At 39.3% G+C, this 72,089-nt stretch overlaps 2 protein-coding genes and 1 pseudogene across 3 annotated transcripts; 1 reads left to right on the top strand and 2 right to left on the bottom strand.

Annotated features, from left to right (window-relative positions):
* Positions 1-4,363: 4,363 nt before the first annotated feature.
* On the bottom strand, positions 4,364-7,942 carry LOC306888534 (extracellular calcium-sensing receptor-like; the record flags this gene model as incomplete). Its single annotated transcript, XM_079446890.1, has 6 exons — positions 7,845-7,942; positions 7,393-7,681; positions 6,213-7,019; positions 5,806-6,033; positions 5,509-5,632; positions 4,364-5,268 (listed from the first exon to the last, which is right to left on the bottom strand). Exons 2-6 carry the CDS (start codon positions 7,645-7,647, stop codon positions 4,364-4,366), a joined length of 2,319 nt encoding a protein of 772 aa, XP_079303016.1. The 5' UTR covers positions 7,648-7,681; positions 7,845-7,942.
* An 18,692-nt stretch (positions 7,943-26,634) lies between these two features.
* On the bottom strand, positions 26,635-41,098 carry LOC306888637 (extracellular calcium-sensing receptor-like; annotated as a pseudogene). The gene is made up of 6 exons: positions 41,082-41,098; positions 29,183-29,438; positions 28,165-28,972; positions 27,856-28,050; positions 27,613-27,734; positions 26,635-27,481 (listed from the first exon to the last, which is right to left on the bottom strand). The product of its transcript is annotated as an extracellular calcium-sensing receptor-like (transcript).
* A 10-nt stretch (positions 41,099-41,108) lies between these two features.
* On the top strand, positions 41,109-62,632 carry LOC306888636 (extracellular calcium-sensing receptor-like; the record flags this gene model as incomplete). Its single annotated transcript, XM_079447076.1, has 6 exons — positions 41,109-41,329; positions 58,758-59,052; positions 59,286-60,074; positions 60,154-60,381; positions 60,600-60,723; positions 61,719-62,632. 6 exons carry the CDS (start codon positions 41,109-41,111, stop codon positions 62,630-62,632), a joined length of 2,571 nt encoding a protein of 856 aa, XP_079303202.1.
* Positions 62,633-72,089: the final 9,457 nt, after the last annotated feature.

Raw genomic sequence — 72,089 nt, 5'->3', positions numbered from 1 at the left:
CCACAGTTGCAAAAGTCCTGTGGGAGAAATACTTCATTCACTACGGACTGCCTAGACGGATGCACTCGGACCAGGGTCGGGATTTCGAGAGCAGGCTCATCCATGAGTTGTTTGACCTGTTAGGAGTGGAGAAATCCCGGACAACGCCTTACCATCCCCAAGGTGATCCGCAGCCCGAACGGTTCAACCGGACGCTCTTGGACATGTTAGGGACCCTGGATCCAAGGCAGAAACAGCAGTGGAGCCGTCACATTGGACATCTTGTGCATGTGTACAATTGCAGTCTAAATGAAGCAACAGGGTATTCACCTTACTTCCTTATGTTTGGAAGGGAGGCAAGACTACCCATCGACCTGAGTTTTGGTGTGTCAAGTGATGGTACGTCCACAAAGTCTTATCAGCGCTTCGTAAAGACTATGCAGCAAGAACTGAAGTCTGCTTATGAGCTGGCAGAAGAGAAGGCTGGGAAGAAAAATGCAGGAAATAAGAGGAGATATGATCAGAGACTGCATTACTCTCACCTGGTTCCTGGAGATAGAGTTCTGATAAGAAATCTTGGACTGCAAGGAAAGCATAAGTTGGCAGACAGATGGAGTACTGAGCCTTATGTTGTCCAGAGCCAGATGCCAAACTTGCCTGTGTTCCGACTTGAGCCAGTGAGTGGAACTGGACCGGTCAAGATTCTGCATAGGAATCATATTCTTCCTATTGGACAAGAGTTGAGACAAGACTTTCCTTACAGTGTCCCGAAGCCTAGAAAGAGGGTTCTGAGACGAAGGAAGAATGTTGAAAAGGGTCAGAGTCCCGAACAGGAAGTTAAGGACACACCTGAAATGCAGGATGTAGAATCCAGAGCTGATTTGAATACTGGGAGTTCTGACAGTGAGGATGAATCATATGGAGTATGGTTTCCAGAACCTGTAGATTGTCAGTTCACTCCTAGGAGAACAGAGATTTCTGAGAATGATGTCACTGAGAATGTGGAACATTCAGGCACAAGTGTTGAGACTCCTCAAGAAATTGAGACAGTTGAATCGGAGTCTGGTTCAAGACTTCTATTTGAGAATGACTCTGACAATTTACAAGATGTGAGTCGAGTTTCGGATATCTGTGATACTGTTACAAGTTCTGTGCGAGATCTAGGGAATGTTGATCAAAGTGATGCAGATCAAAATGTCTCTGATGTACCTGAAACTGGTAGAATGTCTCAGAGAACAAGAACTGTGCCTAAGAGGTTTACATATGATACCCTTGGGATGCCGAAAGTTGAGCCTGTCCTTTCTCAAGCAAAAGTTGTAAACCCTGTTAGATACTGTGCTACTGTGTATTTGTGGTTGAATATGCCTTCAAGAAAGTTGAGTACCTGTGCAGTAACTTTAAGCCCAAGACAGTAGTTTGATTGAGTCCATACTGTTCGTAGGGTGACTCGTATGTTTTTTATTTTGTTCCCATACCTAGAGAGATATGTAGTGTGCATATGTAACTTAAAAAAAAAAAAAAGAGGGGGGGTTGCTGTGTACCCATTTCATCATATTGACAATTGGTATGTTTTCTTTTATTTCTCCCTCGTTATGAGGGCATAACGATTCTTGGTAGGGGGAGAATGTAGAGCCCTATTAAAATAGGGTCTTTTAATTTAATTTTTTTTGTTTGTTTGTTATTGTTCGATCTAAAATTCATATTTGGTGTTCTAAAATTAAAATGGTTTAAAATTGATGTGGACTTTCAAATCACAGAGTTTTATTTTAATGAAAAAAATAAAACAAAGGAATGTTACTGATCATCCAATGAGGTGTTTAGAGAATAACCCCGAGAGTTGAAGGGGCGGGTCAAGGAAGAGGAAAGGGGGTGATGCAATTGAGAAAAAAAGACGATACTCGTCTCTTTAATTTCTTTTATCCAAGAATTTAAGATACCCTGTGTGTTTTTGTTCCAACTAAGGACTTATAGTCATGTGTATTTTAGCATCTAAGGACTGACGGACATTTTGTAGTGTTAGCAGTCCAGTGAGAGCGACGTGCGACGGAACGCACGAAGATGGGGCGATTGACTGGGAGAGACTGAGGTTGTTCCGCGGCTGCAGATCGGGCCTGGTTGCATCACAGACGGAGGATTCGCGAGAACATTCGCGAGTGCTCATTCACGAGAGGACGTCAGTGACGATCGGATTTGCTAATCATTTGATTGTGGTTCCTGAACTGGTATTGTGTGAACTTCTCTATTTCCCTGGATTTCGTGAGTACTCATAAGTGTTTCACATTCACGTGAGCTCCAACACTGCGCGCCAACGAGACTTAAATCCCAGCTGGGTAAAACTTTATTTTGGGAATTTTGACTATACTATTCTTTTGTGAATTTTTGTTTACTCTGATTATCCGTTTGAACTAAGTTTGGTTGTGTTTCCAATGTGTGAATTGTGTCATAAAGTGCCCTAAAGTAATTCAACTACAGAAAAAAGGGTAACAAAACAAAAGAGTCCACGTTTAATAAATGTAAAGGTTTGTTGACAATCTTTTTGTCTTGTGATCTTCCTGTGAAGAAAGATTTAATGATTGGTTGTTTGGTGTACAGTTGAGAAATTTAAGTGAGATTGGAAATTTACATTATGCAATAGAAACACAGCATACAGGCACTTCCACACTCTGTTTAATTGTAAGCACTTCATACTGATATCTGAGACCCTGGGTTGTATTTTAAGGTCTGTCATTACTAAAATGTAAACAACTAGTGACAATTAATAGATGTAACTCTCACCCAAAATTTTATTTCTGGTTTTATGAAAACTTCCCCTAGACATCCTTAGCATTTGAGCCATTCAGCAGGAGAGGGCTACATATATATACATACATAAATAAATAAATAAATAAATAAATAAATAAATAAATAAATAAATAAATAAATACATACATACATACATACACACACACACACACACACACACACACACACATATATATATATTAGGCCTATTGATTCCATTAATTTAATTAATTGTTATGGGGAAAAAAATAACATGTTAAAATTATTAATGATTTTTAACGCGCCTGCCCCACCCCAGACCTACTTAGGTCACCTTATATTAGTTGATTAGGTACTGTGAGATGTAGCCTTTAGAATGCAGTTGTATGCCTCCAAAATTCAAGATATTGGGGCAAAGGTGAACCATCAGGTAAACCAATGACTCAATGGCCTTTTTATAAAGAAAGCCATTTACTTCATTCATGAATGAATCAGCAATTTGAACAAATCAATGAATGAGTGACTTACTCATTAATCAAGACATTAAAGCGACACACTGGCAGTATAATAATAATAATATCCATATTAATAAAAACATTAAAGAGAGAGTTCACCCAATGATCATTAATTATAAAATTTAATCTAAATGAGTGAGAGTGAAATTAATCTAAATGAGTCAGAGTGAAAATATTTTTAACATTCTGTTGACTGAATATTTGCTTTAATAAAAAAGATAAAGAGCAGTGGGGCAGGAGGAAGTTGATAGGACAATAGATGTTATCTTGACAGGGCTACTCACCCAAAAGTATAATTTGTATAATTAGAAATATCCCTGGTGTCTCTTGCCATTTTAATTATAAATTGGTCATAAATGTATAGTTCTCTCTCTCTCTCTGCGTTGGCCAGAGGATGTGCATGCTTTTTGTTTGTTGTTCCCTTGCCAAAGTCCATATGGCAAGGTAGCCACCAGTCCTGAATTTGTTGTTATGGCTGTTGTTATACCTTTTATAATTAGTCTAAACACCAAAATATGATAGTTTGGCAACTGATTTTTTTTTTTAATTGCCTTTTGTGTTATTTAGGTCTTCCATGGGAATGGAGGCAAGCAGGAGGATTATACATGGTATACATTTTATTTGTAAAGTTCAGTGTAGTAAGAGTTAAGAGCATTTCTGAGTTACAGTACAATAATTGAGAAGCTGACATGACATTCTTTTGTCCGTTAAACATTTGCAGTGGCAATGTCGTTATCACTGACCGCAAGCTGTCATATCATAAAAAAAAATAAAATAAAAAATAAAAAACTCACATATTATCATATTCACCCATAAAGGTCTGATAATGACTTAAAAGACTTACAGTGTGAGAAACAGAAGTGAGAGAATTGTAAAATGCATGTCTTACATTAGTAGTCCTATAAACTTTTTTTTTTTTTTTTTTCTCCAGTTGAGGGAGATAATATCTGTTGAATTACGTGGATGACTGAAATTTGTTCAGGTCTTCACTGAGCCCTTCGATGTTTAATTTGAACTTAGTATTTATTTTTATTTTTTTGTATATTCAGCTATATCAAAGTTAAAATTGTTATGTTTATGCTGCATCCTTTTTATAACATACGGACGGGTTAATGTGGCATTTTTCCTAGTAAATGTTTTTTTGTGTTTGCACCTGGTCTTAGCAGGATAACATAACATTTTGGAATGAAAATACAAATCAGTAGACTATAACTGGAAGCTAAGATGGCAAATATCTCCACTGCTACTGTAAACTTCCCAGGTGTGCTTAGGTAAGCTGGGATAAAGGCAATCCAGACAGCACAGAATATGAGCATGCTGAATGTGATGAATTTGGCTTCATTAAAGTTATCAGGCAGCTTCCGAGCTAGAAAAGCCAGAATAAAGCACAATACAGCCAATAATCCAATATAGCCCAGCACAGCCCAGAAACTGACAGCTGAGCCTAATCTGCATTCTATGATGATCTTTTCTCTGTAATAGCTCATGTTCATATATGGTGAAGGTGGGGATATTGTTAACCAAAGGAAACAGATGAGGACCTGTACAAGAGTAAAGCCAACAACACTGATTCTCTGTTGAAGAGGCCCAAACCATTTCATGACATTTCTTCCTGGAAGTGTAGCTTTAAAAGCCATTAACACCACTATTGTTTTCCCCAAAACACAAGAGATACAGAGGACAAAAGTGATCCCAAATGCTGTGTGACGCAACATACAGGACCACTCAGTGGGCCGACCAATGAAAGTGAGTGAACAAAGGAAACACAGAGTCAATGAGAAGAGCAGCAGGAAGCTCAGCTCTGAGTTGTTGGCTTTTACTATTGGTGTGTCTTTGTAGTGAAAAAATACTACAAATATGAACATAGTTAGAAATGCCCCAACTAACCCAAACATCATCAAAACGATACCCATGAATTCGGTGAATGACAGGAATTCCACTGTCTTTTTGACACACTCATCACCTCTGCTATTGGACCAGTATCCATAAGGGCACTTCACACAGTCAGATGAATCTGGTGTGGGTGAAAAATGGAATTGCAATAGTAATAAGCCTGTTATTTCAATTGAGCCTCTTCTAGCCGATCATATACAACTAACATTTACCTCTCATTTAACAATAGATGTAAGTGTTTTAAATTATGTTTTGAGGACAGTTTATACTATCATTTAGATTAAAATTATTGTAAAACTTTTCCATTTGATCCTCTTTTGATGAACTGCAAGTGTTACTAGAGCAATTAAACAAGTATTACCTGTTGTGTTACTAATCTCTCCTGGAGGGCATGGGATACAGTCAAAACAGCAGATGGGCCTTCCTTTCTGCACCACTCTCCTAGTGCCTAGGAGACAGCTCTCACTGCACACAGACACAGGCACCTGCCACACACCAGGGGAAATCTACTTGAACAACAATAGAAAAATAATATGCTGTGTGACATGTTTGCACATGTTTACACGTTTGTCTCTGCCGTTATGATGCATCACTGCATCACATGTGCACTTGGGGATTTTGTTTTGATTGGTGAGTTCATTTGAAAAGAGACTCTTACTGTCCTTAGGCCTCCTCGCCAGATGATGTTGACATTTTTCATAGTAAACTGTTGCCCACGAGGCTGAGTTGCATCATAGTAGCCAATTGTGACTACTTCCATTGTGCCTTTTGTGACCTTTTGTAAGTTTACCAGTTCATATCTCGCAGGGGAGTCACCTTTGCTATCGAAAAACAGTGTTTCTCCCCCATTCATGGTGAAATTCACAGTCTGTAGATAATGTAAAATCTGAAATGGCAAAATAAGGATTTTTTTGTGTGTGTGTGTGTGTGTAAATTGATAATACCATATGGTAACTACAATGATTAAAAAATATTTAATAATAAATGAATTACTTTTGTTTGAATCATGCCGGAAACTTGGATGTTTACATATATTTAAAGTTAGATATTTAGAAGATATTTTACCTGCCAGGGTTGTACTGTAGTTGGTTGGGCACAGGTGGCGTTAGCAAATGGGCCTTTTTGTTGCTTACATGACAATAGATTATCCAGTGCATGAGAAATTGCATATACAGCCTTGTAGACATTATTGGCATATCTCAGATCAGACATATCAGTAAAAGGATGTTTGACATATTTTAAGTGCTCTGAGCCATTGCATGACCTTTGTGTTGTATTTGGGCTCAGTGAACACTGAAAAACGTTTTCCCAGAATTCTTTGAGAAACATACTTTTAGGAAACTGAGAGGGGTTGACATCTTGTAGAAAAGGGCCTAGTCCAGGTATTTGAGCATTGCGGACAGTGAATCCTATAGATCCAATTAGCAAAGTGTGGCCTTGGCTATCTACTAAAGAGTCATCTGTAATCCAGGCATCACTTCCGATCCACTGCAATCCTGTAATATTTTGCCTGTATAGCTCATCCACCAGTATCTTAATCTCTCTGTGCGACATGAAAGCCATTATTACTTTAGATGTGGAGGTTCTGATAATGTCTACAATATTTGTTAATGATGTTTTTGATCCTGTGCTTTCAAAAGCTTCTGAGTATTCAATACAGACTCCCTCCTCTTGTGCAGCCTTAATGAATGTGGCAATGCCATTTTTCCCATAATCATTGTCATTGCTTAAGGCTCCTACCCATGTCCAGCCAAAATGTTTCACCAGCTGCACCAGTGCTCTGCTTTGGTAGTAATCACTTGGAATAGTTCTGAAGAAAGAAGGAAACTCTTTTCTGTTGCTTAGGCAAGCACAGGTAGCAAAATGACTGATCTGTGTGAACACAAATACAAATGTGACAGCATGAATGAGATTGAGAGAATTTTTTTTTTTAGTACAGGTTTTTCTCTTCATGTGAAAAGACCATTAGGTAAGCAAACGAGACAACTTTTTTTAACATCTTTATCTGTATAATATATGTTTAGCTTTTGCCATGTTTTATTTATATATATATATATATATATATATATATATATATATATATATATATATATATATATATATAACAATTTGACACTTTAGGAACATTTAAACGTATAAACATTATACATATACCATTTATATATATAAACAAACTTAATTTATACCAGCATAGTAATGGTAAACTTGATGTACAGGCAGTTAATATAATCGGATGACATCTTACCACTGGTATGTGGAATAGGCCAGTTATTCTAGCAAACCCAATGGTTGGAGTGGATCCTGAATGACCTATTATAGCCTGTACAGTATTGGCCTTGGTGCAGTTTAATTCATCAAAGATGGGATCTTGTCCATTGGACAGTGAAAGTGCAGACCGAAGAATATTAGAGAATCCACAAGCATTGAAGATTTCATACCCCAGTGTGTGGTTTGGGAGTATATTTGGGTTTTTATTTATTTCCTCTATTGCGAAGATCATAGTGCATGCAAATTTAAATTCCCTATAATTGATACTAAAGAGACATTTTTTTTTTCGTTAAAGGAAGAGTGGGGGAAAAAAAAGCACATAAAAGCAAGTACTGCTTCTTTTTAAGCAAAACACAAACATCAATGCATTATTCAATCCTACACATTGCAATACACTATGATAACAATTTGCATTGAAGACATACATACTCCTTGCATTTTGGTTGTGGAGGTAATCGGGTAAACTGCGGAATCACCCCTGTATAGCCTGTGTAAAATGTGAAGATGCCTCCAATCTTTAGAGCTCCATCTTTGATGAACTCAGACAGCTGTGCTTTTCCCTGCCGCCTACAGTCTGGCTGTTCTGCTTTGATCAGCACTGATGAGAGCAGTAGTAGCTCCAGAATCAGCATTGTGGATTGGATCCCTTCAAACACTCAGTGGCCAATACATTCACTCTTTTTATAGGCCAAAGCTTTTGTTTACACCCATAACAGAGGATGTATTGCCATACATCATTATGTATATATTTTATATGTGTGACCCTGGATCACAAAACCAGTCATAAGTAGCAGGTGTATATTTGTAGCAAAAGCCAACAATACATTGTATGGTTAAAAATTATTAATTTGTCTTTTATGCCAAAAATCATTAGGACATTAAGTAAAGATCATGTTCCATGAAGATATTTTGTAAATCTCCTACCGTAAATATATCAAAACCTAATTTTTGACTAGTAATATGCATTGCTAACGACTTCATTTAAGGACAACTTCAAATGCAATTTTCTCAATATTTAGATTTTTTTGCACCCTCAGATTCCAGATTTTCAAATACTTGTATCTCGGCCAAATAATGTCGCACACACACACACACACACACACACACATTTTTAGATTCAGATTTTAGATTCATTACATTTAAAGTAAAACATTTAAAAAAAATGTTTTTGGTTTTAATTTTGATGATTAGAGCTTACAGCTAATGAAAGTAAAAAATCTGACATTTGAGTTTCAATAATTGACCATCCCTACAGTATAAATTACGGGTATCTCTTGTTCTTTGAAACCACAATATTGGAGAAGACTGTTGACTTGGCAATGATCCAGAATACGAACATTGACACCCTCCATAAAGAGGGTAAGTCACAGAGGGTCATTACTGAAAGGTGTGGCTGTTCACAGAGTGCTGTATCAAATTAAATGCAAAGTTGACTGGAAGGAAGAAATTGGGTAGGAAAAGGTGCACAACCAACAGGGATGACCGGAAGCTTGAGAATACTGTCAAGCAAAGCTGATTCAAACACTTGGGAGAGCTTCACAAGGAGTGGACTGAAGCTGGAGTCAGTGCATCAAGAGTTACAACACAGAGACTTCTTCAGGAAAAGGGCTACCAAGCCACTTCTGAAACAGAAACAACGTCAGAAACATCTTACCTGGGCTAAAGAGAAAAATATCTGGATTGTTGCACAGTGGTCCAAAGTACTCTTTTCAGATAAAAAATAATTTTGCATTTAATTTGGAAATCAAGGTCTGGAGGAAGACTGGAGAGTCACAGAATCCAAGCTGCTTGAAGTCCAGTGTGAAATTTCTGAAGTCTGACGTCTGTTGGTGTTGGTCCATTGTGTTTTATCAAGTCCAAAGTCAATGCAGCTGTCTACCAGGAGAATTTGGAGCACTTAATGCTTCCATCTGCTGACAAGCTTTATGGAGATGCTGATTTTCTTTTCCAGCATAACTTTAGAAGCTGCTCACAGTGCCAAAACCACTTCCAAGTAGTTTGCTGACGATGAAATTACTGTGCTTGACTGGCCAGCCAACATGCCTGACCTGAACCCCGTATGGAATCTATGGGATATTTTCAAGAGAAAGATGATAAACAGTCAATCAAATAATACAGATTGAGCCGAAGGCTCAATAGTGCCTCAGCAGTGCCACAGGCTGATTGCTTCAAAGCCACACCTCACTGATGCTGAAATTTGTGCTAAATGAGCCCTGACCAAGTATTGAGTGCATAAATGAACAAACTTTAACTTTTCTGTTTTGCAAATCCTTTTCTTTGATTGACCTTAGGAAATATTCTAATATTTTGAGATACTGGATTTTTTACTTTCATGAGCTGTAAACTGTAATCATCCAAATTAAAACAAAACTAGGTAACACTTTAGATTACAGCCCACAATGTACCGCGTAATTAAACAGAATTTACAGCGTACCTATTTGTAACTATAGAGTACCTCCACAGTACCTACTCGTAGGTATAAGGGAACAATATGCAACGTTTGGGCAATAAGGGGGTAATAACCTGTGGAATTATAAAGCATTTATACAGTAAGTATTTTATAACTAAAGGGTACCTATTCTGAAATTACATGTATGTAGAGTCCGCGATTTTACGCATCAGCATAACTTAAAGCTGAACGCACATGTAGGTAAACGGAAACAATTGGGGAATAAGGGGGTAATGACTTGGAAAATTTAAGTATTTACACTGATAGTAATTCATTAGCAAGGTGTAACTATTCTAGGATTACGTGGTATTTATATCCTACTGTTTGGCAACAATATTATGATTTAGAACAACTTGCCTTATTGTAATAACAAAAAATATATGATGCAACATATTTTTACACTACGTACTGGGTAGCCTACTTATTGTATTATTACAACATATATATCTTACATGACATTGATACAAATAGTAAACTGTAGTATACTATAGTATAATTTAGTAATAGTGAAGTTAAAAACCACCATAGTCTTTATAAATTTGACCACAGTTTACTAAAGAATATAAGCTATATTATTTACTAGTGTTATTTATGTGGGGTCATTGATATTACTGAACAACTCAGCTGAAAGTATGGGCTAATTAAGTGATGAGCTTCTGATATGATTTGGTTTAGAAATTCCCATATGAAAATTTACCTAATGAAAGAGTATTGCTTATGGTCATCTCAGCAGCCAGTCAGGTCATTGAACTGTCGAGGTGCAATACAGTGGAGAAGTAAATTACCTGTTTCCAGCTCCTCCCTGGATAAATAACAGCGTAATACACCACACGTATAATTACTGTATAATTTATGTTTTTTGATAGCTGTAGTGCTGTTGGTGCACCTTGGGCTTACCCTCTTGTTACGTGTAGTTACTGTGTAAGTGTAACTGTCAGTCCTGTGTCTTGTTTCCCCCTCCTCTCATGCCCATATTTGGACTTCCTGTTCCTTTCCTCGTTTAGAGTTTTTAGTAGTTCATTTGTCCCCAGCCCTGTGTTAAATTACTCCTCACCTGTTTCTGTTCTTCCTCGTTTGATTTCCCAGTGTTCTTAAGCCCTGTGTCTCCCTATCTCCTATGTCCAGGATTGATTGTCTCACCCCTGTACTCCATGCATGCGCCAGTGTGAGCAGGCTGCATTTTCAGTAGCTCCGTCTTTGTGTCGTGTTCTTAGTTGTTTTTAATAGTTTTTTCCTTTTCATTTTGTCATTACATGCCTGTGTAGTACTTATTATTATACTCTTATTATATCCTATGGATATGGATTCGCTACAACAGAAGAACGGCCACAAACTCGTGTATACGAAGGATCGGCTGCTCACCCTTAGGACTATGGCCAGTGTTGGCAGTGTCCCACACCTACCACAAGAGGTGAAGCAGCCGTACCGTGGATGCCGTGCCGGTGCTAAGGTGAAGGCTAGGCGCCATGAGAAGAGGTGGAGAATGGGGAATGTCAATTCATTGGCCAACAAAACTGACGAACTGGCTGCACTCGTGAAAAATGTGAGGATCTACAGGGAGTGTAGTCTGTTGTGCTTTACCGAGATGTGGCTAACCGCTAGCATCCTGGATGCTAATGTGGATCTACTCGGCTTCACTACAGTCAGGGCCGACAGAGACACAAAGGCGTGTGGGAAGCGCAAAGGTGGGGGACTTGTACTGTTTATTAATAATAGATGGTGTAATTCAGGGCATGTCACTGTTAAGATGATAACATGCAGTAGGGACATTGAACTTTTGGCTGTAAGTCTACGTCCATATTACATGCCCAGAGAGTTTTCTCACGCCATTGTTGTTTGTGTTTACATTCCCCCACGAGCGCAAGCGGAGGTCGCGTGTGATGTCATCCACTCAGTTGTCGCGGGACTACAGACACAGCACCCTGAAGCCTTTGTTTATTTCCGGGGACTTCAATCACGTGACACTGGACTCCTCATTGTCTGATTTCTTCCAATATGTGGACTGTTCCACCAGAGGAAACAGGACTATTGATCTGTTGTATGCAAATATAAGGGATGCATACACTGCCATTCCTCTGCCACCCCTGGGGAAATAAGACCACAACCTGGTCCTGCTCCAGCCTTACTACAAGCCCAAGGTACGGAGAGAATTCATCACCACACGCTCATTTAGGAAGTGGTCTCCTGAAGCAGAGGAGGTGTTGAGGGACTGCTTCCAGTCTACTGATTGGAGAATGCTGCAGGAGTCGTATGGTGAGGACATTGAGGGTATCACCAGCTGCATAACTGACTACATGAACTGCTGTATGGATGTTGTGGTCGCTACTAGAACTGTACACTGCTTTTCCAACAACAAACCCTGGATTACCAGCAATATCAAGGACCTCCTTAATCAAAAGAGGAGAGCCTTCAGGGATGGTGACAAGAACGAGCTAAGACACGTACAAAGGGAGCTCAAAGTCCAGCTGAAAGAAGCCAAAAATACCTACAGAAGGAAAGTGGAGCAGAAACTGCAGCAGAACAGTACAAGGGAGGTGTGGAATGGTATGAAGACCATCACGGGATGCTGCTCTAAGCGGGAGAGCACAGTTGAGGGGGATCGGGAGAAGGCCAATCAGTTTAACAACTTTTTCAACAGGTTTGACTGCCCTGTCCCCACTGCTACAATCTGTCCCGCTGCCACCCCTGCACCTCCTCCGACCAACACTGCTGGATGTGAAGAAATCATCCCCCTACTACCCTCCCCATTATCCACTGACACTTTCCCCCTTCTGACACCTTCTGGGGAGAGCAACATCCTCCCTTCTCCACCTACCTTTACAGTAGCTCAGGTGAGTGGAGAGTTGAGGAGGCTGCGCACCAGCAAAGCAGCCGGGCCAGATGGTGTGTGTTCCAGGCTACTCAAGGCCTGTGCTCTGGAGCTGGGTGACCCCCTGCCGCACATCTATAACTTGAGTATGCGAGTTGGGAGGGTTCCAGTGCAGTGGAAATTGTCTTGCATCATTCCTGTTCCGAAGAGACCACAGCCTAAGGAGCTGAATGACTTCAGGCCTGTCGCTCTAACATCTCATGTCATGAAGACCATGGAGCGGTTGCTGTTACACCACCTTAGATCACAGGTTCAACATGCACTTGATCCACTGCAATTTGCCTATCAGGAGAAAGTGGGTGTGGATGATGCCATTCTCTATCTGCTTCACCGGTCTTTCTCGTACTTGGATAGGGGCAGTAATGCTGTGAGAATTATGTTCTTTGATTTCTCCAGCGCTTTCAACACCATCCAGCCTCCGCTACTGAGTGACAAACTGAAAATGATGGGTGTGGACTCATATCTGGTGAGGTGGATCACAGATTACCTCACTGGAAGGCCTCAGCATGTCCGGCTGAGGGACTGCACCATCTCAGACTGTGGTTAGCAGCACAGGAGCCCCACAAGGAACAGTGCTCTCTCCGGTTCTGTTCACCTTGTACACCTCTGATTTTAAATACAACTCGGACTGGTGTCACATGCAGAAGTTCTCTGATGACACGGCCATTGTTGGGTGTATCAGGAATGGACAGGAAGAAGAATACAGGAGCCTGATCGGGGACTTTGTGGCATGGTGCAGGTCTAACAGTCTGCAGCTCAACACCACCAAGACCAAGGAAATGGTGGTCGACTTCCGTAGGCCTAGACTCCATCTGCAGCCTGTGTCCATTGAGGGTGTATGTGTAGAGATGGTCTGGACATACAGATATTTGGGTCTGGAGTTAGACGACAGACTGGACTGGTCCCCAAACACGGACGCCCTCTATAGGAAGGGACAGAGCTGACTCTACTTTTTGAGGAGGCTGGGGTCCTTTAATATCTGCCAGAAGCTGCTGCAGATGTTCTATCAAACTGTCATCGCCAGCATTCTCTTCTATGCTGTGGTGTGTTGGGGAGGCAGCATTAAGAGGAGAGACGCTACGCGGTTGGTCAAACTGGTGAGGAAGGCTGGATCAGTAGTTGGTGCTGAACTGGACACCCTGACATCTGTAGATGAGAAAAAGATCCTCGGAAAGATACTGTCCATTCTGGACAATACCCATCACCCTCTGCACCAAACCATCTCCAGGCAGAGGAGCTCCTTCAGTGACAGGCTGTTGTCCCTGGCCTGCTCTACAGATAGACTTATAGACTAGTTTGTCCCTCAGGCTATACGGCTTTTCCTGTGAGTAGGACTTGAACTGGACTGTTGCTAATGGTTTTTCTAGACTGATGGACACAGAATTGGAGAGCACCGCCGTCTTTTATGTCCCATGCCATCTATATATTTTTTTTTTTTTTTGCACTGGACTCACATCATCTTTACAGTATCTTTATTACCTCTGTAATCTTTTTTAATGTTATGTTGTTTGTTTTAATGTTGCTACTGGATACCTGAATTAAACCTTGGGGATCAATAAAGTATCCATCAATCAATCAATGTTACCATCATTAAAAGTAATGTTGAACGTTCTCCTTGTCTCCTCGCTCCTTGATCCCCGAGCAGCGTGGCAGTAACATCCGTGGGCTGTAATCTAAAGTGAAGCCTTGTTACCCTCTTGTTAAGTGTAGTTACTATGTAAGTGTAACTTCCACGGGCTGTAATCTAAAGTGATGCCTTGTTACCCTCTTGTTAAGTGTAGTTACTGTGTAAGTGTAACATCTGCGGGCTGTAACAAATAAATATTTTTATTATTTAACAGTTTTAACAGATCTTTTCCAAGAACATAATGCAGAAAAAAACTAATTTGCAACCACTTATACAAAATACAAAGAACTGTAAAACACACACACACACAAAATCATGTTCTACATTTATTTTTAATAGGCATATTGGCAATTTTTCCTTTCAGCTGTGGGCAGGAGTCGACACATTTCTGGAGATATTTTGCATATGCTTGCAAAGTTGTCCCTGCAGTATATGAGGGAGCAGAAAAGTCATCCCCCTCTGATGCAGTTTTCACCTGTGATCACAATTAGAGAAAAATACATTGCAAAAAAAAAAATAAAACTGTTAATACATGTCAAGTTTGCATAATGTAAAGAAGTGTTGCACAAAGCTTATATTTAACCAAATATATAAAATAAGGACTTCTTTGAGGACTCTGTGTCACAGCAATGTTTCAAGGAAAATCAGTAAGAGTTGCCAACACTGTGATATGGTAAAGCAATACATAATAAATGAACAAAGGACTACAAAAAAAAACATGGCGCCGCTGATGGCAGCTATTGTGCATTGCTCTTCAGTGTTTGTACTGTTTTTGTTTGTTTTTCCTGTTTTTTTGTTTTTAAAAAACGATCAGTTTTATCAGGGATGACCTGCTGAACATTCGGCAGAACACACAGACTTAATGACTACAGACCTGTGGCTCTAACGTCTGTAGCCATGAAATCATTTGAAAGACTGGTTTTGGCTCATCTGAAGGACATCACTGGTCCCTTACTGGACCCCCTGCAGTTTGCTTACAGAGCAAACAGGTCTGTGGATGATGCAGTCAATATGGGACTGCAATTCATCCTGAAGCATCTGGACAGACCAGGGACTTATGTGAGGATCCTGTTTGTGGACTTCAGCTCCGCTTTTAACACCATCATTATGGAAACCCTTCAGAATAAACTAACCCAGCTCTCCGTCCCCACCTCCGTCTGTCAGTGGATCAACAGCTTGCTGACAGACAGACAGTAGTTAGTAAAGCTTGGTAAATTCAAATCCAGCACTCGTATCATCAGCACTGGAGCTCCTAAGGGCTGCATACTCTCCCCACTGCTCTTCTCCCTCTACACCAACGATTGCACATCTAAAGACCCCTCTGTCAAGCTCCTGAAGTTTGCAGACGACACCACACTGATCGGCCTCATCCAGGACAGTGACAATTCTGCTTACAGACAGGAGATTAAGGAGCTGGCTGTCTGGTGCAGTCTTAACAACCTGGAGCTTAACACGCTCAAAACTGTGGAGATGATTGTGGACTTCAGGAGAAGAAGTCCCCCTGCTCTCCCCCCACTCACCATCATGAACAGCACTGTGACTGCAGTGGAGTCATTCAGATTCCTGGGCACCACCATCTCTTAGGACCTGAAGTGGGATATACACATAGACTCCATTGTCAGAAAGGCCCAGCAGAGTACTTTCTTCACCAGCTGAAGAAGTTCAACCTGCCACAGGACTTACTGAAACAGTTCTACTCTGCCATCATTGAATCCACCCTCTGCACTTCAATAACTGTCTGGTTCAGCTCAGCTACCAAATCTGACCTCAGAAGACTACGGAGGGTAGTCCGGACTGCTGAGCGAATCATTGGTACAACCCTCCCCACTCTCCAAGAGCTATATTTATCCAGAGTGAGCAAAAGGGCTGGTAAAATCACTCTGGACCCCTCACATCCAGCACACTCCCTCTTTGAACTGTTACCATCTGGTCGACATTACAGAGCTCTGAGCACCAGAACGACCAGACACCGAAACAGTTTCTTCCCTCAGGCAATCCATCTCATGAACACTCAACAATACATGTGGAACACACAACTATAATATATTATCCGTTCACCACACTCACTTATTTTATTTTTATTCTTTTTTATATCTAATTTGCACATACTTGACCTGTACATACATAGTTGTCTATATTAAATATTGTGTTTTTGCTGCTTTGTACATTGCCTATTTGGATATACACTCACCTAAAGGATTATTAGAAACACCTGTTCAATTTCTCATTAATGCAATTATCTAATCAACCAATCACATGGCAGTTGCTTCAATGCATTTAGGGGTGTGGTCCTGGTCAAGACAATCTCCTGAACTCCAAACTGAATGTCAGAATGGGAAAGAAAGGTGATTTAAGCAATTTTGAGCGTGGCATGGTTGTTGGTGCCAGACGGGCCGGTCTGAGTATTTCACAATCTGCTCAGTTACTGGGATTTTCACGCACAACCATGTCTAGGGTTTACAAAGAATGGTGTGAAAAGGGAAAAACATCCAGTATGCGGCAGTCCTGTGGGCGAAAATTACAACTGAGGTATGCAGCAAAGCATTTGTGAAGCCACAACACGCACAACCTTGAGGCGGATGGGCTACAACAGCAGAAGACCCCACCGGGTACCACTCATCTCCACTACAAATAGGAAAAAGAGGCTACAATTTGCACGAGCTCACCAAAATTGGACGGTTGAAGACTGGAAAAATGTTGCCTGGTCTGATGAGTCTCGATTTCTGTTGAGACATTCAGATGGTAGAGTCAGAATTTGGCGTAAACAGAATGAGAACATGGATCCATCATGCCTTGCTACCACTGTGCAGGCTGCTGGTGGTGGTGTAATGGTGTGGGGGATGTTTTCTTGGCACACTTTAGGCCCCTTAGTGCCAATTGGGCATCGTTTAAATGCCACGGCCTACCTGAGCATTGTTTCTGACCATGTCCATCCCTTTATGACCACCATGTACCCATCCTCTGATGGCTACTTCCAGCAGGATAATGCACCATGTCACAAAGCTCGAATCATTTCAAATTGGTTTCTTGAACATGACAATGAGTTCACTGTACTAAAATGGCCCCCACAGTCACCAGATCTCAACCCAATAGAGCATCTTTGGGATGTGGTGGAACGGGAGCTTCGTGCCCTGGATGTGCATCCCACAAATCTCCATCAACTGCAAGATGCTATCCTATCAATATGGGCCAACATTTCTAAAGAATGCTTTCAGCACCTTGTTGAATCAATGCCACGTAGAATTAAGGCAGTTCTGAAGGCGAAAGGGGGTCAAACACAGTATTAGTATGGTGTTCCTAATAATCCTTTAGGTGAGTGTATGTATATTATTCTTTTACTATCTGTGTCCTGCCCTGTTGCTGTCTTTCTGTTGCACTGTGGAGCTTCTGTCACTACAACAAATTCCTTGTATGTGTAAACAATAAATTTGCTCCAATAAAGCTCATTCTGATTCTGAAAAGTACACAGGTAACTGGAAAATAAAAACAAGAACTGTAACTGTACCGCCTTTTTAGACTATTTACAGTATTGACAGTACTGCACTGTATAGATGCAGGCCCTTGTAATTGCTTGTTCAATTCTGCCAACTCGTTACTGATGATTGAGTGCACATTGTGGAATGAGTATATAAAGAGTTGATTGGGATCCAATTGCAAGAGCACAGTGATACGTAACATGGAGTCAGCAGGTGATCCAGGTCACAATGGAGGTCAAGCAGTGGTGGGAGGAAGACGAGGAAGACGTGTTGGCAGGCCCGTCGCGACAAGGCAGGCAAACCAAGCAATTGCTTGGGGCCCCGAGCTGGCCTGGGGCCCCAAGACAACGACTGGTTAAGAATAAAATGCAGCGACAAACTGTGTGAGCGCCCCATTGATAGTGAATGCAGTAAAGTGCAATGACACTGTTATCGGGATCCCCCTCAAGGGGGCCCCCCTCGCTGACAGCAGCCAGCCAACCACGCGATCTCTGCTGCCGGCAAAATACAAAACTTCCTCGGCAGTCATGAAGCGGAATTATGCTTCAGGAAGCCAATAAAGAAAGAAGAGAAAGGAAGAGGAGGATAAGAAAAAACAAGACAGTGGTAAGTGATAAATTACATACATAAAATAGCTCTACTTGTCTTGTACAAATGGTGCAATTTTGCAGCAGGTAGGCTAGCAGAAATATGTTTATGTATGTTAGCTAAGCTACCTGCCTGACAGCAAATGCTGCTTGTAACGAACAGTTAGAGCAACTTTTTTTTTGAACGGACGGAATATGGTTACATACTGTAATATGTTTTTTAACGGGATAAGGAAGACGCAGATCTGTTCCAGAATCGCTGTTTATCATATTTAATGACATGACATTGCTATAGCTTTGTAATAGGTTTTGATGAAAGTGGCATAGCATGCTATACTAACTATTCCACTGTGATAATTTACTATTTAGGAAAACCACACAATAAATTCTGTGCATCAAACATTAGCTTGGGATGTTTTTAAGCATTGGTAGTCGACTCACAGCACTACTAATAATTAGTAAACATTTAATTATAATTTCATTGTTTGTTAACAGTAAAAAGTTTATTTATATAGCACATTTCATACACAATGGCAATTCAAAGTGCTTTACATAGAAGAAATTAAAATAATAAAAAGAAATAAGAATAATTAAAACAGTTTAGAAAAATAAAATAAAATACAGTACAGTCGGACGAACAGCTGCACAGTGCTCATTCAGTAAATGCATAGCTAAAGACTAAAGATTAATTAACTGTCAATTTACCTTCTATTAATGATTGTTATTATTATAAAGTGTTACCATCTTTTCTTTCTCCCTCTAGGTGCTTTGCTTAAATTTCTCAGCCCTCAGGCTCTTCCTAAGGATACCTCCACTGATGAAGGTAGAGTGAATTTCTCTCACTGACCTGAGCTGAGCTGTTAAAAGTGACCTCTTTCAATATGCTAACAGTGAAATGGTAATTTCAGATTTTTTTTAATTATTATTTTCCCAGCTACACCATCAACTTCATCCTCAACATCAACAGATGCATCACTTCTCAGTGCTGATGTTTCCTCTTCAGCACAAGGTACCACAAGCTCTATAATTATAGCTGATATCCTGCACAGCCCAGAGTTTAAACTGATAAGTGTGTGCTGTCATATTGTTAGAAAAAAACAGTGCTAAAAAAAAACATTCACTACTGAATTCCCATCAAACTGTGTAAATACTAGTCACTTTTGCCCATGGACATTTCAGAATTTTTTATATACAGTAGTGCCTGTCAAATTTCTAGGTGTCAGACACTCAGTGATGCATTCTGTACCTGAACAGATGGATTATATTAATAAAAAAAACATTATTTTTCCCCAGCTACACCATCAATAGCATCTCTCACAGTGGAAGATACTGCATCCAGAACAGAAATTGAGTCTGCACCACTTCCCAACACTGAGGTTACCTCTACAGCTCAAGGTACCACAAGCACTGTAATTATAGCTGATGACCCTGCACAGTGGCCAGCAGTCCTGACTGATAGTGTGCGCTGTCAAATTGTTAAAAAAGGACCAGTGCAAGTCACAAACATTGTATTCCCCCAAAATTCTGAGAATCCACCTCGAAGATTTACAAATGACAATTACATGAGAAGCATGAAAAATGGGGAGAAAATTATTCGATCATGGATGTTATATTCCATGAGCACAGACTCAGTGTTCTGTTTTGCCTGCACTGTTTTTGGGAAGCGTGACAATGCCTTAAGCAACTGTGGCTTCCGTACATGGAGGAACCTAGCTCATCATTTAAAAGAACACGAATATTCAAAGGGGCATTGTGACAATATGACAAACTGGCATGAGCTGCAGAGGAGACTGCAAACCAATACAACCATAGATCAAAGACAACAAGACTTGATGCGGATCGAGATTGAGCATTGGAAAGGTGTCATAAGGAGAGTGATTGCCATAATTTGTCACTTAGCAGAACGCAACCAGGCTTTAAGAGGGACCACGAGTGAGTTGTATGACCCACACAATGGGAATTTTCTGGCACAAGTTGAACTGATGGCACAGTTCGATTCAGTTATGACTGAACACATAAGAAGGATAGAAAACCAAGAGACAAGAGTGCATTACTTGAGTGGAACTATTCAAAATGAAATAATTGCACTAATTGGAAACAAGGTACTCGAAGAGATTCAGGCCTTTGTGAGAAGAGTACACAGAGCAAAGTATTACTCTATTATTATGGATTGCACTCCTGATGTCAGTCATAAGGAATAGCTTTCCATTGTTCTGAGAATTGTCAATTGCGAACCATCTGTGTCCATTGCAGAACATTTCTTTGGATTTTTAGATGTTGAAGACACAACTGGTAAGGGCCTGACTGAAGTCCTGCTTGACCACCTGCAGAAACAAAGCCTGAGTCTTTCTGACTGCCGTGGTCAGTCTTATGACAATGGCAGCAATATTATGGGCCATAAACAGGGTGTTCAGGCAAGAATTTTGCAATTGAACAGCAAAGCATTTTACATTCCATGCAGCAGTCATACACTTAACCTGGTTGTGGCAGATGCTGCCAAGTCCTCAGTGCTGTCCATCTCCTTCTTTGGTGTGTTGCAAAGACTCTATACCTTATTCAGTTCCTCTGTGCAACGCTGGACAGTTCTAAAGGAACATGTAAAGCAGCTCACTTTAAAACCTTTGTCAACAACAAGATGGGAAGCTCGGATTGACAGCGTGAAGGTGGTGCGATACCAGTTACCAGAGATCCTGGATGCATTGTCTGCACTCCAGACGTTTGCTATAGAGAAGGGGGACTCAGAGACCATGTCCACTGCTAAAAGCTTACATGGTGAGTTGAAGACCTGGTCTTTTCTGCTTTGCACAATGACCTGGTACAATGTTTTGTACCAAATCAATCATGTCAGCAAGCTGCTACAAAGTCCAAATGTTTCCATGGAAACACTTAGATCAGAAACAGAAGGAGTAAAAGACTACCTTGAAGACTTCAGGGAAAATGGGATTGCTTCCTGTCAAACTGATGCAAAAGACATTGCAGAAAATCTGGATATGGAAATGACCCTTCCTGAGAAAAGGCAGCGTAAAAAGAAAAGACAGTCTCTATATGAAGGTACAGACGAGACTCAGTCTACTCCAGACGAGACTTTTAGAAGAGATTTCTTTCTGCCCATGGTTGACACAGCCCTCAGAAGCCTAAGTGACAGGTTTTCAAGACTGAAGGGTGTTTATGACCTTTATGACTTTCTGTTCTCAAAGGAAAACATGAAGCAGACAATAAAGAATGGAAAGCTTCATGAACGATGCAAAAAATTGGAACAAACCCTCCATGACATTGATGCTGATGACTTGGCACTTGAGATCAATTCTTCTCTCTACACTTTTCCAGACCATGTAGCCACTTCCCCATTTGACATACTTAATTACATTTACAGTGAGAAGCTACTGGATTTGTACAGTAATTTAAGCATTGCTTTGCGTCTACTCCTGACTCTCCCTGTGTCAGTGGCCTCTGGTGAGAGGAGCTTTTCAGCTTTGAAGCTGATTAAAAATTACATGAGGTCCACCATGGGCCAAGAAAGGCTCACAGGACTGGCACTTATGTCAATTGAGCGGGATGTTCGCCAGTCTTTGGACATGGAGGACATTGTGATTGCCTTTGCAGAAAACAAGGCTCGCAAACAGCTGTTTTAGATAATTTGCACATGTTTGAGAGAACTGAAAAATGTTAATGTGAGTATGTATGTGTGTGTGTGTTTTTAAGTATGTTGGATTTAGATATTGTGCACTTTTTTAATGTATATTTGATTTTATGGTACAGTGGTGTTTTTTGCAAATGTTCAATTGTTGAAAATGTTCAAATTTTATGCACTTTATATGCAACAGCATTATTTGCACTCTAAACATTTTTTTATTTATGCACAGTATATGCAACAGCAGTATTTGCACTGTAAACCTTTTTTATTTATATAAAGTGTGAGTGAATTTAAACTGTATGGCTATGCTGTGGTTCCTTTGCGTGCGTGCGGGGGGCCTCCATGTCCATTTTGCTTGGGGCCCCCAAATTCCTTCAAACGGCCCTGCGTGTTGGTCAAAGGAATGGCAGGGGACAGGCACCCCTTCTGAGAGGTGGTCGTGGGCCTCGTTTGAGAGGTGTGGGGGAACGTGGTTGAGGACAGGCACCCCTTCTGAGAGGTGGTCGTGGGCCTCGTTTGAGAGGTGTGGGGGAACGTGGTAGAGGACAAGGCCACGGACCAAGACAGCAGCAGCAACAGCATAGAGTGTCCAATGAAATTCGGGCAATAGTTGTAGACCATGTCATAAATCATGGCATGACAATGACTGAGGCGGCTACAATGATACAACCAAACCTCAGAAGGTCAACCGTGGCCTCAATAATCAGAACTTTCCGCAATGAGAACCAGTAAGTTACCAGCATGCACTAAACATTATGCTACTCTCAATTGTCAAATGACTGCATACCAATGTGTATCACAGAATAGGTGATGTGACCAAGTGTCTTCTTACTCTAATGTTCCCTGTAGAATTGTGACCAGGCCAAATAGTGGAGGCAGAGGCAAAATTCTAACTGACCAACAAGAGCAGGCTGTGGTCGATTTGGTTCGGGCCAGACATTATATTCGCCTTACAGAAATTCGCCAGCATATCTTGGACAATGAAGACATGTTCAACAATGTGGGATCCATAAGTTTGCCAACTTTTGCACGCATACTGAAAAGGCACCAGGTATCTATAAAACAACTATACCGTGTGCCTTTCGAAAGAAATGCAGACAGCGTGATGTTGTAAAAACATTGCCAAAAATTCTACATTGTATAGTAATCTCTAAATCTCTTTCCAAAATGTATTTTTAGAGGGTGATGGAGCCGGATGCTGATGACGACCATCACAAATTCATATATTTGGATGAGGCAGGTTTTAATCTGGTCAAGACAAAGAGGTGAAGTCGGAATTTCATTGGCCAGCGGGCAACCATCCAAGTACCTGGACAACGTGGGGCCAACATTACCATGTGTGCGGCTATATCAGAAGATGGTGTGGTGGGACGCAGATCTCATATTGGACCATATAATGCAGCTCTCCTTGTCCCGTTTCTTGATGATCTCGATCAGATTTGTAGAGCTGAAGGTGTGACCTTTGTCATTGTGTGGTACGATGTCAGGTTCCATCATGCTCATGTGGTTCAAGCATGGTTTCAGGCCCATGCACTATTTACCGCCATACTCTCCCTTCCTTAACCCGATTGAGGAATTTTTCTCCGCATGGAGATGGAAGGTTCATGATAGGCACCCTCATGAACAAGTCACTCTTCTCAAGGCTATGGATGACGCCTGCAATGACATCACAGCAGACCAGTGTCAGGCCTGGATTCGCCATGCCCGAAGGTTTTTTTCCAAGATGTTTGGCTAATGAAAACATCCATTGTGATGTAGATGAGAACCTGTGGCCAAACCCACAACACAGAGTTGATGACAATGTAGAAGTACAGTAATCACTCCTGTTTTGTTTCTTACAGTACAAGCATGTTGAGGAACACTGCATTTGATGTTTTACAGTGCTGTCTTTTCTATTTCATAGCTAATTACTGTATTTTTGCTTTGATTCAAATAAACCTATGTTGTGACTGTACTGTAGTGTTTTGCATCAATATATTACAAACTTTGTTCAATGATTCCACTGTGTCTGTAGTATTCTCTCTACTACTGCAGTATTTTTACAGAGATGTATTTACTGTACATGTAGTACCATAATGAAACCTGTATCACCTATTTTGTTCTAAAATATTTAATGATTGTACGAACAATGACACAGTGAATCGGTTGCTTGTGTGGGGGTGATCTATAGTTATGTTTCAATGGTATTTCAGAGTAAATTTGTTTTTTGAACCAATGATTGTGCAAGATTTCTTTAAAGATGTGAATGCACAATGCAATGTTTTGAACATTAGATAGCCTGTGTTACAAGTGATAACCGTTTTGTGTCTAGAGTTGTGAAAAATGGTTCTGAAAATAGTAGCAAAGTGATTGTAAAAAAACTGTAATGCAGTACACTTAAGAGGATTTTTTTTGTTTTCTTTTAATAAAAATAGAATAGAAAAATAATAGAGCAAGCTAGTGTTAGTGTCACAAATCTGGTCTATGAACTTCCATTTACTCACCACCAGATGTCACTCGCTCACCACATTGACTCTTGCACCACACTACTGTTGCACTTCACCTCAAACTACAATTCCCATAATCCATTGCACTGACGACACACAGCTGATTGCACTGATTACACAGCTTCCTTAAACCATGGACTTCCTCTTCCTCTCTGCCGAGTATTGTATGGTGTATATCACTCTCCTAGCGATAGCTACTCTACAGAGCCACTCAGTTATCATAGCCTTGCCATGCCTTTTGTGTTTTGATTCTTGCCTGTGTTTCCTGGATTATCCCTTAGCCTTGCCGTTTGGACTCAGTTTGCACCTCTCTTGGACTACTGCTCGTGTACCTGGATTATCTCTCTGCCTTGCCCTGTTGGATATTGTTTGCAGATCGTCGACCCACGTTTGCCCTAGGATTACTCTTTGTCTTGCCTGTGATGTTCCTGTTTGCCATTGTATGAACCTTGCTTGTTTTGTGACCTCACCTTTGAATAAAGCCTCGCAAATGGATCCGCACGTCTCGCGTCTTGTTCTCCCCGTAACAGTTAGAGGCCTTTTTTAATTTAATAAAATGTAACCCTAAAGCATCCTAAGCACATAAAAGTCAACATAATAAACAAATAATGCATATATGGTCATCAACCAATAATATCCCTTTCAGGTATCTATGTATTGTGTCCATATATTGTGTTTTTTTTTGTTTTGTTTTTTGTATGCATGGAATATTAATATTTTTTTTGCCACAATATGCAACAGTGCCAATACAACAGGGAACAATGTGCTATTTACTGTATTCCATGATGCAATGCACCCATCTTGACTTTATTTTAAGGTAAGATTCAACATGCTGCATTTAACACCATGGTAAATTCATGTAACACCAAAGTAACACAATACAATTTCAAATGTGTATTGCCACACTTTTTTTTCACATAGCAAATAATATTAATATTTCACATAGCCAATAGCATGTAATATGTTCACACAATATATGAATATGAACTGTTTTAAAAAAGTGTGATACGTGGTCCAGTAGCCAAGGATGTCCCAATACCTGAGCATGTGAATGAGATCTAGACTGGTGAATCACACGCATGTTCTATATCTATCACTTTGCTGCTAACTCCTTTGTGATTATGATGTGTCTTATGTGTTTGTTGTTGAGGTTACTATATAAAATAAACTTTACATTAAAACAAAATTTGTATATATTATATTAAATATTAAAATTAGTAGTAAAATTATTATTATTAGTAGTAGGCTAGTGGTGGTGGTGCACGGCATTACACTTCATTACTATATAAAATAAACTTTACATTAAAACAAAATTTGTATATATTATATTAAATATTAAAATTAGTAGTAAAATTATTATTATTAGTAGTAGGCTAGTGGTGGTGGTGCACGGCATTACACTTCATTAATTTATTAATTCATTAATTTAGCAACAAACTAAACAACCAAATATTGCAGTAGTAGGACAGACATTGACCTTGACTTTAAATAATTTGGACAAATTCTCAGAATGTTATTCCTAAAGTTTAAGAAAGAAAAAAGAAAGAAAAAAAAGAAACAAAAAAACAGAAAAGAAAAAACGTCTTTGGAACAGTGAACTCTGTGCAGTATTTTAAACTATGAGGCACAGCTGTGCACATATTTTGTGAATTCTATTAAAAACTTTAACCCACCAACAGTCATCTGCAAACTCTTCACGTCAGCTAAATGAATAAATGTTCACCAAGCTCATATTCCCTGGCACTTTTAGCAATAGAGTAATCCACTGAATCTATAATATGACAATAAATATTGAATATAAATGCATTTTAAGATGTATTAAACTCAAGAAAATCTTTCCATAACAGCTTAGGTAGAAGTAAGGTTGGAAGTAAGGAAAGAGCAGTGCCTGAAAATAACAGGTGGGACACTACGGCTCAGATTTAGAGGGCAGCATGGCATAACTGCAGAAGGAACTACCCAATCACACAACAATTTTAACAGCTTTAGTCTTTTTTTATTTTCAGCATAATAGAAGAATGTGATAATCTGTTTGGTGAAGATGTATTATTTCAGAGATTTTTGTATTTCCCATGTCCGTTTCTTTACACTTTAATAACTATTTGACATCTTTGTCGTAACATGCTTTTTAGTGTTAATTTCAGGTCTCAGTAAAATTACATAGCATTTTGGCAGGAAAATGCAGAACAGTAAACGAAAGCTAGAGACCAAAATGACAAATATCTCCACAGCGACAATACATTTTCCAGGAGAACTGACATAAGCTGGGATAAATGTGATCCATACAGCACAGGATATAAGCATACTGAATGTGATGAATTTAGCTTCATTGAAGTTGTCTGGCAGTTTCCGTGCCAGAAAAGCTAAAACAAAACAAAGGACAGCCAGGAGACCAATGTAACCCAGCACAATCCAGAAACCAACAGCTGAACCTAAATTACATTCTAAAATGATATTTTCCTGATAATGATCCATATTCATGTATGGAAATGGTGGAGATAATATTAACCAAAATGCACATATAAGCACCTTTATAATTGCAAAGGTAAGAACACAGAGTTTTTGCTGCAAGGGCCCAAGCCATTTCATGACATTACTTCCTGGAAATGTAGCCCTGAAGGCCATTAATACCACTATTGTTTTCCCCAAAACACAGGAGATAAAGAGAACAAAAGTGATCCCAAATGCTGTGTGACGCAACATACAGGACCACTCAGTGGGCCGACCAATGAAACACAGAGTCAACCAATGAAACATAGAGAAGCTCAATTCTGAGTTGTTGGCTCCAACTATAGGTGTGTTTCTGTAAATGTAGAAAATGAGACTAAAGAAAACAATGCCAAAAGTATCCCCATTATTTCATTATATGAGAAGAATTCAATTTATTTTGGGATGCAGGCATCTCCTCTTGTATTTGACCAATGAGCAATAATAGAATCTAGAAAATAATTAATTCTATTTAAAATACTAATCAAGCATTGTCTCCAATTTTGTGACAAAACACATCTTCAAATAATATTTTCAATATATTTATAATATTTCCATTATTTTTTCATAATAGTTATGTACCTGTGCTGTTACTAATCTCTCCTGGAGGGCATAGTATACAATATACAGCAGACAGGTTTTCCTTTCTGTACAGCTTTCCTGGTGCCTGGGGGACAGGCCTCACTGCATTTGGACACAGGCACCTGCACCTTATTATTTTTCTTCATGAGTTGTAATTAGAAAAAAATAATAAAAAAGTGTGTATTTAAAAATGTATAGAAAAAGATCTACCAGATGTATTCCTTCTCTCAAGACTACCTGAACATTATTCATGGAGAACCGCTGACCTTTAGGCAAAGAGGCATCGTAATAGCCAATAGTTTGCACCTTCATTTTGCCTTTATTAAGACTTTGTAGATTGATCAGCTCATATCTTTCTGGTGAGTCTCCATTGTTATCGAAAAATAAATTTTCACTCCCACGTGTGGTGAAATTTATAGATTGCAAGGAATTTAAGACCTTCAGCAAGCAAATTAAATAAAAATGTTAGTGTCTTCAGGCTAACTGATTGAAATATATGTGTAATTTATTTTATTCTGGCAAAAAACAAAACAAAAAAACATCTGGTCTCACCTGCCAAGGCTTTATTTCGACAAGTTTTAGACAGGAGGAATTAGAATTGAAGCTTTTGTTTTGATCACACAAAAGAAGATTATTAATTGCATGAGCTACTGCATAAACAGCTTTATTATATATATTGTTTGAGAACCTTAAGTCAGTCAAGTCAGTGAAAGAGTTTTGCACTTCCCTGAAGTTCTCAGAGCCATTACATGCCTTTCTTATTTCACTTGGATTCAAAGAACAGTCAAAGACATGCCCCCAAAAGTCTTTGAGAAATGTGCTGTTAGGAAATTGAGAGGGGTTAACTTCCTGTAGTAAAAGGTCTAGGCCAGGTATTTGAGCATTGCGGACAGTGAATCCTATAGATCCAATGAGCAAAGTGTGACCATTGATATCAGCTAGAGAGTCATCTGTGATCCAGGCATCACTTCGATCCACTGCAGTCCTGTAATGTTCTGCCTGTATAGCTCATCCACAAGTATCTTGATATCTCTGTGTGACATGAAAGCCATTATTACCTTAGATTTGGAGGTTCTGATAATATTCACAATTCTAATTATTTCATGGTATGGACTGGTACTTTCAAAGGCTTCTGAGTACTCAATACACACTCCTTCCTCATTAGCAGGCTTAATAAAAGTGGTTATTCCATTTATTCCATAATCATTTTATTGCTTAATGCCCCCACCCACATCCAGCCAAAATGTCTGACCAGCTGGGCCAGTGCTCTGCTTTGATAGTAATCACTGGGAATAGTTCGGAAAAAGGAGGGGTACTCCTTTCTGTTGCTCAAACAAGCACATGTTGCAAAATGACTAATCTGTAAAGACAGAGATGGTGAAAAGATAAACATTTATTTAATTTTATTTTTTTTATTTTAAAAAAATGCACATTTGCTAAAGTATTTGTCGAAAGACACATGAATGTACTTTCAAATGTATTGAATTAGTGTCCTTATTTGAAAATTCCACATGGAAACTTTTAATTATAACTGCACGTAACACATTTATAAAGATAAAACATAGCTTACCACTGGTATATGAAATCTTCGCAAAGCTCATGGTTGGTGTTGATCCAGAATGTCCAATGATGGCTTGTACTGTTGGAGGTTTAGTGCAGTTTGCTCCAGTTTCTGACTGATCTAGGCCATTTACTAATGTCATCACAGCTCTGTGGATCCACAGTCATTGTGAATTTTGTAGCCCAGTTTAATTCCAGAGAGAATGTCTGTGTCCCTGTTTATTTAATCTATTGCAAACATCATTGTGTGAGCAAACTTGAATTCTCTGAAACTGAAACTTTAGGAAATTTTAGTCAGTGCTGTATTTTTGCTGAAGAGGATTCAGCACAATAACAATAAATGTAAAAAATACATAAAATAAACCATGCTACTAACACATACATACTTATTGTTTGTGCAATAAGTGCCACATTTGGATTTGTGTGCTTATAGAACTACCTGATGTACAATGCATAGAAAATAGTGAAAAGTTGTTAATTAAACAAGTCCAGACATTCCATATTAGGAATTAAACTGCAATCAAGCACTCAAGATGGCGCACTCAAGATGGCGCCGAGTATGGCTGCTGGGGTGTGGAACGCTCCCGTACTTTTGTTGTTTTTGTTTGTTTGTTCTGTGTTTAGTTATTCTCCTACTGTCAGTTTTACCAGAGACGAACTACTGGACATAAGGCAACACACACCGGACAATTTTTTTCCGGTTTTTGATTATTCAGACGCTTTGTTGGATGTATTGGTCGGAGGGGCAGCGGTCCTAGTCAAACGCGCGCTCAGACGGAAAAGAGGGAAGCGCGCCGGCGCGCTGGTTAAACTCCGCGAACGCGGCTTCCGAACTGCGCTCCCAAGCATTCATCTAGCGAATCTCCGATCCCTTCCTAACAAAATGGATGAACTACTTCTCCTCACCCACACAAATAAGGACTTTACAAACTCTGCTGCATTGTGCTTCACTGAAACCTGGCTGAGTGAAAACATCCCGGATAACATGCTTCATTTGCCGGGATATCAGCTGTTCAGATCAGACCGCATCACGGAGCTAACGGGGAAAACGAGAGGTGGTGGACTATGTTTCTACATAAATGAAGGTTGGTGTTCAGATGTAACAACTCTGAAGAAGATGTGTTCTCCTAATTTGGAGGCCTTCTTCATAAACTGTAAGCCGTTCTATTCACCCCGCGAGTTTTCCTCCTTCATTCTCGTGAATGTGTACGTGCCTCCGGACGCGTGCGTGAGCGCCGCGATGCAGCAGCTGGCTGAACAAATATCTGAAACAGAGCAAAGGTACCCGGACTCTTTTTTAATCATTCTTGGAGATTTTAATAAAGCAAATCTCTCCCGCGAACTGCCAAAATACAGACAGCACGTTACATGTCCCACCAGAGACAGTAATATATTGGATCATTGTTACACAATAATTAAAGATGCATATCACTCTGTCCCACGGGCAGCTCTGGGGCTCTCTGATCACTGTTTGGTTCATCTCATACCGACCTATAGGCAAAAACTCAAATCTTCGAAGCCTGTATTAAGAACTGTTAAGAGATGGACTAATGAAGCAGAGCAAGATTTAAAAGCTTGTTTTGACCTCACTGATTGGAGTGTTTTTGAAGCCGCTGCCACCGATCTGGATGAACTCACAGAGACTGTAACATCATATATCAGTTTCTGTGAGGATATATGCATCCCCACCAGGACATTCTTATCATTCAATAATGATAAACCGTGGTTTACTGGGAAACTCAAACAACTTCGTCAGGCCAAAGAGGACGCTTACAGAAGTGGGGATAAAATCTTGTATAACCAGGCCAGGAACAGACTAACAAAGGAGATCAGAGTGGCTAAAAAGAACTACTCTGAGAAGTTGAAAAAATAACTTTCAGCCAACGATCCGGCGTCGGTATGGACTGGTCTGAGGAACATCACCATGTACAAGACACCACCCCCACAGTCTGTGGAGAATCAACAACTGGCTGACGATCTCAATGTGTTCTACTGCAGATTTGAAAAGGCCAGACTGACACCCAACACCCGCTCTGATCTGCACTTCACACATTCACCTTCCCCCCCTGCAACCCCCCTTACTCCCTCCCCCACCATTCTACCTGCGTTTAAAGTCTGTGTAGAGGATGTGAACCGGGTCTTCAGAAAACAGAAATCTAGGAAAGCTTCAGGACCAGACGGTATTTCACCTGCCTGTCTAAAAGTCTGTGCTGACCAATTGGCCCCCATCTTTACACAAATCTTCAACAGATCTCTGGAGCTGTGTGAAGTTCCCCGCTGCTTCAAACGCTCCACCATCATTCCCGTCCCCAAAAAGCCCAAAATCACTGGACTTAATGACTACAGATCTGTCGCACTCACGTCTGTGGTCATGAAGTCACTTGAGAGACTGGTCCTGGCCTACCTGAAGGACATCACTAGACCCTTGCTGGATCCTCTTCAGTTTGCCTACAGAGCAAACAGGTCTGTGGATGACGCTGTCAATATGGGACTGCATTACATCCTGCAACACCTCGACAAACCTGGGAATTATGCAAGGATCTTATTTGTGGACTTCAGCTCGGCCTTCAATACCATCATACCTGACCTTCTTTCAGACAAACTGAGACAGCTCTCTGTGCCCTCCTCCATCTGTCAGTGGGTCACCAGCTTCCTGACAGACAGGCAGCAGCTAGTGAGGCTGGGCAAACTCACATCCAGGACTCTCACCATCAGCACTGGCGCCCCTCAGGGTTGCGTTCTCTCCCCACTGCTCTTCTCGCTCTACACGAATGACTGCACATCAAAGGACCCCTCTGTCAAGCTCCTGAAGTTTGCGGACGACACTACAGTCATAGGCCTCATCAAGGACGGTGACGAGTCTGCTTACAGACAGGAGGTTGAGCAGCTGGCTGTCTGGTGCAGCCTTAACAACCTGGAGCTGAACACGCTCAAAACTGTGGAGATGATAGTGGACTTCAGGAGAAACCCCCCTGCTCTCCCCCCACTCACCATCATGAACAGCACTGTGACTTCAGTAGAGTCATTCAGATTCCTGGGCACCACCATCTCCCAGGACCTGAAGTGGGACAATCACATTGACTCTATTGCGAAAAAGGCCCAGCAGAGGCTGTATTTCCTCCGCCAGCTAAGGAAGTTCAACCTGCCTCAGGAGCTGCTGAAACAGTTCTACTCTGCAATCATCGAGTCTGTCCTATGTTCTTCTATAACTGTTTGGTTTGGTTCAGCTACCAAAACAGACATCAGAAGACTACAACGGACAGTTAGGACTGCTGAGAGGATTATCGGTGCCCCTCTGCCCAGCCTCCAAGAACTTTACACCTCCAGAGTGAGGAAAAGGGCTAAGAAAGTCACTCTGGACCCCTCACACCCAGCTCACTCTCTCTTTGTTCTGTTGCCCTCTGGCCGGCGCTACAGATCACTGAGCACCAGAACAGCCAGACACAAGAACAGTTTTTTCCCCCAGGCCGTATCCCACCTGAACAACACATAACACACCCCGTTACTGTACATCTGTAAATAACTCATCAAACCTTCATCTGTACATAGGACACATGCACATTCACAGTTCTGTCTATGGTCATGTCTCTTTTCTGTATATTTTTATTTTTATTACTATTGTTATCCTTAATTATTGTATATTCTCTTCATTAGTGTTCTTTATCACCTTAATTATATGTTGTCTGCACTATGTTTGTACTTTCTGTACTGGAAGCTCATAACACCAAGACAAATTCCTTGTGTGTGCAAACACACTTGGCAATAAAGCTCTTTCTGATTCTGATTCTGATCAAATATCAAAATGAATACCACAAGTACCACCATAAGATAAGTTCCTTTCAGCTGTGATCCATGAGAAAATGTCCAAGGGTGACTTATGTGTAAATTAATCTTGATCAAATCTACTCTCCATACAGTACAGCAATAAATATATATGTTTTATATATTATACATATTCCATTTTATTTATTTACTTACTTATTTGCAAGATAAAATGCTGAAGGAAGAAATCCCCTCTTCTTTATCCCATGACATAATGATATCATTAAACATCCATTGTGTTTTTGATACACATTTAGTTGTTATACAGTTGGGCAAAAAAGTATTTAGTCAGCCACCAATTGTGCAAGTTCTCCCACTTAAAAATATGAGAGAGGCCTGTAATTTTCATCATAGGTACACTTCAACTATGAGAGACAGAATGGGGGGAAAGAATCCAGGAAATCACATTGTAGGATTTTTAATTAATTAATTGGTCAATTCCTTGATAAAATAAGTATTTGGTCACCTACAAACATGCAAGATTTCTGGCTCTCACAGACCTGTAACAACTTCTTTAAGGCTACGTCCACACGAAGACGGGTTTCTCCGTATCCAATCTTTTTTTTGCCTCAAATTCCGTAAACACGGAGTCGTCTCAGGAAATATCTGCGTCCACACGGAATCACTGAAACCGACTGAAAACGATGTAGTACACATGCCAGACCAATATGTGGCGCTGTAATTCTGCCACAGAGATACACAAAAAAACAGAGAAGAAGACTTGGACCATGTGCGTAAACCTTGCGTGCTGAATATAAACTAACACACAAAGCAGAAGATTTTGCTTTAATAAAACTAATGAGCTCAGTAGGTTCTGCAGCACGAACACAGTCTGACATTGTTGTTGTTGTTGTCGCTGTTATGTGACGTAACGGTGTCTGATTAGGGGCGAGACGTGGGCTGATGATGTCATCGTTTCAGAAAATATACGGATTCGCCGTCCACACCAAAACATGAAAACGGCGTTTTCAAATTTATCCACCCTGGGACCCGGTTTCAAAAATGATCGGTTTCACTCTTCGAAAACGCCGGTTTCGTGTGGACGAAACACCTATACGGTAAAAAATGTATGCATATACAGAGAAACCCGTCTTCGTGTGGACGGGGCCTAAGAGGCTCCTCTGTCCTCCACTCGTTACCTGTATTAATGGCACCTGTTTGAACTCGTTATCAGTATAAAAGACACCTGTCCACAACCTCAAACAGTCACACTCCAAACTCAACTATGGCCAAGACCAAAGAGCTGTCGAAGGACACCAGAAACAAAATTGTAGACCTGCACCAGGCTGGGAAGACTGAATCTGCAATAGACAAGCAGCTTGGTGTGAAGAAATCAACTGTGCAATTATTAGAAAATGGAAGACATACAAGACCACTGATAATCTCCCTCGATCTGGGGCTCCATGCAAGATCTCACCCCATGGGGTCAAAATGATCACAAGAACGGTGAGCAAAAATCCCAGAACCACACGGGGGGACCTAGTGAATGACCTGCAGAGAGCTGGGACCAAAGTAACAAAGGCTACCATCAGTAACGCACTACGCCGCCAGGGACTCAAATCCTACAGTGCCAGACGTGTCCCCCTGCTTAAGGCGAGACACTACAGGTGAATAGGGTAAAATTTTTAACTAGCAGATATCACCATGAAACTTTCCCAGTTGATTACCTACATTAAGATGAGAAAAAAATGTATTACAAAGTTTCTGTAATTTTATGTTTAAATATGCAAATTAGTCATTATCTAATTAAATATGCGTTAATTTGCATATATTTAAAAAAACGAAATCTCAGAATTGGATAAAGCCAGGTTCAAAATTATTTTTTCATTGTGTTCACATATGAGATGGGAAAAAAATTACAGAGGGATTTATGGATATCTACTTTTGTTATCCTGTAAATCAGAATATACTGTCAATAGCCTTAAAAAATGTATTTTCGCCATGTTTTTTGGAATAAAATGTTATATAAATCAGGCTAGGAATAATATATTTACAAATCCCTCTGTAATTGTCTTCATAATATAACTAGGTACAAGACTGGAAAGTTTGGTGTATACAGGTGCTACTGAAGTGGAGATTTCGGACTTGGAGTATGAGAGAAAAGTCATTTTGAGAAAACGGGCTTTAAAGATTTATATTGTAAAAATCCACACATTTTTATATGAAAACATTGCTAACAAGCAAAACAACTGGCCAAGTAATTGTTTATAACAATGTAGACCATGAACAATGACAACTGAATAAAACAACATTGCCAAATAAGACCTTCAACTAACCACAGAGAAGCACAAATACAGACACAAACTTATCATCAGAACTGCAACTCTAGTCATCTATGTCCATCGGAACACAAAGTCCACCCATGAGGGTTGAAAGCCTAGCTATCCATGCCTGCACCATATGTAGGCCCCTCACCCCTCTCTTGCTGATGCCTTTTCAGCTTTTTAGCTGTGCTCAGAGTCTTTCTGCAACGTTTTACACTCTCAGACCGGATGGATTCGGCTTTTGTGATCCTCAGCATGTCGGTTTCCCTGATGGTGGTGACGGTAACGACAGTGCTTTCCAGCCAAAGCTTATCCATAATGGCAAGCATGGCAGAGGCCCCCTCATTAAAAGTTGAAATGGCCATACTTGCAGCTGCCTCAACTCTACTCTTACCTACAAACACTGTTTTTGGACAGCGGGCCCAAATGACGGAGTTGAGGCACTCATTCGCATTTTGAGTGCCAGCATGCTGCATGCGCTGCAGCAGGCTGTCACTTGACATGCGGTGGTATACAGGTATCAGCTTCTGGCCCACCTCCCAAGACAAAAAGTTTCCTGCATGGAGCCTGTGGCTCTCTGGAGTTTCTCCATTTTCCTCCGCTCTCCTATACCAACACCAGGACAGGTTGCACCTGGTGTGCAAGGGGACTTCGTCACAGGACATGCTATGGAGGAGATCAGCCCAGATCTCATTTTTCATTTTCTCTATGGAACCCTGGTTATTTAAAATTGCCCCCCTGTAATAATTTTGTAATGTTTTACATTTTTTGGCCGTTAATTTTCCCAGACCCTTCCCCCCCAATTTGCGTTCAGCACTTAATTTTCGTAGTGCTGTGCCCATACGCTTATGGGCATGGTTGATGCATTCTAATTTTACTACCTCATGCCCAGGGTATGGGTTGAGGGATACCACCTCCCTGAATGCAGCACTGTCCCCATCTGACAGCATCTGAATGTATCTCAGCTGGTGGCGACTCACAGACCTGGCCCACATCCTCTTCGCTGCCTCCTGCTCCATAGCCTTGCTTGAGCCCCTAAAATTTTGTGCACAGTCATGCGTTTCTCTCCAGCTGTCAATTTCCTCATCTGTAATCTTTCCCTCATGCCTGGCAGCTTCTTTAAGGGCACAAGCATGGCAATAGGAGGATAGAACCTCAAAGTCGATCACCAGTCCCGTAAAAATATGGATGCACACCCCGATCCCATAGTGTGATGTGAACCCTCTTTTCTGCCAAGTGCCATCAAAAGACACACTGATATTTATCACCGCATCTGCATCCTCTCTCAGCAACTCTGCCACATCTGCATCAATATCTGCATAGGCCTGCCTGACCTGCTCCCTGGTCCTGTGAAGTGACTCAATACCTCTCTCAATTTATGCCGCTAAAATGAAATGTGTATTGTATCAATAACTGTTCATTTGTTTTGTTTTTATAGATACAGCACACAGAAATCTGTACTGTAAAAGTAAAACTGACCACCACAACATAATGAATGAGATGGCACTTTATTCTATTCTTATAAATAAATAAATATTTCATCCATACAAAACAAATATTGTTACAGTAATGTTATAATATGTTAGAAGGTGGTAACAGCCACACGTATTGGGCTATTTCTGACATTACAAATTCTAAACCTCCCATCGACAGCTTACGTTCAGATGCGCTTCCCGAGGCGGGCATTTCACTGGGTAATCCATCACTAATTTTCCTTTTCCCCCTTGCAAGTGACAACTGCTGTACTCTTTTCGATGATTGACGCGAAGTCATTTTCATTAATTCACTCAAAAGATCCCGCGGAAAGCTTAACCAAACAAGGAAGCGTCAAAGCATACCATGTGACGATTCTGAACGAATCACGTTGTCAGAAATTGTCTTCAGCCAATGAGATTGCGCACTTAGAGTTAAATCCCCTCTTTTACTTTCACGATTGGTTGCTGATAGAAAGGAAATGACCATATTTGGATCCGACAGCATTGTAGAGAAGAGAGAGAGCTTGATGACTGGGTACAGGCAGAGATCGCGGAGCAGCATGTTGATTTAGAACGCCAACTTTTGTTGAATTTATGAGAAATCTACAGACGCAAACAGACAAAGTGCAGTAAAATAAAGACCTAAATGTGTATTTCGGACTTTTTTTCACCACAAGTCTGAAAGAAGACATGTTATTGAAGACAAATATCCAAAAATCTCAAAATTGACCAATAAAAAAAAAACGATGTTTTTGCCTGCCGTGTCTCGCCTTAAGCCAGTACATGTCCGGGCCCATCTGAAGTTTGCTAGAGAGCATTTGGATGATCCAGAAGAGGATTGGGAGAATGTCATATGGTCAGATGAAACCAAAATAGAACTTTTTGGTAAAAACTCAACTCGTCGTGTTTGGAGGAGAAAGAATGCTGAGTTGCATCCAAAGAACACCATACTTACTGTGAAGCATGGGGGTGGAAACATCATGCTTTGGGGCTGTTTTTCTGCAAAGGGAACAGGACGACTGATCCGTGTAAAGGAAAGAATGAATGGGTTCATGTATCGTGAGATTTTGAGTGAAAACCTCCTTCCATCAGCAAGGGCATTGAAGATGAAACGTGGCTGGGTCTTTCAGCATGACAATTATCCCAAACACACGGTCCGGGCAACGAAGGAGTGGCTTCGTAAGAAGCATTTCAAGGTCCTGGAGTGGCCTAGCCAGTCTCCAGATTTCAACCCCATAGAAAATCTTTGGAGGGAGTTGAAAGTCCATGTTGCCCAGCGACAGCCCCAAAACATCACTGCTCTAGATGAGATCTGCATGGAGGAATGGGCCAAAATACCAGCAACAGTGTGTGAAAACCTTGTGAAGACTTACAGAAAACATTTGACGAAGTTCTTCCTGCCAGTCCTGAAGGGACACCACGTGCTAGTCATACATAAATCGCCAGGGCGGGCTCACCTCGAAATGCCTTTTCGAGATGGCGAAACGCCTCTTAGTATGGGCACATCTCAACCTGCGTTCACTGAGAGCAGCTCATGTGCCCGGCGTGCTGAACCAAGGAGTGGATATGCTCTCTCGGAAAAACGTCCCCTCCGAGGAGTGGATGCTCCACCCACAGACGGTTCAAGAAATTTGGCGAATATTTGGAAGGGCAGATGTCGACCTCTTCGCCTCCAAAGACAACTGTCACTGCCAAATTTACTTTTCGAAGAGTGAGGACGCGTTGGCCCACGAATGGCCCAACTTCCCTCTATATGCTTTTCCCCGATTGCTCTGATTCCTCAAGTAATCAGGCGAATTAGGGAACACAGGCACAAAGTGCTTCTAGTGGACCCACTCTGGAAGTACCATCATTGGATCTCAGAGTTATCTCAGCTGCTAATAGCAGCTCCATGGCCCATTCCCCTGAGACGAGACCTCCTCTCTCAGGCGAACAGAACGATCTGGCAACCCCAGCCCGAGCTGTGGGACCTGCATCTATGGGCACTCGATGGGACTCAATAGATCTCCCCGAGAATGTCCTGAATACCATTGAGCAGACTAGAGCCCCGTCCACGAGACACCTCTATGCCCTTAAGTGGTTGGTTTCCTCCGCCTGGTGTCAAGCCCACGTCGAGGACCTGACAACATGTGACATATCAGTGATATTGTCCTATTTACAAGAGCTGTTGGATAAGGGCCGCGCCCCTTCCACGCTCAGCGTCTATGTGGCAGCTACAGTAGCTTTTCACGCTCCTATAGCCGGACAGTCGGTGGGCCGGAACAACCTGATTGTCCGTTTCCTGAGGGGTTCTAGGAGGCTCCATCCGCTCTGACCCCTCACAGTCCCTGCATGGGACTTGCCCACGGTCTTGAGAGCCCTTAAGGGCGCTCCCTTTCAGCCACTACAATCTACCAGTTTAAAAACACTGTCGCTCAAGACCGCTCTGCTGCTGGCGCTAGCATTGGTGAAGCGAGTAGGTGACTTGCAGGCTCTCTCTGTGAACCCTGCCTGTCTTGAGTTTGGGCTTAAGGTCGTCCTAAAGCCAAGACATAACTATGTCCCGAAGGCGCTCTACACTCCGTTTAGGGCCCAGATTATTACACTCTCTGCGCTCCCCCCTTCTGAGGAGGGCCGAGAGTTCAACCTTCTCTGCCCGGTCAGGGCATTGAGAACTTACATCAAGCGTTCCACGCCCTTTAGGCAATCGGAACAACACTTTGTCTGCTTTGGTGGCCGCACCAAGGGGTCTCCGGTCACAAAGCACAGGATATCTCGATGGTTAGTTGACGCTATTGCACTAGCATTTTCCTCCCTGGGCCTCCAGAGCCCCATTGGAGTGAGAGCCCATTCCACTAGAGGTGTGGCCTCTTCCTGGGCGTGGTCTAGTGGTGTGTCCATGGCAGACATTTGTGCGGTGGCCAGCTGGGCCTCGCCGTTCACATTTGCCAGGTTCTATAACTTGGATGTCCCGGCCTTACAGGCTCGGGTTCTCTCTGCTTAAAGGACACACACCTATCTTAAGCGGTCCCCTCAGGCATCACCTGATTCTTCAAGAACACTCTTGGTCCCTTTCCTGGTGCTGAGGCTGTACTTATGACCGTTGAAACGATATCTAGGCTGGACTGACCTCTAGGAGCTCGGTCCTCATGCCTCCTGCAGGATTCTTCCTGCTCATAATTGGTCCCTCTGAGCCTTATTGCTCAAGGCCAGTTTATGTTGGTCGTTTCTCTTCATGGCATGGTGGGATTGTTCCCCATAGCGTCTAGCGACGCAGTACGAGTGAAGTATCGACAGGGAACGTACTCGGTTACTAACGTAACCTCGGTTCCCTTAGATACAGGAACAAGTACTGCATACCGTGCCATGCCACTCAGACTGCACTACTCAGGTCATCGCTTCAGTCGAATTGACCTGATTTCCTATGGTGAAGCGCCCGTTTATATAGCCAGATGGCCCCGCCCTTTCTGGTGGGCTCTGGCGGGCTTTGCTGCCGTAGGCTCGTGCAGCGCCGCTGACAAGCCATTGGTTCGTTTTTATTTACTGCACAAACCAATGGCCATGGTAAGACATGGTAACATATGTTTTGCAGAAAGAAAAATGGTATATCAAATCATTCTGATATAACATAGTTGAGAATCATCTTTATACAAAATTTTGTAAAAATAAATAAATGAATAAATAAAAACTAAAAATGTATTGGTGATTTAAAAAAATCAATTGTTTTGCCTATGCATGTTCATTCACGTCTTTTAATTTTTTTAAAAGAAATTGAGTCCTGATGTCCTCTACTGAGGTCATAGCATAACTAATATAATTTTATTTTTATGCATTTATTATTATTTTTATTTGTTTTATGTTCTAAACAATGTAAAGACATGAAGAAAAAAAAAAAAATTAATCCTAAAACTTATTTATTGGGTCTTAAGAATTTAGGACAACTTTGATCAACTTTTTTGATCCACTTCAAATGTTGACTACTGTATGTGCAATGCTATGATTAATCAAAATGGTTTTGCTTACTTTTATGAGGGCCACTTACATGATAAACATCCTAGGAGGTGTTCAAAAAAGTTGAAAAAGTATACATTGACATAAAAAATGTTATGTTATTTGTCAGTTCTATAATAGCACCACATAGAGTCAATTGGATTTGTGCTTTTGTCCGAGTGGCAGATGGGATTCGGAACCATCCCATCAAATTTTGGGATCTCCGCAATTTACAGATTTTCACACATAGACAACCTAGGCACATATTCAAGCAAACTATTATTAAGGATTTATTATGCCAACCCCAAAGGACATTTAAAAAAAAAAAAAAAAAAAAAAAAAAACCATTAAAAGCAGGACAGTCCCTGTTCTGCCTCACAGGTTCATGTCCTGCATCTTTATTGACATGGCAAAGAGGACTGTGCTACTGGTGCCACTGTTGCTGGTGGTTTATGGGGTCTGTGTGCCAGCTTCAGCGCAAGTCTGTAGACTCCTTGGTCAGCCTGCCCTTCCTCTACTTTCTGCGCAAAAAGACATCAATATTGGGGCAATTTTCTCATTTCATAGAAGTGCTCTGCTAAAGATGCATCCTTTCACTTCCAAACCAGAGCTAACAACATGCATCGGGTCGGTATTAAAATAACTCTTTGAGACCAATCATTATGATGAATAAACAGTTGAACATGATTCTGAGAATTCTTTGCTGAATGTAAATACACAACCGATGCTTTATTTTCACAGCTTCAACTTGCGTGAGTTTAAATTTGCTCAGACACTGATTTTTGCAATTGAGGAGATTAACAACAACACACAGTTTTTGTCTGGTGTTTCTTTGGGCTATAAGATATATGATTCCTGTAGCTCTATATCTCTGACTATCCTCTCAGGCATGGCTTTGATGAATGGTTATGAAGAGACTTTAAGTGATACATCCTGCTCTAGACCACCAGCTGTTCATGCCATTGTTGGAGAATCAAACTCTTCTCCCACTATTGGTTTGGCATCTTTAGTTGGTCCATTCAGCTTACCTGTTGTGAGAAATCTTACTTATCTGCTGATTGTTATCATGTTGAATAAGTATATGATGAACAACTGGAATATGCACCACAATACATGTTTCAAGGCATATTGAACTAATTGAAATTGATTGTTGTAAATATAGAAAACAATGTGTTAAATTGTTTATATTGTAGCAGTATGTTTATAACAGTTATGCTATCTGTATAGTAGTGATATACTGCTTTTGTTCCTCTATTTTTAAGTTGTTATGGATAAAAATGCATGGAATGCATAGTGCATTAGGGATAAAAAGAAAAAAAAAAAGAATCTGAAAAATTATGTGGTTAATATTCTCTCTCTTTTTTTTTTTTTTTTTTGCAGATTAGCCATTTTGCCACATGTGCTTCCCTGAGTGACAGAAACAGATATCCATCCTTCTTCAGAACAATACCCAGTGATTATTACCAAAGCAGAGTACTGGCTGGACCTGGGTTGGGACGGTCAGGAGTCGCAGTGACTATGGTAATAATGGCATTGCAGCATTTGAGGAGGCTGCAAAACAAGAGGGGATTTGTATTGAATACTCAGAGGCCGTATTTAAAACTGATCCACAGGACCAGTTCCTAAAGACAGTGGAAGTAATAATGAAGGGCACAGCCAGGGTGGTGATAGCTTTTATCGCATTAGGAGATTTTGTTCCCCTCCTGAAAGTAATTGCACAACACAACATCACAGGGCTGCAATGGGTTGGCAGTGAATCCTGGATTACTTCTCGAACTCTTGCAGAAACAAAGGAATACCATTTTCTTTCTGGAGCTGTTGGTTTTGCTATAGCAAATGCCAAACTTGTGGATCTGCGAGAGTTCCTAGTGAATGTACACCCTGATCAAGAACCAAACAATGAACTGTTAAAAGAATTCTGGGAAACAACTTTTCAGTGTACTCTGAGTACCAATGGCAGTGATGGCTGTACTGGCTCAGAGAGACTTTCAGAGCTGCAAAATGAATATACTGATGTGTCAGAGCTAAGAATAGCAAATAAAGTGTACACTGCAGTGTATGCTATTGCACATACACTACATAATATATTAAAAGACATTAAATCCTCCACCAACAGCAGCAAAGGAGAACGGCCCACACCACAAAAGGTATTTGAAGAACATACATTGACAGTACAAAAATAATAATGAAACAAATTAATATAGGAATAATTTATCAATCCTCTCAGTTGATGGGAGGTGTGAAATTCGCCATCAAAGCAGGTGAAGAAATCTTCTTTGATGCACGTGGTGATCCAGTGGCGAGATATGACATGGTGAACTGGCAGCCTGCTGAGAATGAAGGTCTGCAGTTTAAGTATGTGGGTGTCTATGACAGCTCACTGCCTTTAGAGCAACGTCTTCAAGTCAATCAGGAACATGTTCTGTGGGCAGGGAACAGTGGACAGGTACATAGATACTAGCACATTATTGAGTGCAGGTAAAATATGTTAAAATCATGAAAAGACAGGCATTGAGAAGAACAAAGTCTGTATGAAACTGTATGAGTGGAAAAAATACACAGGAAAAAAAAATATTTCATTATATCATATGACAGCATGTAATTTATATGCTATCTTATTTTCTTATAGTTGCCTGTTTCCGTGTGCAGTAAGAGCTGCCCCCCTGGAACTAGGAAGGCTGTGCAAAAAGGACGACCTGTCTGCTGTTATGACTGTATTCCATGTGCTGAAGGAGAAATCAGTAACGGCACAGGTAAAACACATGCAGGATTATTCTCATTAATCAAGTGACTTCATCGTGCACTTTCTATTCAGTAATATTTCCTTGAAATTCCTTCACAGATTCTAGTGACTGCTTTCCTTGTGATTTGGAGTACTGGTCAAATGAAAGCAAAGACAGATGTGTATTAAAAGTGGTTGAATTCCTTTCCTATACAGAAATCATGGGAATGGTGCTTTGCTTTTTCTCCTTCGTTGGGGTGTTACTAACAACAATAATTTCTTTTCTGTTTTATTTTCATAAAGAAACACCTATTGTCAGAGCCAACAACTCAGAACTAAGCTTCCTTTTGCTCTTCTCATTAACTTTGTGTTTTCTCTGTTCAATTACTTTCATTGGCCGGCCTATTGAGTGGTCCTGTATTTTGCGTCACACATCATTTGGGATCACGTTTGTCCTTTGTATCTCCTGCATTCTGGGGAAAACTATAGTAGTTTTAATGGCCTTCAAGGCTACAGTTCCAGGAAGTAACATTATGAAATGGTTTGGGCCTCTTCAACAGATACTCAGTGTTGTTTCCTTAACGTTAATACAGGTTATTATCTGTGTGCTTTGGTTAACAATATACCCTCCTTACCCATATAGGAATTTCATTTATTACAGAGAAAAGATCATCCTAGAATGTAACTTAGGTTCAGCTATTGGTTTTTGGGCTTCTTTTGGCTATACTGGTTTGCTATCAATCTTCTGTTTTGTTTTAGCTTTTCTTGCTCGTAAGCTCCCTGATAACTTCAACGAGGCCAAGTTCATCACATTCAGTATGCTCATATTCTGTGCTGTCTGGCTCACATTTATTCCAGCATATGTCAGTACTCCTGGAAAATTTACTGTAGCCGTGGAGATATTTGCTATTTTAGCTTCAAGTTTTGGTTTACTATTTTGCATATTTGCTCTAAAATGTTACATAATTTTACTAAAACCTGAGAAGAACACAAAGAAACAAATAATGGGGAAATCTTCACCTAAAACACTTTAAACCCACATATAAACATGTAATTGAACAACATTGCTGTATAAAGCATAAGATAAGTAACCCAGATGGGGAGAAAAATAAATAAATAAATATATTACCTGACAGTAAACTGTAAAAATGAAACCTTCAAGTAAAAGCAGGTACTAAGGATAGCTTTCATAATAACTAGAAAAGGTCCGTTATTATTGCCTGATATTTCAGAAAAAAAATACACTTCTATCTGTTGAACTGGTGGATTCCATTTTGATCATGTGAAATGATAGCTACACAATACCAGCACTACTTTCACTGTTGTCTGACCCATTAGTTCTACTCTCCACAGGCTGTGGAAGGCTCTGCAGTGTAGGCTGGGTTACCACTAGACACAGTGGACTCTCAGTGAGCATCTCCATCACAGCCATGTTCTGGACCTGCATTATATACGTCCTAATAAAAAATGACATTGACTTCTTGCAATTAACAAAAAATGGAAATTTCAATTGATTGCTTGCATTTCTAACAGCTATTTAAATCATATAACCATTTCTTTTTATTATTATTGAAATGTATGCACACAAGCTTATACCTCTTATGTGCACAATATGTGTTGTACCTCATAATATGCTACATAATTTTGACACAAGTTCAGGATGGTTGTAAATACAACAGCTGATACCAGAACAAGGGGGTTATAGGACACAAAACCACTGAGCCCTACTTTTATTTTGGATTTTTCTTGAAAAGCTGAAATTTCACTCTGACTGCATTATACCTGATCAAACACTGTCATCATGTGGCTAAGACTCTGTAGTAATTGGAGGAAGGAAGGAAGGAAGGAAGGAATAAACAAACAAACAAATAAATGTATTAAAATAAATTTTCTGATCAGGGCATAACCATCATTTCAGATGTGAAGGGGACAGAATGTCAAGTGTAAAACCATTTTTAATTCTATTCTATTCTATTCTATTCTATTCTATAGGTTCTACGGTTCAATAAAGAAATAAAAAAGCCACTCAAACCACACTATTGCAAAGTGACTATGAAATTTAATTGAACTGATAAACATTTCACCTTTTATCAGTAAAATTATAACATGCAATATATGTTCACTGTAATTTAGCAGAATGTCATTCAGGTTTGAGTAACTTTATTTCTTTTTCAAGATGTAATATTTTCTTCATGGTTTCCGGCTACTTTGTTTTAAAAAAATCAAAACATCTAAACATTAACAATGCCGCCTTTATTCTAATTGAAAGGGTGTTGATAACACAACTGATAACACAGAGTTTGAGAGGATTATATATCCAAATGCAAAACCTAAGAGGAAAGGTATGCAATATATTATTTATGTAAACTCTTGTCTCGGCAACTAGGGATTGCACAAACCCATTTGAATATAAATCAGGCTAAACAGGCCATGTATTACACTTGCCTTGATTTATTTCTTCCAAACCTATAGCAGATAATCTGCCTTCATTTTTATTTATTTATTTATTTTTATTTGATTTTAAATGCCTTTGCTGGGTTTCTACTATTTTATTTAATTTTATTTTTGAGGGGGGCGGGGGGGTTAAAGGTGAATGCTGTTTACGATGGAGTTATGAAAATACACTCAAAATAGATGAGTTTGGACTACGCATTTCAGTGTCCCTTTCAGATGCAACATTTATGGTAGAGTATTTAACTGAATCATGCAACATACTAAGGTTTGAGGTAGTCAATTTACTGGTATTTTTTCTAGATTATTTATCGCCTCCCCCCAAAAAATGTCCTGACCCATTTTGCACTTGACATGCCTTTGATTGTTGCTGCCAGGAGGAGGCACCGCAGAGACAGAGAGCAGTGGTAGAAGGGAGAGGACTTTTTTCCACTGGTATGCAGGACTGGATTAACAAAATAAAATAGTTTTTAGAAATATGTTGTGTGTGTCTTTGAATTGTGCATGGCAAATTATTAAAATCATGGGGTTTCAACAAAAATCAACAGCCTACTAGGAATTAGAAAAATAGTATGTATATATGTATGTACGCAAATTCAAAATGGTGGAAAAATAATATATATATTGACATTTTTTGGGGTCCTACATTATATTAGGTGTCTTTAACTACTTACGTCCACACACACGCACAAAAAAAAACAAACAAAAAAAAAACTTTTTTTTACAGGTTTGGTAGTCTGGTTAGGTTTAAGTGTAGGTTTAAAGGGTAAGAGTAGGGTCAATAGTGTAATTATATATGTAACTACAGAAATTAATTACAGGAATGGATTTTTAAATATACGTACAATGTAAAAACATATGTACACAATACGTACACTGTATCAAATAATTCATTTAAATATAATTGCACATGTGACGGGTATTAATAAGAGTGTAAATTCATAATCTGAATTAATGTATTTCACTAATGATCCCTCCCTTTTGATTTTCATGCATTTATTTTGTATTCATTTGTTTACAAAAACGTTATAATTTAGTTTTGTACTTTATTTGTAGTATTTGGGAAAAGAGTTTTATATTCATTTGACGTGGTGACGTCATTTCCAGTTAGCCCGAGCTGCGTCCTCAAGACCCCGTTGAGCGCACTGAAGAGAGGTAAGCAGTTAGCGATGCTCCTTCAAAATAAGTTATCAGAAGTTTTATTAAGTACTTGATATGCAAAGATATTGTTGTTAAGAGTGTTACAAATGTACTAAGAAGCATTTGATGTGTGGATGGATGAGACTAATAGTGTTTTTACCGAGTACAGCGGTTTGAGTGTACGTATGTGCTTTAGCAGAGCATGGTGATTTTGGCTTTTCAATTGACTGGTGTTTGGTTTGTCCAGGTGGAAAAATCACCGAAAGTTTCTCTGAATCTCATTGTTGTACTCTCTCTCTCTGCTCCATCCAGGTATAGTTCTCTGCGCATTTGTTGTTTTTTTATTCATGTGTATCAATTTGTTCTCATTCAAATTCATGTTTGATCTAAAGTTAGTTATGGAAAATTAAATCACATGACAGAGTAAATAATTGTAACACTTTGTTTTGCATTGCATGTTTATATTGTTTTATTTTGATATGTTGTCATTGTGATGTTTGTTGAGCACGCTGAAGAGAGGTGGAAAGATCACCGAAAGTTTCTCAGAATCTCATTGTTGTACTCTCCCTCTCTGCTCCATCCAGAATCGGCATTTCCATGCCAATAAACTCTCCACCAGCAACAGTTCCAGTGGTCTGCCTCATCACTGTACACAACACAGTTAGTAACAGTGACGGTTTAGACTGGTTACACACAGTAAAGACAATTAATATAAAGTGGCTATGATTTTTGATTGTAGACCATAACAGGAAGTAATGTTACTTATTATAGCATCACATATTTGATCATCTGTGCGCACTTAACCTGTTAACCTTCGCCACCATTGTGGGCCTCACAGGTGAAAATAACCTACCTAAATTAAAATGGTAACAGTTCCTGACAAAGTGTGCTACACAAACAAATTAGGCATCTTTGGAAAGAAGACACTCTAGGCTTTACTATCCATCATCCAGGGTTGATAATGCTCAAAAAGATAAAAAGATATAGACACTGACGTGCCTTGAAAAATATTTTTCCACACTGAATGTTTTTTTTATTTCATATACAAATACATGAAATAAGTCCTGGAGCAACCCAGAAAAGTAATGGATTGAAAGCCACATGTCTCATGAGTTTATATTTCAAATTTGAAGAAGATACCATGAAAAATTAGATTCCTGCAATATTTTTTCTGAAACTATTTATAGTCCTCCCACCCCCCCGTTTGAGGAAAAATAAGCACCAAATGTATTGCAGAATTATACAAACTATTTTAGTCATTATACATATTCCTGCATAGTTTTTCAACTATAAAATAATAAATTTATTTGAGCACTAAAAAATACAAAAATAATTATTTGAGTAATAAAAAAGGAAAAATAAATATAGAAAAAAAATGCTTTGTATATAGTATGTATACTGAAGTATTCTGATTGCCAGACATGAAGTGATATTGGCAGACATGTTCATATAGTCAGTAATCACACGCTGATGTGCTTCCATTCAGATGATAATCATGCAGATACGGCCACATTCCCCACACAATACACACACACACATACATATAAAAAATGTAGAAGAAAAAAAAATGGATAAAGCAGATTGCTAAATTATGCCCCGCTCAGATGACAGCTGCGTCACAGCGTGCATCACGGCTGGCAGGAGAGAGCACCAAATTAAAATAATCTATATTCCGCTTTTCTAAGACTTTTTTTCCGTGGATGATCTCATTCTGTTTGTAAAACTGTATGCTACAACACCGTGTTGTTTTTTACCACCAAGACGCTGTTTTTGAGCGTAATTTATTCCATAACGGACGCGAACAATAACTCTCCCGAAGAAATGAAATGTAAACAAATGACTATTCATCCTTATTACAACGTTATTGTTTCGTTGGACTAAAAGTGCTCACTGGGATGTTGTTCTGTGGACCCTTACCTCTCTAACTAAACTGGGATTTCAGCAGTGGCTCGTTATTACAATGATAATGGTACGTACTGCTTTTTTATTCAGCATGTTTTGATGTGTACTGCTTACACAAATGTAGCAAATACATTCCTTATAAGCTTTCCATCGGAAAACAGAGATCTGTCGTCGATGCTTGAGGCTTAGACCTTCAGAATGATATATAGTTTGTCAAGATTAATGATATTCTTTCACGTTAAATTCATTCATAAACATTAAACTAGTGAGGAAAAAAACGCTTCAGTGCGCCATCGCTCTGGTAAACGTTAATTAAAATGAAATGTAAAATTAAATTAAAATGGTAACAGTTTGTGACAAAGTGTGCTTACACAAACAAATTAGGTATCTTTGGAAAGATGACACTCTGGGCTTTACTATCTATCATCCAGAGTTGACAATGTTCAAAAAGATAAAAAGTTATAGGCACTGACGTGCCTTGAAAAATATTTTTCCACACTGAATGTTTTTTTATTTCATATACAAATACATGAAATAAGTCCTGGAGCAATCCAGAAAAGTAATGGATCGAAAGCCACATGTCTCATGAGTTCATATTTCAAATTTGAAGAAGATACCATGAAAAATGAGATTCCTGCAATATTTTTTCTGAAACTATTTATAGTCCCCCCACCCCCCTGTTTGAGGAAAAATAACCACCAAATTGATTTCAGAATTATACAAACTATTTTAGTCATTATACATATTCCTGCATAGTTTTTCAATTATAAAATAATAGACAGATTTATTTGAGCACAAAAAAATACAAAAATAATTATTTGAGTAATAAAAAAGGAAAAAAAATAGAAAAAAAAATGCTTTGTATATAGTATGTATACTGAAGTATTCTGATTGCCAGACATGAAGTGATATTGCCAGACATGGTCATACAGTCAGTACGTCGTCGATGCTTGAGGCTTAGACCTTCAGAAGGATATATAGTTTGTCAAGATTACCGATATTCTTTCATGTTAAATTCATTCATAAACATTAAACTAGTGGGGAAAAAAACGCTTCAGTGCGATGTCGCTCTGGTGAACGTTAACAGGTTAAATGCAGAGCACAAATTCTGAGTATTCCTTTCACTTGTGTGAGTAGCAGCTAGGATTCAGTCTGAAGAGACCAGACCGGAGACCAGACTATGAACTTCCGTTCACTCACCACCAGAGGTCACCACATGGGGTCTCTCCTAGTTGTATCGTCTTAGTCTTACCTAGCCTATTTTCCTGTGTTTTGAGTCTTGCTTTTGTATTTTCGGATTGCCCTATCGTCTTGCCATTTGGTCTCTTCGCCCCTGCTTGGACTATTCCTCGTGTACTTGCATTACCCCTCTTGTCAAAGCCCTTTGGATATTGTTCGCCGATTGACGACCCACACTTGTCCTAGGAATACTCTTTGTCTTGCCTCATTCATGACTGTTTGCTGTTTACTGAACCATGCCTGTTTTTGACCACACCTTTGAATGAAGCTCTGCACATGGATCCGCATGCCTCACGTCTCGTTGACTCCGTTACAGAATACTCGGCCACAAAAGGATCCAGCGGCTTTTCCAAGGAGCATTTGCCAGATATGGACGCAGCTATTCTGTTGATAGCACTCAAGCAGGGCACACGATCACTCAAGGGTTACATTGCGGAATATTTGGCTCTGGCTAATGGCTCAGAATTACCGGACTGTATGTTAATAGACTTTTTCTGTGATGGCCTTAATTAGCCTTTAAAATCTGAAGTGATTCATAAGGGTTCTCGTCCACTGAGTAGTTTTTTGGATTATGTTCTGTGGACTGTTGGTTCAGCGTTCACTGTGGGATCCCTTTTTGGTGTGTTTGGGCTGCATACACCACCACAGAACTCCCAGAGACGACAATGTCCACTATGATGTCTTTAGAGGTGGTGGCTGAGGCTGCAGAACCTCCGGAGATAGTGGCGCCCGCTGCTGTGTTCCCCGAAGCGACGATGGCCGCTGCAGTTTCTCCAGAGGTGGCGGCGCATGCTGCAGAATCTCCCAAAACGATGGTGCTCGCTTCAGCTCCTTGCGTAGTGGTGGCACCCAGCAATGCACGTCTAGCCCATCATGTCACGGTCGAAGGAACCGTAGATGAATGCTGTACCTGTCCTGTTAATGAACTCTCCCTGTTTCCTAATGGTACTGCTGTAGAACCTCCAGAGGTGGCGGCACCTGCTGCTGTCAGTGGTATACATCTATGATCTCTCTGCCTGCCCTGTCACGGCTATGGAGGCCATCTGTGAATTCTCGTTCTGCCCTGTCATGGCTATGGAGGCCATCTGTGAACTTCTGCCTTGTTGTTAACCCTCTGGGGCCGGCTGTATCGCCGGCGATACCAACTCATTTTTTTTCAGATCAGTGCAAAAGACACTAAAAATACTGTTAATTTTGGTCACACAAATAAGTGTTATACATCAATCGAAACTGTTAAGTGTCTATTTTTTTTTGTGTACACTCACGATTACAACACGATTACACGATTAAAAAAGAAAACAAACAGGGTACGCTCTCTGTCCTCTCCATCTCCGCGATCTGTTTATAGTAACGCGTCACTAAAATGAAGCTTAAATACTCAAATACTTCAGTATTAACTCAGCAAATACTCAACACAGAAACATGAGAGTTCTCTCTATAGAAAGCCTGAAGTGTCTACTTTCACATGAAGTAAGTCGAAAACAAACATTATGTGATAAAGTAATCCGTATGAAACCGACACGATGTTCTGTCTGTCCAGTCTAACTCGTTATTTCTAATGTGATCCCGCCCCCTCGTGTTCACATGTAAATCACCACGTGACCCGCGCACGCCTGGTGACGCCAAACATAAACAAAGCGTCAGTGAAGAGTTCATCACGGATACTGTTCGTTTCTGGAAGAAGACGCGCTGAGTAAAGGCTGGATTTTCCTAAAAATAAGAGCAAGAGTTCATCCAGAAGAGAGGATCGATCTGATGAGTAAGTAATGCTTCTTTTTTTAATTAGTTAGCGTTTTATTGTGACAAACTTGAACGCGTTTAGTTGGGTTTTTCCCAAACTACAACATGATGAATGCTACGCATCTAAGAATGTTTAGAAGAATGTTTAATGTTCACAAATAGATTTAACCTGTTAACGTTTACCAGAGCGACAGCGCACTAAAGCGTTTTTTTCCCCACTAGTTTAATGTTTATGAATGAATTTAACGTGAAAGAATATCATTAATCTTGACAAACTATATATCATTCTGAAGGTCTAAGCCTCAAGCATCGACGACAGATCGCTGTTTTCCGATGGAAAGCTTATAAGGAATGTATTTGCTACATTTGCGTAAGCAGTACACATCAAAACAGGCAGAATAAAAAAGCCGTACGTACCAGATTCATTGTAATAACGAGCCACAAACGCGTCCACTGCTGAAATCCCAGTTTAGTTAGAGAGGTAAGGGTCCACAGAACAACATCCCAGTGAGCACTTTTAGTCCAGCGAAACAATAACGTTGTAATAAGGATGAATATTCCTCTGTTTACGTTTCATTTCTTCGGGAGAGTTATTGTTCTTATCCGTTATGGAATAAATTACGCGCAAAAACAGCGTCTTGGTGGTAAAAAAAACAACACTGTGCTGTAGCATACAGTTTTACATACAGAATGAGACCGTCCACGGAAAAAAAAAGTTTGATTATCATCTGAATGGAAGCACATCAGCGTGTGATTACTGACTGTATGACCATGTCTGGCAATATCACTTCATGTCTGGCAATCAGAATACTTCAGTATACATACTATATACAAAGCATTTTTCTCAAATAATTATTTTTGTATTTTTTAGTCCTCAAATAAATCTGTCTATTATTTTATAATTGAAAAACGATGCAGGAATATGTATAATGACTAAAATAGCTTGTATAATTCTGCAATCCATTTGGTCGTTATTTTTCCTCAAACGGGGGTGGGGGGACTATAAATAGTTTCAGAAAAAATATTGTATTTGTATATGAAATAAAAAAACATTCAGTGTGGAAAAATATTTTTCAAGGCACGTCAGTGTGTATAACTTTTTATCTTTTTGAACATTATCAACTCTGGATGATGGATAGTAAAGCATATAGTGTCTTCTTTCCAAAGATACCTAATTTGTTTGTGTAGCACACTTTGTCACAAACTGTTACCATTTTAATTTAGGTAGGTTATTTTCACCTGTGAGGCCCACAATGGGGACGAAGGTTAACAGGTTAATAGTGTGCTAAACAATAACAATTAGTTTCTCAGATATAAAATATACTTTTTTTAATGGTACAGAGTACATCCTTTTGTAGTTCACAGCATACGTGAGTCTATTGCTGCAGAATCATAAGAGCTACTATAAAATCATACAAGACTACAAAATCATAGTTGTTTTTTCCCAAACTGTAATTCCAGACTACAATGTTTGAATATGATGGGCAATTCATTGTATTTAAATTTCTTATGGCACGATGATGTTTTCATGCTCTATATAAAACAATAAAAGTAATATGAGAGTACATTGTAACATGATGAATGCTATGAGTCTAAGTATGTTTAGAACATGTTTATTATTAATAGCCTACTCTGTTCAAAAATAGATTTTAATAGCGTGCTAAACAATAATAATTTGTTTCTCAAAAATAAAATTTATTTTTTTGTTTACGATAGTACAAATAATGCGTGAGTCTATAAAACCTATATATATAGATGATCCTGATGTTAACATGCTCACAAATGTTTTTGGTTGTTTGTATTTTATTGAATCAGGTACCTGAACCACAGATGAATGCTGATGACTTTCTTCTGATGTTGGTACAGTGCTCTGAGGAACACAGTTTGATGTTCATTTACACTGATATTCTATGGTAAAACAAACTCATTTACTACTGATTGTTTTTTTCTTCTTGAATCCATGGACATAAGTAAATGTCAGGTACTTGTTTCACTTGTTGAACAGAATCTGTTGCAGGAATGAGTTAAAGTCTGTTCACATCTCTGTGGTTAGATCAGTGTGCACAATAATGTGCCTTTGACTTTCATTATGTATGTTTTGATTATACTGTGTTGTAAATAAAATACAAATAATAAAAAAAAAAAAAACATTTTTTCAGTCTCCTCACACTTTGTCTTACCTGCCTCAGTCACAGTCACACTGATGGGCCATTATGGGGCCATTAGGGGAGGGCCCATTGTCTCTCAGGTGAAAATCACTTAATATTCAAGGACATTACCACTCCCTCGCATATTGGCTTTCGATCACAAAACATGTCTTTAAAAATTTAAATCAATATATTGTTTTCTGTGAATGAGTAAGCAGAATGATTTTCACATAATTGTGAAGTAAATATTCTAGCCTACAAGACTGGTTACTCAAAAGTCTTATTCAGGACTATTTAGTGTGGCTTTTATGGCCTTATTTCAGCTACATTTTTTTCCCAAAACTTACTAACCACACATAATATTTTTTTTCTAAAAAATGCAAACATGTACACCCATCTTGGTCACATATTATTGTAGCACAGTTTGTGCTGAATATAAAAAAAAATACATATTGGTCAATAGTATAAGTAGCTGAAATGAGCACAAATATCAGGGCATGTCAAAACATCTCAAGGGCCCCAAAAGCACCTCAGACCCCAGAGGGTTAACCAACCATGGGGGCCAGTTAGGAACCTTTGTCATGTCCTGACCAGGCCATGGGGGCTGGTTATGAACACTCCTCCTGTCCTGAGCTGGCCATAGAGGCCAATTATGAACTTTTGTTTTGTTCCGAACCAGCTAAAGAAGCTGCCTTTAGACTCTCAGCCTTATCTGTCACAGCCAAGGAGGTTGTTAGTGAACACTCTGTCTTGCCAGTTCCAATCAGTGAGTCAAATGATAAGCTGTCATCTAGCTCAGTCCCTCTGAGTGTGTCAATTGCTGAACTGTTGGTCTCTTCAGGTTCTGTCAAGAAGTCAGGTCATGTGCCGTTTGCATGTGTGTCTGATACTAAATCACCTGTGGTATCTGTCTTTGAGTTATCCCATTGTCACGAATCCGGTCTATGAACTTCCGTTCACTCACCACTCGCTCACCACATGAACTCTTGCACTACACTACTTTCGCACTTCACCAAGGACTACAGTTCCCATCATCCATTGCTCTGATGACACACACATAGCTGATTGCACTGATCACACAGCTGATTCCCATCACATGCCTTACCTAAAGTCTAAAAATTAAAAAAATTATAGCTCTTAATTATAATGTAAAGTTAATGCCCCTAGTCAGACACTGCTACGTCACGTAACAGCAATAAGAACATGAATAAACACTAAACGACTGTATTTTTGTTAACTAACATTAACAAAGATCAATGAGTAGCGTAATAAGTGTATTGTTCCGTGTTTATTTTCTTGTTGTTTCAAAATGGATCTCTAACTGCTGCAAGAGCAAAAAACTCTCTTGATATTTTAAAAACAATTACAGAAGTATAAAAGAAAGCATATTTTTCGTTACCTTTTGAAACTTAAAAGGGTTCAATTTGAACAGATGATTTTACCATCGCTGTCATCATCAAAGCACACTTCCACAGTACGTTCAGCATCTGCCTCATATTCATGATCTGAGATATGTAAATATAGTTGTGCAGGAAAAAAAGATATGTAAATATAGTTGTGCAGGAAAAAAATACTTACACATTTACATACCTCGGGTCTCTAGCGACCCTATACACTTTTTACAAAAAAAAAAATCAGAAAACAGGCATTATTTTACATTTTACTATTTTTTTTCTTGTTATATTGTTTATAATTAATAGATTGAGGAATACTAAGAAAGTTTATGTCTAACTTTAAAAAAGGAAGGAGGGAGGGGGTAGAGCAGGGGTGGGCAAACGTTTTGACTCGAGGGCCACATCAAATTTTCCACATTAAGTGAGGGGCCGCATAATATGTTTATGACAAATTAAGCTTTGATTTTTTTTTTTTTTTTTCTAAATTGACACTCACTTACTACTGTACTATGTATACTTGTACATACATGGCAGTTATTTTCTTGTACCATCTCTACCTATTTTTATGAGCACTTTATGACACACAGATAAGTTGCATTGGTGTACAAGTCTATGTATAAGACACATTTTATCATTTCATTCAGAAATAATGTAAAATAAAATAAACGTTTACAAACATTAGAAACATGTTTTTATATTCCCTACACTCCACAAAAAGTCCTGTAAATTTGGCAGTGTTCAGAATAGAAAAAAGAACAAATACATAAGTAAAAAACAAACAAATTATAGTGGCATTCACCAAAAACATATATTATAAACGCCCAGCCTTAAATATTTAAAGCGAAACTGAAACTAGCGGCGTGGTTGCTGGAATATGCACAATTTAAACTCACTTGCCTTTTCTCATTTATCACCAATCCTGATGTGCACGCTTTGCGCTTGACCTTGATTGCTTTATATAAGTCACCTTGGAAATTACAGCATGTTTCAGATAAAAAAAATGCGATTTGTAATCCAGAAAAAAAACTGTACTATATCCATTTTCATAAAAATGTGTGTGGGAAACAAAAGAAGAAATCATATCTTTGCAAGATAAAATGACAAATTATTTCCATGTTTTCCCCAAATGACAGCACCCGTGAGCAGGAGGATAACACTGGCATTTGTTTTGATACTGGAAAGTCTTTTAAGCATTTTTAAAAATCCAATACAAGGTATTTTTCAAAACAAATGAACACTTTCACATTTTTAAAACATGTAACTTATTTACTATTGTGCCAGTTTTGTAGTGTATATAGCTATTTTGACTTTTTATTTTGTATTCGCTGTGCTGCTTGAACGCGGCGGCGTCCGTCAAAAATAGACGCGGCGCCTGTCTTTAGTGAAGCCGCGCGGAGAGCCGCTTCTGAAACGCACCGCGGATCGACTGGAGCGGCGGGATGGTGTAAATCAGGGGTTATATACTGCACTACAGACTACAGCGCCATCTATTGGATTTTACTGATATTGCATATTGGAACAACTGCATCACGGACTGGATGAAAACGCCTGTAGTTTGCCCACCTCTGCAGATTCTTATAATTGTTTTTAAATCCCTCGCGGGCCGCCACAGGAGTGATAGCGGGCCGTAGTTTGGACACCCCTGGGGTAGAGAAAGCATGTAACTGCAATTCTCACTGTGGCACAATTAGGCAAAACACCACACCACATTGATAAAGATTTTGACTAGAAAATTTTGCTTTTGTTTGCCTGCAGTATACATGACTAACCAATGTCATGTGCCATTGAAGTCAGCCCTGTATGTCAGCAGAGACCACACTAACTAGACAGGCCATTTAACCCACCCACAGCAGTGAACACACACCCGGAGCAGTGGGCAGCCATTTACGCTGCAGCGCCCGGGGAGCAGTTGTGGGGTTTGGTATCTTGCTCAAAGGCACCTCAGTCATGGTATTGAAGGTGGAAGAGAGGGCTGTACATTCACTCCCCCCACCTACAATTCCTGCCGGACCTGAAACTCAAACTCGCAATCTTTGGGTTATGAGTCCGACTCTCTAATCATTAGGCCACGACTGCCCCATTTGCAGCCTGTGTGTTGTACAATTTACAAAGTTGTTTTCTTAATTTGCAGGGGTTTTTTTTCTGTTTGCAGCGTGTTGAGCTCTCTCGGCCACCGCAGATTTCTCCAGAGCTGCTTAATAGATTAATAAAACTCATTCCATAACTGATTTTTTATTTTTGTTTGACAGTTAATGATTAAAATTTAATCAACAACAAACTGATTTCAGCTGGAGAGCAACTGTTTACTATTGTCTATTTAGAGCTGCTTTACAGCAGAATTTAATTCTGTTTTCTTCACTGAATCATTTTCCTGTTTGTCACTGTAAATCCACTACATCTGTATTGTTTAAAGCACAATATAAATAAAAATGACTTTACATTAGATCTGTGTCAACTAATTAGGCAAGAGTATAATATCTTCATTGGAGTGTAAGTTTACACTAAAGTGCCAATAGCCAACAAACCCTGCTCCCTATTTTCTGTTTAAATCAGACAAAAATATAAAAGAAACCAAGCTATTAACCGGGAGACTGGGATGGAGAGTAAGATTCCAATTTGTCTTTTCTGATTCCATTCTTCCCCTTTACCCATTGCAGACATGTCCAAGGAGGTGCTGTTTTTTTTTCCTCATTTTATTTCTCAAGAAAAAAAAAAAGTACATTTATTTAAATAATTTCTTAATCGTCCCATACTATTCATCATTGTACTTATTATTGTGCTACCCATTTGATTGGATTTGTGTGCTATTTTCTGAGTAGCAACTGGGATTTGAAACCACTCCATTTCCAACTTGCAGGGTATTACTCGAAATTCAATACAAACATCATAAAGCAAACCACAGTTAGGGATTCAATGTGCCAACCCCAATGGGCATTTGGAAAAACAATAAAGGGCAGCAACATCTGTTCTGACTTAGATGTTCCTGCCCTGGATACATATTGGCATGGCAAAGAGGACTGTGTTACTGCTGCAACTGCTTCTGTTGGCATATGGGGTCTGTGTGCCTTCATCACCAGAAATCTGCAGACTGCTTGGTCAGCCTGCCCTTCCTCTACTTTCTGCACAAAAAGACATCAACATTGGGGCAATTTTCTCATTTCACAAAAGTGCTTTGCCGAAGATCCAGCCTTTCACTTCCAAACCAAAACCAACAACATGTGGCAGGTCTGTATGGAAATAATAACTCAAGGATAAAATAATAATAATAATAAAAAAGATACTTTGCACACTTTAACACAATTGATGTTCTAATTCTACAGCTTCAATAGTTTACGTGGGTTTAAGTATGCTCAGACGCTGATTTTTGCCATAGAAGAGATTAATAACAGCACACAGCTGTTGCCTGGTGTTTCTTTGGGCTATAAGATATATGATTCCTGTAGCTCTATAGCTCAAACTGTTCTGTCAGGCATGTCTTTGATGAATGGTTATGAAGAGATTTTGAGTGATATGTCCTGCTCTAGACCACCAGCTGTCCATGCCATTGTTGGAGAATCAAACTCCTCTCCCACCATAGCACTGGCTTCTGTAGTTGGTCCTTTCAGCATACCTGTTGTAAGAACTCTTACTTGTCTGCTCTTTGTTATCATGTTGACTCTTTGATTATAAATGATAATATAATCACTTTTATACATGATGATACATTTATATATAATTATAAATGCTTTGAATTAAAATGAAAAGCAATCAAGAAAGCAATGTATAGATTGTAGCCTATGTATTGTTTATGAAAATAATGCTATTTGTACAATAATGATATACAGTGGTTCTTTTTCTTTTTCTTTTAGATCAGTCATTTTGCCACATGTGCATGTCTGAGTAACAGAAAAAGGTATCCATCCTTCTTCAGAACAATTCCCAGTGATTACTACCAAACCAGAGCGCTGGCCCAGCTTGTCAAGTATTTTGGCTGGACCTGGGTTGGGACGGTCAGGAGTCGTGGAGACTATGGTAATAATGGCATTGCAGCTTTTGAGGAGGCTGCAAAACAAGAGGGAATTTGCATTGAATACTCAGAGGCCATATTAAGCACAGATCCAAAAGAGCAGTTTCTGAAGACACTAGAAGTGATAAAGAAGGGCACCGCCAGGGTGGTGCTGGCTTTTGTTGCAGTGGGAGATTTTGTTCCCCTCTTAAATGTAATTGCGCAACACAATATTACAGGCATACAGTGGGTTGGCAGTGAATCCTGGATCACTTATCGAACATTTGCAGAAACAAAACAATACAGTTTCCTTTCTGGAGCTGTGGGTTTTGCTATAGCAAATGCTAAACTTATGGGCCTGCAAGAGTTCCTAGTGAATGTACACCCTGATCAAGAACCAAACAATGAACTGTTAAAAGAATTCTGGGAAACAACTTTTCAGTGCTCTTTCAGGAGCAACAATACTGGTGCCTGTACTGGCTCAGAGAAACTGACAGAGCTGCAAAATGAATATACTGATGTTTCAGAGCTACGGATAGCAAATAAAGTGTACACTGCAGTGTATGCTGTTGCACACACATTACACAATGTTTTAAAGGACTTTAGATCCTCCACCAACAGCAGCAAAGGAGAACGGCCCACACCACAAAAGGTATGTAGAGAAAAAAAACAAAAAAAAAACAAGTAGAAAGCATACTGAAACTAATTATGTTTGCAATCTTTCCTCTCAGGTGTTGGCATATATGAGGGATGTGAGATTCACTGTCAAAACAGGGGAAGAAATATTCTTTGATTCAAGTGGTGATCCAGCAGCAAGATATGACCTTATTAACTGGCAGCTTGCTGAAGATGGAAGTTTGCAGTTTAAGCATGTGGGTGTCTATGACAGCTCACTGCCTTCCGAACAGTGTCTTCAAGTCATTCAGGAAAACATGATATGGGCAGGGAACAGTGGGCAGGTACATTGATATTATTTAGTGAAACATTTTTGAGGGCATGTAAAATAACTTTTGAAATCTGAAAAGGATGATGACTAAAGGACAGTCAGTAAGTTGAATATGATGAAATATGTACGAAAGCAATGATATATATATATATATATATATATATATATAAGCCGAGCAATTAATTTAACAATTCAAATCATAATTTTATATGACAAATTATTGCCTCATAGTTGCCAGTGTCCGTGTGCAGTGAGAGCTGCCCCCCAGGTACTAGGAAGGCTGTGCAAAAAGGACGACCTCTCTGCTGTTATGACTGTATTCCATGTGGAGATGGAGAAATAAATAATGAAACAGGTAAAACAGCACATGTTGTCTTTCATGAAAGTATGATTAAGTGTAAAGTGTAAATACCAGTGCTGGGCAACGATTAAACTTTTTAATCGCGATTATTTGCATGTTTCTGCGATTATTCACGATTAATCACATTGTTATGCACAAAAATCAATAATGAATTCAAAAGTAGTATATTGCGCACTTTTATTTTAAAAGTACTGCTATATGAACAAAAGTGCAATAACATTTGATTTGATTTTTACAGTAATATTCCTCTTACATAGTAGCATTTAAAGTATTTTTTTGTAAATCTCAACTTAAACATTAATGCAAATCAAATTAAATATAAAACAAAAGCTATTTGCCACTGCCAGGGCAATAATGTTTTTATAGAAAATATTTTATAATTTGTTATTGAAAAACAAGTTATGGTTATGGTTATGGAGTCCAGAACATCTATCATAACATTATAACTGGCACCTAGAGACCCAATGCAGCAGAGTGCGGTGCAGGACAACACCTGATGGGCGAGTGCAAGCATAGGCAGTTTCTATTTATAACGTGTTTTCCGCATTGAGCAATGTAGACAATCACAGGAATATCTGCTGATTTCAGGAATGCAATGGCCAATCAAAGGTCATGCCAATGCCAAACCTTGCACGCAGCAGCCCGGGCTTGCTTTTCAATGAACAGTGGTTTGTGAATGTTGATGCTTAACCTAAATAATTTTATCGGGAGCATTCATGTGAGCGCTGCAGTAGTCTTTAGGCCCACCCCAAATGCTCTCATTGGTTGAGAAGCATGATGATGCTCAATCCAAGCAAGTACTGATCAACATCACACCCCTCCTGTGACCCAAAGTTTGTCTCTATGTGTATTCAGAGCCAGTGAGCAACAGACTTTCAAAATAATAATAATAATACAAAACTGTGTTAATGCGCAATAAAATAATTGTCGGTGTTAATCTATCTATCTATCTATCTATCTATTCATTAATTCATGAAATTTCTTCACAGATTCTAGTGACTGCTTTCCTTGTGATTTGGAGTACTGGTCGAATGAAGGCAAAGATAAATGTGTCTTAAAAGTGGTTGAATTCCTTTCCTATACAGAAGTCATGGGGATGGTGCTTTGTATTTTCTCCTTCTTGGGGGTGTTATTAACAGCAGTTGTATATTTTCTGTTTTATCTCCATAAAGAAACACCTATTGTCAGAGCCAACAACTCAGAGCTGAGCTTCCTGTTGCTCTTTTCACTCTCACTGTGTTTTCTCTGTTCTCTTACTTTCATTGGTCGGCCCACTGAATGGTCCTGTATGTTGCGTCACACAGCATTTGGAATCACTTTTGTGCTCTGTATCTCCTGTGTTCTCGGGAAAACAATAGTTGTGTTAATGGCCTTCAAGGCTACACTTCCAGGAAGTAATGTCATGAAATGGTTTGGGCCTCTTCAACAAAGACTCAGTGTTGTTTCTTTATCATTAATGCAAGTGATTATATGTGTGCTTTGGTTAACAATATCCCCACCTTTTCCTTATATGAATTTGAGGTATTATAGAGAAAAGATAATCCTAGAATGTAACTTAGGCTCTGCTCTTGGTTTCTGGGCTGTTCTGGGTTATACTGGTCTGCTATCAATTTTGTGTTTTGTTCTGGCTTTTCTTGCTCGGAAGCTCCCTGATAACTTCAATGAAGCCAAGTTCATCACATTTAGTATGCTTATATTCTGTGCTGTCTGGCTCACATTTATCCCAGCTTATGTCAGTTCTCCTGGAAAATTTACTGTAGCTGTACAGATATTTGCTATTTTAGCATCAAGTTTTGGTTTACTATTTTGCATATTTGCTCCAAAATGTTACATAATTTTGCTAAAACCAGAGAAGAACACAAAGAAACAGATGATGGGAAAATCGTCATCTAAAGCTCCTTAAGTTCAGTGATAATTGTGTAGATAAACAACAAAAATGAATAAAATTAAATGTATGTATTTGTACTGTCAGAATTCAACTCAAGAAAACTAACAGATATAGTGTATTAGTGTATACAAGTATTTTGTCTATAAACAATAAAAAGATAGTTTTTAAGCTAAATGAATACTGTGCAAACCTTGTGCTTTAGGGTACTGAGGCTACCTAACCTGACAGGAAAAAATACACTTATGTGAAATAAGAAATAAGAAACAATAATATGTATTTATTACAGATTTCTGCTTATGTAGGCTACAGTAAACCACAAAGTCATTCACAGTTATTTACATAGCTTTATGCCTCTTATGTGCATTTTATGTTTTAACACTTAAATGCATTCAATAGGGGGATCACGTGACGCTTTCATGAGCCAAGATGCACATTAGCTGAGCTCCATGTATATAACCTGTCTTTTACTGTTGTTCGTCTTCTTTTCTTACATTTGGAGTAGTTGTTTCATTTTCCGGTTATCTGGAGATGTCACACAGTCGGAAACTCACTTATCTTTCACCATCATCCTCGCCAATTAAGAATAAAACAAAACCAAGACATGGAAGACAATATGGCGGTCACTATAAAGCGATTTGAGGACATTTAAAAAAAAAAAAAGTCGTGACGTATTGTCAAGTATGGTAACCCATACTCGAAATTGGTGCTCTGCGTTTAACCCATCCAAGTGCACACACACAGCAGTGAGTAGTGAACAAATGCACACACACACACACACACACACACACACCGTGAACACACACCCGGAGCAGTGGGCAGCCATGCTGCGGCGCCCGGGGAGCAATTGGGGGTTCGGTGCCTTGCTCAAGGGCACCTCAGTCGTGGTATTGAGGGTGGAGAGAGCGCTGTACATTCACTCCCCCCCACCTACAATTCCTGCCGGCCGGGGACTCGAACCCGCAACCTTTCGATTACGAGTCGGACTCTCTAACCATTAGGCCACGACTTTTTGAAGGCTGAATTAGCAGCAATGCGCACCGAATCCGCCTCTGACATGACTACAATCCAGAATATATGCTCTAAAGTTGACTTTTTAATCGGGGAACAGAGAGAGCAGAAAAAAGTGATCAGCGAACACACTAGGTGTCTGGAGCAGCAGGTGACTGATTTACAAGTCTGCAGCAGACGCAGTATCTCCAGCTAGTAGTACTACCTGAGGGTGCTGAGAAGGATGACCTGATTGGCTTTCTGAAACGGTCACTGCCGATCTGGATCCCATCACTTGTGGGCAGAGATATCGAGATCGAACATGTGTCATTTAAACAACGTTCGGAACGCGACACTGTTTGAGAGGGTCCAGAGGTGGGTAGTAACGAGTTACATTTACTTCGTTACATTTACTTGAGTACATTTTTTGGGTAACTAATACTTTTAGAGTATATTTTAAAATAGGTACTTTTACTCTTACTCAAGTATATTTTTAGTGAAAAAACGGTACTTTTACTTCGTTACTGTGGGCGACTCTCCTCTCGTTACTGTATCTTAATGAAATACAAGTTAAAAATTCAGTTTATTCCAAACGCGCCGTCTACTTTTCTCTGGGCAATGAATGATGCCCATTCGCGAATGATTCATTCTTTTGAGTCGATTCGGTTTAAAGGCTTTAGGTGCGTTCGACTTCATGCAGCACTTAGCAGACCGATCGGCGGCTGACTTGAAGCAGTGCATGCCGGTTAGAAATTTAGTACGACTTGAACCTGCGCCGACCACACGTCACTGTCACGTGTGGCATCAAAGTACCGCGATAGCGTTTCGAGAGCAGCCGGCTGACTCAGCTGGCGCAATTTCTCCAGAGCGACTGCGGGAGCGCTGATGACGACACAGCTGTTTCACGATTGGCCAAATTCACCACATGACAACAACGACGTGTATTTCGGGTTTATTCTGACAACTTCAGTCCCACTAATGCTCATATACGGACTTTCAAAAAAATAAAAATAAATTAACTTTTCATGTCATCTTCATCTGGTAAATCATGTTTATTAAAAGATTACAATTATTTTTACTGCAATCACTTTTTTTGTTAATTTGTTTATATAGGTTTTGTGCATAGGTTTATTTTGGACCTTTTTCATACAGACCCTTTACAGTATTAAGCTGCATAACCTATTTAGATAATAATTTTTTTATGAAATAAATCAAATGTCAATCTTACAGACTTTTAATATAATGTGGTCATCATGGATTCTGATTGATACTAATTGTCTAGTTGCTGGGTTCATCCATCTTCACTTGCATGTGATTATTGCCAACAACTCTGGCTGGATGTCAACTTAATACAACATTCAGATCACTTTCATAAGCTGGTATAAATCATAATAGAAAGGCAAATAAATTGGGCTTATCCGTAGGCCTGTTCATGGTGTTCACGTATGAATGTTCATGGTGTTTTGTCTTACTAAAATGTGCTTACCTAACTGGAGAAATAGTAAAATAAGTAAACAAATATGTAACATCCTAATTCTTTTATCTGTAATGAAAACCACATTTAGTACATACAATTATTATCTTCATAGATTATTTTTATTAAGTTGCAGTAGCAAAAACACACATAATGAATCCTACTGCACAAGTCAAATTGTCAATATGTTCTGTTTATTTACTTAAAACTTGTTTCTGTCGTGATGACACCCTTTCAAAATATTACATACATCTTAAAGGTTTATTAAAACATAAACCAACATAGTAATAAAAAAAGAATCACTTCTATTGAAAATTGTGAAGTGTAATTGCATTGATTGGTTAGTATTAGAAATAAGGAGTCAGAGAGAGAGTAGTATACTTTGTGTCAGAATTATTGATTTATTACCCTCATAAAAATTCCACCCCCCTCCCATAACTGGACACCTGTTTTGTATACCCCCCCCCCCCAGCCCCCGTCTAAGCGGCCATCTTATTGACCTTATAGTGAACTTAAGAATTTATGACAATGTGTTTGTGTGTGTGGGGCCAATGTTATGTGGTTTAAACTTTAAATGGTGAAACTGTGTTAAATGGGGTAAAGGGAAGTTTTTATTAAAGTGTTTTCACATACATATCAAGAAAAAACATCAAACATGTACGTAAAACGTACAAAGACTGTTTATTTCCCTACAAGTGGAGACTAGTGTTGTTAAAACAGGAAAAACGTAGAAAATAAAACAAAAAGCATTAGATACACTATCTTTCCTATCTTAAAACTAGTTCGTTTGACAAAGTTAAATAGAAGAAGTGAGCGCGTTCGTTTATCAAAACCTATTTTGTGGTTTTTAAAAAGTTTTGAGTTTATAACAGATACAAAGTTAAATAATATAGAATCCTACCATGGTATTTTTCCCCATACAAGTGGAGACTAGTGTTGTTAAAACAGTTTTAGGAAAAACTAAAACAAACAAAAAAAGCATTAGATACACTATTTTTCCTATCATTAGAATTTAAAACTAGTTCGTCTGACAAAGTTAAATAAAAAGAAGAGTTGAGCGCGTTAGTTCATCTATAACAAAAAAGAATCGGACTGGTTAAAACAATAAGATATATTTGTAAAAATCTATGTCGTGCTTTTTTAAAAAGTTTGAGTTTATAACAGATACAAAGTTAAAGAAAATAGAGTTGCTTTATCTTACCGTGAAGTGAAATAAAAATATCAGACCGTTAAAACAACAGTATAAGATAGTATAAGATACAATTTAAAACTAGTTGTCACAACGGTAGAAAAGTTAAACAAATGTCTATCTTACGGCGATCGTTAAAACGCCAGCATAAGATACTTGTCGAAGTCTATCTTGCGGTCTACCATTAGCTGCACTGACAGAAAGTTAAACAAAAAGAAAAAGCCCTGACCATCTTACGTTGAAACATCCGTCCTCCGCGCTGTCAAAACTGAGAATGAGCTTTGGAGCACTGCGGTCAGACCACACCCACAAACCGCCCTCTAACGCCGGAAGAGAGACCGGCCTGAAGATTTACGTTAAAAGAATAAAACAACACTAAAGGACATCTTTCTGGTCTGTCTACAATGTGTACGTTCACAAGACAAACCTCCACTTCAAATTATTTCCCTTGAGGCGTTTGTCCACTGAATCTTTTTCAACACAACGACATTAAACATTAAAGAGTGTTATCGGTCACTATCGCCATCTTCTGTGAGTCAAATAAAGCAACATCTCTGGCGTACCTAAGCATCTACAATGCGTGCATGCGGTAAACATCTTTGTTTCTCCACTTCTGTCATTTTTGTTAGATGTAATGCAAACAATATTTTGAGAACTATGATGTTCCACGCTTTTGTAAAGGTTATAGAAAGAATTCAAACATAATTTTTACATAGGAATTATCTTTGCGCAAAGCCGATTGACTAAAAATCATTGAATTACAAAATGCAAAACTGTATACACCATTTAAGAAAAATTGCTCTAATGCTTACAGAATACAGAAATCCTCCTCTTGATCTATTGCGACTGGCATTTTACTAAGTCAGACGATTGGCATTACGGATGACGCGGCTCACATTTTGTTTGCTGGACTGCATATGCCATTACTATGACTGTACTGTAGGTGAGGCCCTCCCTCTGAGAACCATCAGCATTCGGTGTTTATAGAAATAAATGAAAATTAAGAAAAATTTATTGCGAGTGTTTGACTAAGTCGGTATTTCTTTTTTTAGGACAATTATACATCTATTTGATGTGAGACTTCATTAAGGCGTGCTGTTTTACACTTACAGCTGCAACGTATCTCACCATCGTACTCAAAGCTACACATTCAGTAAAGTCTGAAGTTGTACGCGATCTTGAAAAGGCTACAGACACAAAATATTAAGGGTTTTTTATGCTTCCTATGTAACTCAAGAGTCCGAGTCACTAAGAAAATTATCATATGAATACAGAAAACCAACTCATGATCATCTGTGTTTATTTTTGTAAATGTTGTTTTAAATTACTTTTTTCTTATAACAAACAACTAATACTGAAATCCTCTCTTCTAAATATATTGATACCACACTATACTTTTTCATTGTTTTTTAGATGAAGACTATTCTCTGAATTCGGTCAATCATGTCGCGAGTGCTTGCTGGAAAACATGAACAAATGCATTATAAGATAATAAAAGGATAATCCTTCTACAAGAGTTTGTTTAAACCGAGATTGTGATGTACTGCAGATCTTTTTCTGCTCTGTCTACAAAGCGGCCATCAGACACAAGCATCCCCCGATCTTACCGTTTCTCCGTTACATGTACATCTATGTCATTTAGAACACAAAGTTGCACATTACAAGTTGAAGATAGCGTGGAAACACTATTTTCTTTGTACGCGTCTCTAAACAGGTCTTTAATAAATAAATCACAGACGTCATGTAGTTGAATTCATTGAAAGGTGCGCATTTTTGGCCGTTTTAGACGGTCTGCTCCAGCACACAGACACGTTTTAGGTATTCATCTGACCAAAAGGTTTGATCCTGGGGAAACACGCACAACAGCGGCTGTGTTTTGTCACGATTGTCTTCATAATTGATCCGCTTTTATTAAAACAATGCAGTGCGAAGTTGCTGTATTCAACAGCACGGTCCCTTGAAATATTTTAGTATATTTTTTTTTTCCCCCTTCTAAATATCTTAACATGTATTTAGCTTAAATATTGTTTGTTAAGCGTTTACAAAGTTGTCATGCCTGTCGTTGAATTTTATAACATATATTCCACCAAACCTAAAGGACAGAAAATTAGGTTTAGCATAAGTCCGCGTTTCAGCTGTTAGCCTGAAAACGCAAGCGAACTGAGATTTCTTCACTGAGATAATCTACAGAATGTGAAACAAACTCATTAGAGTTACATTAGAGTTTTGGATTCTAGCGCATGTCGAATATTGTTTGTTACTGTTTCACAGGTATAACACCTCATTATTTGAAGACTCATAGGCTACTGTATAAATCACAAAGTTTTCCACTGTAGTAGGGCGACTCTGAAACCAGACCAAAAAATAAATAAATTAGCTTGAGACTTAGTCGTAGCAGTATGACAATTGTTGTTTTTTATCTTTCTATGATTTGTTTGTGTTGTTCTGAACCACGGTTTCATTTTACCTATTGTATCGTCATGTGTGATTGTAAAAGTTTTGTGTGTGAGTGTCTTGTTTTTTTGCAAACAGTACTGCTGTACTGTTAGCGAACTCTTTGTGTTCGTCAATATTTCTGCTATTTTTTTTATTAAATAAATATAGCCTCTTCATTCGAGACATTTACGCTACAATATTGTATCAGGTATAAGATACAAGATCCTTTCTTATTAAATTGATAAACAAACAAACAAGAAACTTACTATCTGTACCGCTTAAATAGTTACCTTTAAACGTTTTAAATAAAGACATTTTTATGAAGTCAGAGAACAGAACAAGGAGTTGAGACAACCTTTTATTTCAACAATATATCGTTGAGTATACAATCATACATTGAAGTAGTGACGAAAATGATCAAATTTACAAACAAGCAGTAGTAACGACATTATACCGGTGGTCTAGCCAGAAAAGAAAATCTCTGCAGACAAACATGTTTTGCTCAAATATAAAATCAACCAGCGATTCAACAATTTCACACGTTATAGATTCACAATTTTTGCAGCCAACGACGTGCCTAAATCTGTTATGCACGTACACAGACAGAGAACCTCGTTAATGTCCATTTCATCCTCACATTCAGACTTTACATCCAGAATTTTTCTGGTTATTAAAAAGGCAGACTCTTTGCTGGTGAGAAACATGCTACTCAAATCAGGCCATGGGTTATTTTTCAGGCTTCTTACAACATCCATTTCGTTCTTGAGATTTTTTACACACTCGGTATCCCCCGCACAATCGTGATTCGGATCGCAAGCATGCTCGATGACCGTTTGCATCAGTTTGATCATCTGTCCTCGGTAATGCGGTTTAACAGTGGGGTCTATGACGTCTTTTACAAGACACGTTTTTCCAGTACCGTAGTCGCACTCCAGTTGCACATCCCCAACATCTCCAGAACTCCGGTCACAATCCATTAGCTTTTACGCAGCGTCAGACGATTTTTTCAGAATTCGATTCTTTCCAAGAGATACGTTTTGTCCCCTAACCGATATAGAGCATTGTCGCCGTTTCCTAAAATCTTGATTGACCGTTTTAATCCGCGACGGTCCTGTGGAATTTCGCTTTCAGTTTCCGGTTTATGGTTCAGATCCGCCAAAGCGTTATCAGTAGAAACATTGCGGGGGGCGTCAGGCTCAGATGAATTGGATTCTTGAAGCTGATTCTGTCGATCCATGTATATAACGTTTTGATTGACGTAGCTCCGCCGTCTGCACTTTCAAACCTGGTAACAACGCCGTAACTGAGTTTGTCAGGCCAGTCATCGTCGGTTTTAGATTTCGGAACCGCCCTCAACCTGTTGGCTGGTGTACAGGGTGGGGGGTTGTCGCCAGGAATTCCTAAACATCGTCTGCCTAAGATAAGTTTTTTGTTTGTTTGTTTGTTTATCAATTTAATAAGAAAGGATCTTGTATCTTATTCCTGATACAATATTGTAGCGTAAATGTCTCGAATGAAGAGGCTATATTTATTGAATAAAAAAAATAGCAGAAATATTGACGAACACAAAGAGTTCGCTAACATTACAGCAGTACTGTTTGCAAAAAAACAAGACACTCACACACAAAACTTTTACAATCACACATGACGATACAATAGGTAAAATGAAACCGTGGTTCAGAACAACACAAACAAATCATAGAAAGATAAAAAACAACAATTGTCATACTGCTACGACTAAGTCTCAAGCTAATTTATTTATTTTTTGGTCTGATTTCAGAGTCGCCCTACTACAGTGGAAAACTTTGTGATTTATACAGTAGCCTATGAGTCTTCAAATAATGAGGTGTTATACCTGTGAAACAGTAACAAACAATATTCGACATGCGCTAGAATCCAAAACTCTAATGTAACTCTAATGAGTTTGTTTCACATTCTGTAGATTATCTCAGTGAAGTCTCAGTTCGCTTGCGTTTTCAGGCTAACAGCTGAAACGCGGACTTATGCTAAACCTAATTTTCTGTCCTTTAGGTTTGGTGGAATATATGTTATAAAATTCAACGACAGGCATGACAACTTTGTAAACGCTTAACAAACAATATTTAAGCTAAATACATGTTAAGATATTTAGAAGGGGGAAAAAAAAAAATATACTAAAATATTTCAAGGGACCGTGCTGTTGAATACAGTAACTTCGCACTGCATTGTTTTAATAAAAGCGGATCAATTATGAAGACAATCGTGACAAAACACAGCCGCTGTTGTGCGTGTTTCCCCAGGATCAAACCTTTTGGTCAGATGAATACCTAAAACGTGTCTGTGTGCTGGAGCAGACCGTCTAAAACGGCCAAAAATGCGCACCTTTCAATGAATTCAACTACATGACGTCTGTGATTTATTTATTAAAGACCTGTTTAGAGACGCGTACAAAGAAAATAGTGTTTCCACGCTATCTTCAACTTGTAATGTGCAACTTTGTGTTCTAAATGACATAGATGTACATGTAACGGAGAAACGGTAAGATCGGGGGATGCTTGTGTCTGATGGCCGCTTTGTAGACAGAGCAGAAAAAGATCTGCAGTACATCACAATCTCGGTTTAAACAAACTCTTGTAGAAGGATTATCCTTTTATTATCTTATAATGCATTTGTTCATGTTTTCCAGCAAGCACTCGCCGATTGACCGAATTCAGAGGATAGTCTTCATCTAAAAAACAATGAAAAAGTATAGTGTGGTATCAATATATTTAGAAGAGAGGATTTCAGTATTAGTTGTTTGTTATAAGAAAAAAGTAATTTAAAACAACATTTACAAAAATAAACCCAGATGATCATGAGTTGGTTTTCTGTATTCATATGATAATTTTCTTAGTGACTCGGACTCTTGAGTTACATAGGAAGCATAAAAAATCCTTAATATTTTGTGTCTGTAGCCTTTTCAAGATCGCGTACAACTTCAGACTTTACTGAATGTGTAGCTTTGAGTACGATGGTGAGATACGTTGCAGCTGTAAGTGTAAAACAGCACGCCTTAATGAAGTCTCACATCAAATAGATGTATAATTGTCCTAAAAAAAGAAATACCGACTTAGTCAAACACTCGCAATAAATTTTTCTTAATTTTCATTTATTTCTATAAACACCGAATGCTGATGGTTCTCAGAGGGAGGGCCTCACCTACAGTACAGTCATAGTAATGGCATATGCAGTCCAGCAAACAAAATGTGAGCCGCGTCATCCGTAATGCCAATCGTCTGACTTAGTAAAATGCCAGTCGCAATAGATCAAGAGGAGGATTTCTGTATTCTGTAGGCATTAGAGCAATTTTTCTTAAATGGTGTATACAGTTTTGCATTTTGTAATTCAATGATTTTTAGTCAATCGGC

Source organism: Barbus barbus (genome assembly GCF_936440315.1).
Source record: "Barbus barbus genome assembly, chromosome: 22".
Taxonomy (NCBI): Eukaryota; Metazoa; Chordata; class Actinopteri; order Cypriniformes; family Cyprinidae; genus Barbus; species Barbus barbus.
Note: the sequence above shows the minus strand (reverse complement) of the source record. Positions and strands in the feature narration are given on the sequence as shown.